The following is a 72,089-nucleotide window of genomic DNA, read 5'->3' on the forward strand; positions in this document are numbered from 1 at the left end:
TATATGAATACTCACAAAATAAATAAATCTATGAAATAAATCAGTGCACACACCTATCTATGTATACATACATACCTACAGTATATACGTGCACCCGTACAACAATACACATAAATCCTATTTAACATGTCTGAAAAGGGGTAGAAAGAAGTCCAACTCATTGAATCGTTCCCCTTTTCCAATATTTCATAATTATACTATACTCATCTGTTTTTCTGAGTCTTTTGTGTTCATGAAAGAAAACAATAAGGGGCCATATCTGAACTGCCTTGTTCAAAGGCATTTCTATAAAAACTTCCAATCCCAGAATCTATATATCATAGATTTTATAAACTAAACTGGACCCAATGTTTTGTAGCAAGGATTTTTTTTTACAGTTCTTTAAGTCTGTACAGGTTCTGCTCGTGTTCACCTTGAGTCATTCCACAGCTGCCCAGCCCAGTCAGGTCTTTGGCTTTGACCAAAGCAGTTAGAAAGTTAAATCTCTCACCCTTGCCTGATAAGGGTTATTGTCTTCATGAGTTGTAAACGTTCATCCTAGACTCAGCTTCCTGGAAGACTGACAAGTTAACAATATTCATCACTTTCTAAGCTCTTGGTGGCAAACATCCCCTAGGCATGCTGTTTCACCACCATGCTTGACTATGGGGAGAGTGTTATGGTCAGGAATGATGTTCTCAACAGCATATACTGTACATGTTGAAAGGCTTATCTTATCTGATTTAATTACGTGACCTCTGAAGTTAGACTATATGACAAGCACTAGATCAAAATGAGGTTATGCTAGAGAGCAAAAAGGGTAATCTCTCTCTCTTTATATATATAGATATATAAACTGTATTTTGCGGACCATTAGGCGCCCTGCATTATAAGATGCAATATCAATGAACGGGTCTATCTTCATACATAAGGCTCACTGGGTTATAAGGCGCATGATAAAACATAAGTGAAACAAAACAGTCTATTAAGTCAAACTTTATTCAACTCTTTCACAATAACTCAGAATATCATTCAGTTGTACCTAATACAGAAAAAACTCACATTTTAAATCATTCATCTTCCACAAATGTACAAATAAAAAGTGGAGGTAAGCGTCGTACTACGTCCTATTCTCTGATTGGTTCATCGTTGCCAGCGATAGCAGGCACCTGAAGTTCGTGAGGTTGGAACAACGTTGTATTCCAAAATATGATTATAACTGGATTATGATATAGATTTGAAAATTGGGGTTACGCTAAAAACCTAACATTGGATTTCTGATAGTTTCTTCTCACAGCAATCATGCGAGCAAAAATTCAGCTTGTGTCTGTGTTGCGGCAGTGTCATAGTGGTTAAATAACACTGATGGACGCTACGTGTCATGGTGTCCCTCAGCTGTCATCTGGGACAATACGCTGCAGTATTCTTTCTCCACAACAGCAGAGGCTAATAACATTGAAGGAAAAGAGGGAAAAAACAATGATGCTCATTCAAAAGTATGTCATAACAAACAGTAAAGGACTTTGCTCTGATATCAGTATACATTTCAGCAAAAACTAGTACATTTGAGGCTTGTTGTTCAGTAAATTCATTAAAGCCATAGATAACTCACTACCACGCTGTTATAGTCTACTGCCACAGTGACTTTTTGACTTTTTTTATGTATTTCATTTGGGCACATGCCACTTATTGTAGTTTTAGTGTCAGTCAAGGGCTCATTAAATTCAAATGGGGGAAAAAAGAAGAGTCATTTTGTGGTTTCTCTCTGCAGTTAAACATGGTTGCCAGGTCATTTTAAACCAAACACAAAACAAAAGCTTGGATTTAGTAATCCTAAACTAATAGGGAGCTACTTAGTATTCTTCACATGAGGCTTCACTTTCCCAGAGAGGACACAAAAGGATAGATAAGGCCGGTGTGAACAGCTGTGACTGTGTCCAGAGATTCTCACTCTTGGGATTCGAGTTAACTGTGAGAAGTATTTTCTTTTCCTTTTCATCACATTTATGAGAATGTGTCAGAATGTGCTTGATATTTGAGTTTCTGAAAGTCTCAGACTCACCTGCAGCTTTAGCTGAGTACCGTCTCGCTGGAACCAAAGAAAGAAAGATGAAAGTCACTTTCACACAGAGGTTGCGCCATAAAGTCGTGCTGGAGATGAGCTCTTCATCCCCTCTCTACCATCCATCTGTACGTTTCAACTTGTTTTCATATTTGTCGGTGCACCCTGAAGAGCATGAGACTGCAGTTTGTTAGTTGTGGTGGCAGCAGGATTGCACCCGAATAAGAAGTGCCGCACCACTGATGGGTTTGTGGCGAAGGCTTTTCAGTCTACAGCCATGGCCTCTCGGCTGGCGAACACGAATGCCCTCCTGATGGTGTACCTGGAGGGGCTGATACAGGATCTGGAATCCAAAAGCCCAGCTGAACTTCGGCCAGAGATGGCAAAAGTGGTGGATACAGTGATCCAGGGTGCTAGCGCCCAGGCGAGGGTCCTGGGTAATTCCCTGGTGCAAATGACCATGACTCGACGGCATATTTGGCTGAGTGAGTCGGGTTTACTAGACCGGACTGCTGTCAGGGATGCCAGGATAACTCCTGGAGAGGTGTTTGGGCCGGCAGCGGAGGCTGCATTGGATGAGGCTCAGAAGGTCAGGCAGCGTACACAGTCCATTCACCAGTCTGGACAGTCGAGGCCGACGGCTCAGGGACCTCCAGAGAGGCGTGGCAGCTTCCAGCGGCCTCGTTTTGCTGAGCGGGCCCCCTCGCGTGGCTCTGATAGAGTGAGACGGAGGTTTCCACCACAGCAGTCATAGAGCCAGGAGCGTTTTCACCCACGCTCCCGACAGCGCACTGGTCGGGGTTCTACCAGGGCCCACCCGGATGCTGACATTGAGGGCCTTGTTTCAGGCCATAAGGGCAGGCGACTGGTTCACAACAGTGGACCTTCGCAATGCCTATTTTCATTTTCCCATCAGCCCGGACCACAGACCGTTCCTCAGGTTCACAGGTCACAAGTATTGTTTTCGCTCAAATGCTGCACTACAAGCCAAGTGACAACGGTCAGTGCTATCATTGGTCGGGATCAGTCTCCATGACAACTGCCCTGAAGTGAAGAGCTGACTAGCATGGTTGACACAACTATGATGAATTTTGTTTCCTTTTTTTCCCAAAATTATTTGATTGTATCACTCGAGAAAAACGAATATTTTGTAAATGAAAGGAGTTGGTGGATGGAAGTTGTTTGACCGCGACCGCTAGCTTGACTGTCTTGTGCCATATTTGTTTGTGTGCTCCGTTACAACGCACTACCCGGCTGTCTACAAGTTTGAACTTACTCTACTTCTGTAGAGTACACTCTGCAGTTGGGTCGAATGGACGTTGCAGAGCTTTCGCACCTCAAACGACCACATCGGAGTTCGCTGATAGCTGTATCAAGATCACCGCTGCAGAGAGATCCTGACACAGACGTTCTGGTGGACACCGGACTGCCGTCGCTGTGTCAAGGCAAAATATCCTCTCTCCAGTGTGAGCTTTCACTAAGCATCACAGCGTTCCACGATCTAAAGACGGGCCTTTGCTCTACCTCGTAGTTCACCATCAGCGACACGTTCCTAACATTCCTGGGCTTCAGTTGGGCCTGAATAAAGCACACTAGTGAAGGAGAAGAAGTGTCTCCCTGGATCTTCCTGAGGAACACACACAGCTGTGATGACCTCAGTTTGCTCTCTTTACGGCAGCTGGTTTAAGGGGGTGGAGTCATCATCTCAACTCCACCTCTACCTTCTGTGAGGTTTACCTCTTCTGAAATTGGTGTTACAGCTGAGTGCGACCCACTACAGGATGAACAATGCTGCAGTGAAGATGCTGGATGAATCTAATCTGATCTAAACTGTCGATGTCAAAATGCTCTACAAATATCAACGGCTCTCTGAATGTCTGCTTTCAGATGAAGGTGACCCCAAACAAACTGACAAAGTCACTTTATCGAAATGTCTTTAAGTTAATTGTCTCGTCAGACACTCAATATGCATTAAAGCACAAAAATATACCGTATATACTAGATATATATGTCGTCAATTAACTCATAAACCTAAGTTTATCTGACATTTACCAATTTCTACTGAAGTAAAGTTGAAAAATGTCAATTAGCCAGAGCTTTTGTTGCCTATAAAAGGAGGGGGAGGCATCCTCTGTTGCTTTGGTCAAGTAATAAAACGTCTAGACACCAACTAACATGAATTTCCCTGAAGAATTAGTGTCATCAGTGTGAGAGCCCTGCCCTTAGCTCTGGGGTGCAGTTTGAAATACTGTCCTTTAAATCAATGCTCACCTCTTCTCTCTTCCTTTAATTGAACTTTGTGGCCTCCTCTCGAGACTTTTTGTCCAAAACAAGAGACAAGTTCTTAAGTGATGAAGGTAAATCAAACTTTTCCAATCTGCTTTCTAGTTGTGACTTGATATGGTGGCATCTCAAAAGGATGCTTCAGCTGCCGCTTCACTTTTAGCGGGAAACCTGTGGATTGAGCATTTTTATTATATATATATCACACAAAATAAACCCCATCCAGTGGACAGAGGAAATAAATTACACGAAAGGAATGTTGATGCCTCATAAATGGAAAGGGCTCAAAGGGAACATGGGCTCAGAAACGGGCAACTACAGCTAACACTAGAGACATATGAGGTGATTTAGATAATGGCAGTTTTTATTTATTTTTACTTTCAACAATTGGCACTTTGGAGAGAAGTCCATGCAGAACGTCTCCATCTATCATGCTGGCTGTGTTTCCACTGCAGTGTTATTGACACAGTAAATTAAAGGAGGCTCACATCGGGTACCTGACACATCTGAACAGCAAACTTATAATCGCAGCCCCGTCGCAGAGGGCCAGTTCCTTTCTCCTATTGTCTTGTTCTAACTTCCACACTTCACGCTTCACACTTTATTTGCGTGCCTGCACCCTGTAACTTCCTTTACCATTTTTATTTTATGTAGTTCTAAATAAAAATGTATGCCATACTTTATTGGGTGTGTATAAAACCGTTCCATTTAACGGAAAGCAGGGATTTCCTGAGCATATATCTCATTTTATGGGTGTAAAAAAAGGAAACAATACAGCTATAATATTTTATATGTGTGTGTATATATATGTATATATATATATATATATATATATATATATATATATATATATATATATATATATATATATATATATATATACGGTATATATATATAAATTTATTATATGTGCATATATGTACTTAAATTGTAAACTTAAGTATATGCTAACCTTACTGGCACTGATTCATCTTTTATTTTCTGAAGTAGTTCCACTATATTTAGGTATTCATTTAGATTGTTTCATGTGAAATGGAAGGGAATGATAAAATAAAGGATTAGAGGGACGAATTATGGAATTTTTGCCTTCTTTATGACAACGATTGGCCTACGTGACTTCTTCAGCAGCATTTCCAAGCAGTTAAACCATTCTTTCATCTCTCTTCCACTTGCACACATTTCCGCAAAAATCGGCAGTTCAGGAATGCCAGAAAAAGACATCTGCTCGTCCGTTCTTTGTTTTTGTTTGTTTTTCTGTATGTATTCATTAAGAGACATTTCCAATGTTGAGTTCCATAATATTTGAACCGAAAGTGTATTTTTACAACAGTGTGACACGGGGCTTTTATCTTAAAAACAGTCCGTGGATGACAAAGCAGAAACGTTTAATTACTGCAAAGATGTTTGCAGTTTATTATCTTGTTTTGTTAACCGACAGTATTTAGCTGGAGCAGAGTTTCTTTTGTTTTCCAGCGTGAAGAGTGTGGTGACAGAAAACTGTCCAGAGCTGGGAGGGCATTACTGACAAAAACAACCCAAAAACTCCACTTTTATGTCAGTGCCTGGATCCTCTACTTTGCATGGCAAACTGCCCTGGTTGCCATGGCTATGAGAGGGTTTGAGGGGACATTAATCATGAGGATTTAGGTCCCTTTACTTATTCAAAAAAGAGACACAGAATCTCCCTTTTATGAAGGTGATTTATGATGGTGAATACCTCTGTGTGAAGATCATGGGAAAGGGACAAGAAGAGATAACAATTGGTACTGTATGACGGTGAACTGTGTATATTTTATGGTCCAAAACACCCGTTTTTTTCATTTTAGAAGAAAAATAAATGTTGCCGTCATCAAGAAGCAAATCTTCTCATATAAATGTGTAAGATGTTCTACTGAGCAGCATTTTTTTTAGAGATAATTAAAGAATGTAAGATGTCTTGCCGAAAGAGTTGTTTTTCATTTGCCCCCTCTCTCTTGAGCTGGGAGGTGAACTCTGGTGTGGCTGCAGGCAGACTTGCATGGAGTTAAATGAGGCTCTTTGTACGGACACATTTTACATATGACACACAGGCAGCTGGTCAAAATTACATCACGCTAAAAAGAAGGTTGACTCCTGGTGTTGCGTTACTTTTCAGTGGCGATTTTCTCCCTTCTTTTGTCTTTGGTCAGAGACTGCAGATTGATGACAGCATGACAGAGTGACATTGCATTCTGGGAACTAGGGACTATAGCTATAAATCCATGGCGATTTAGCTTCACAATGGCCTACTGTCTAGCCATCAGAAGGGAAGGAGGTTGTTACTGCAACACCCCGGTGAGCTGCAAGGGTTCAACAATTACACTTTCTGGAGGAAGAAAAATATTGAGGGTCAATTGTTGGAATGGTATTGAAATTCCTTGCGTATATAAAAACATATATATTTATATACATACGTACATACACAGATCATTATATATATATATATATATATATATATATATATATATATATATATATATATATATATATATATATATAAAAGCTGTCAATCTATCACACTTCTCACAATTGCAATAAATCAAAACATTTTCCTTTAATGTGGGTTTTTCATGTTGGCAGACCCAACACGAAAAATATATATCCTTTTTTCAGTTTTTTTTTCTTTTTGTATTTACTGTCTATGGTAAGAGGCTTCACTGCACTTCAGAAAGCCAGTGGCTTACGTGAAGGATGATTCTTGCAGTGTGTCTTTTTCAGCTGTTTCGCTTCTTGTTTCTCCAAACTACAGGTTGGGCACAGGATCATATTTGCCGTAATGCACATTTCAGTAAATATTAACAAAATTGCAGAAATATTACCAAATATTTCTGTAAACAAAAAAAATATATAGTGGTGTTAAATTTGCGTTTATACATTCACTTTGTCAGCCCTTCTGAATTATATATGTACACACACACACAAATATATATATATATATATATATATATATATATATATATATATATATATATATATATATATGAGAAAGGGAGAGAGAGAGAAAGAGAGAGGACAGAAAGGAACCTCTTTGGTGAGAGAAAATTTCCCATAGTCTTTGAATGCTGTGATTCTTTTCAAGTAGATCTGTATTAGAAAACAAATAAAACACTTGGACAAATAAACACTCCAAGTTTCTGCATTGACCTCGGAGAACCAGCTGCGTTGTGAGTGCAGCTCAGCTCGGCTCTCTGCAAAGTTTCTTTGTAGTGCTGCGTGTTTGCATGTGTGTGTCTGGGCTCTGGAGGGTGATTGTGTGTTTTTGTTTATCATGAATGAAGGTTCACGTGAACATGCATTTCCAGTGAATGGCCACCACTTTGCAATTTGTTTTGGTTAAAGGGGACATGTTGTAGAAAGAGCAGTTTGTTTCTCTCCTGTGCTGTAGTACAAGTGTTTTGCTATTTGAAATAGTGAAAAACTAAGATAACCAGGGGGCTACATCTGGTTTACTAGTGTGAATCAATATGGAGGTCGAATGTCTTGCGGTGCCTTCACTGACCACTAGGGCTCAGATCCAAAAGCAAGCTTGTTTTCACATCTGACAACTAGGGTTGTGGGTATTGGTAGAATTGTTATTGTTATAGTTATTAGAATTTTTATTGATTATAAAGCATTAAGCCCTGTTTACACGTAGTAAAAACGGCTGTGTTTTAATGCATTTTGGACGTTCGTTTACACGAAAACGAAGCTCAAAGTCACCAAAAATGATCATTTCTGAAAACTCCGGCCAAAGTGTAGATTTGCAAAAACTCCGTCTTCACGTTTGCTTGTAAACGGAGGGAAACGGACATTTTGTCTTCAGATCGTCACATTATGCAACAGAAACGTCACCAGCATCATGTGTGCGACCCGTGTTTACAATTTGTTTGGCCATTGTGATGTTTTTTTCCAGGATTCCGATTGGCTAGAATTACTTTATGTTTCTCGTTACACTGCCCCCTGTAGGTTTGGCTGCTCATAGCACCCCTTAACAGCGCATTTATGCGGGTTCGTGTAAATGGAGATTTTGAAAACGATCTGATGATGGTATTTTTCAAAACGTAGAGGGGGAAATATCCATTTTTGTAAATACCCGGCTACGTGGCCTTAAATGTATGCATAGTAAGAGCCATGTTTCTTTGAGTGTCAACTGCATTGCAGTTCATGGTGTTAGCTGTTATTACCGTAGCTGCTTAACACTTAGCATTTTCAGTGAACGTGATATCTGAGCTACAAAGAAAGCGTGTTGTGCCGTTATTTCTGTTAACAGGCCGCCGCAACCTGGTCCTGTTTGGCTATGAAGGATGCAGAGGTTGAGCTTGAGTTGGGGCCCGAGTTCGCAGCCCCAGGATGAGTTGACCATCACTTGGGCTGCCTTCTCCGAGAAAGCCACCTTCGCTCTTACACCATTCAAGAGCAGTCTAGAAGTTTCTTGAAGCCAACCCCAGCTAGGTGGCTAAAGGAAAAGAGACTGACAGATAGCGAGAGTTGGATGGCTCTGGTAGCTCTGGCAGAGCTTAGCCAGAGTTCCAGCACTGCTCGTATGAGCTCTGGTAATTAGAATGGATGAAAGCTGATGTTAGTTGGCATCATTGGTAAACATGAGCTTAACTAAGGTAAATTAGGTAGCTTTGGGTAACTGAGTTAAATGGGGTACATTAGATCTGATTTCCAGGATTGTTTGTTTCACCTATTTGCCCATTTTAGATTCATTTAAGTCAAGCAGATTTTGTTCCTGCCATTAGTGTACTCCAAAGTTACCGTTCAGAAACATGTGGGTGATGGTACAAAGGGTTTCTCTTTAGTTCATGGAGATAGCACAACCTTTTGGCTTTTCGTGGCTGCCTAAGTCCAAAAATATCTAGTTCAGTGAGCGTTCAGATTTGCAGGGTGCTGTGACATCACTGACCCAGATCAGAGCACAGTTATCCAGCTTCCACATTTTTATCAGAACACAGTCTCATATTGTGATGCACAAAGCTCCATTCAGGCTGTAATTAAAAAGCAAACAGAGCTGTAAAGACATGGTTGGAAACGGAGCTGCTGTACTGTAACTCTTGTATTTTGACCAAAACAAGTTCACACACATTTCATTAAGATTTCAGGAACCTCAACTTCCTGAAATATTCCTGAAAAAAGAGCATAATACGTCTCCTTTAAAAAATAGATAATGCTACTAATGCTTCTCATTTATCTGCACAATAACTCATAAAAGAAAGTTGTTCATATGCCAAATTACTGTACCAAAATCAAAGTCAGTCTATTGTCTACCGGTACAGTTGCTATAAACAAGTGTGACATTTCAAAAGCTTTTAGTAAACTTTAAATCTAAAGGACTAAAGCTGTAGAGTTAGAGTTTAACCATAAAAATGTTAAGAATAGCAGACGATTTGTGGACGTGTAAACACTTTCCTCCGCTGAACTAAACTAAACTAAAACCTGTTGCAGGTTGATGTTCAACTGCTTCCAACACAACGTTGGTGCAAATTAAATTAAATATGAACAAAGCAAGGACTTAAGTCATCCAAAATGTTCACAGCTTCACGTCCCACATCCTCATTTTTGTGAGAATTACTCGACATCTAAATGATTTTTAGGAAGATCGCAAAATTAAGAGAAATATTGGACCAGTTAGAAAAAGAGCCTACAAATCAGGCCTCTGTGTTTCCTGACTTCATATGATTTTAACTGAGAATTAACCAAGAAAATTTTACTAATTAGGGCTGTATTGTAATATTCTAATAACTAATTAAAATATTCTAAATTCTGGGAATGACATTTCAGTGTGAAAAAGCTTAAAATTCATCAAGATTGCACTCAAACTACGTCTGCAGGGGTGTCATGATAGTACAGTGTTCCTTGAAGCTGATGTATTTGTGATGACTCCGAGTTCCTCTGTCTCAGGGCTGGCGGGACGGCTGAAGCCCGTCCACGCGGCTGAAGCCCGTCCGTGCGGCTGAAGCCTGTCCGTGCGGCTGAAGCCCGTCCGTGCGGCTGAAGCCCGTCCGTGCGGCTGAAGCCCGTCCGTGCGGCTCCTCACCTCTGGACTTGTTGGGTGGTTTCCTGGGGATGTCTCTTGTGAACCAATTCCAACATGACAAAAATACTGTCAAAGCAGTAAATACCACCTATGCTGATGCTTAACCAACATTTTTCCCCTCATGAATAAATGGGCACGATCATCAAGTGGAAAATATTTGACTCCTATTTGATCACCACAGAGACTTCGGGTAAATTTGGCTCAGTAATGGGAGCCATTCCTCGACTACTTTACTCTCCTGAAGCCACGTTCTCTGGCCTTACCAGCGAAGGGCCTCTACTGTACGTCCTCCTCCTCCTCCTGAGCGATCAGGCCTGCAGCACTTGTCATCTCCCCAGTGGCAGTTTAGATTCTCCAATTTTAGGTTAATTAATCAAAAATGATTTCTTTTCTCATTAGCCATGCAGTTGGTTTGCAATCTGCAAAATCGATGGTTTACAGATGTTTCCCTGGGTTTTGTTTTTCAAGCCGGTGCTGATTTTTATTGGGTATAGATTTAAGAGGGTGCTGAGGGATCGTGAGTTAACTCAGCCACACAAAATCACACACACTCATGCAGCCACAGACACATTAAATGCATATTATAAATAGTCACGTGCCCAGAGAAACACACACACACACACGCAGCTGAAACACACTCGCAGCGCGGCGTACTTTGTGGCAGGAATTTTCGGAAGAGTACAATCTAAGAGGAGTTCTCTTGTTCGCCATTTTGGTTCGCTTTTAACAAGTCGGCTGTTGCCAAACCCAGGGGGTTGAGCCACACACGCTCCCTCACTGGGTAGCACTCTTTAATCACATAACAGCTTCTGGTTCTAGTTCCTGTTGGTTGTAAACAAATGTAATGTTGCATTTCCTGCAGTCTAGACATAACAACAAACCTGGCAGAATCGAAGAGGGGAGCGAATGTGGTTAAGGAGTGGCTGGCACAAATCACCAAAACGAAGGAATGCAGTGATGGATGCAGCGGCTTTTTTCTGCATCTTCTTTGCTCTCTTTTTTTATATTTCTTGCCACTTAGATCATTGTGATCTCAGAAATCTTACATTCAAATGTATCTTCTATCGTAGATGATTGTACGTTTGTCTTTGAAAACGGTAATGTCTTTAATGTGTGGAAACAGAGTGCGTAAAAACCGCAAAATATTTAGACTTTTTACAGTTTTACACCAAACTTCAGTCTGTATTGCAGCTTTTCTCCACTGAAACTTTAGCACCCTTGAGTGTGCCCATCTGCGATGCAGTTGCAACGCTTTGCGCACCATATGGTCGTGCACGTGTCTGCATTTGCGCCTGCATTCGAGCTCATGCGCGCCCCGTCCCCACCCAGGGTTCCACTCAACTACACAGGAAAAAGAAGATGAAGCAGAGGAGCAAAGGAGTCCAAACAGAAATTATTATTGATTTAATCACATAATCAGCTGCAAACACTTCAAGCCAAGATAGCAAATCCATAATAGCCTCCCCACATAACCACCCAACAAATTTACCATCAAAGCTCTCGGCGCGCGCACTGCAAATACAGGAACGGGGGGTCACCTTCAGTCGCTGGCAAAATATTGACTTTCCTAATGCTTCTATGTGCTTTGGAGTTAAACGTTATCAATCAGCGATAAGGGCCTGATGTCTCGAAAACATAACTCCTATGGCAGGAGGATTACAGCATTGCTTTTCTTGTCATAAAATAAGCATATCTGTTCAGACAAAAGGACGGGATTGTAAAATCGATGTTGTGAGAGGCAGACGTTTCCCACTGTGGACTGTCGTGGTCTATCTTTAGCCCTGATACAGGGACGCCGCTCATGAGCCAGCAGGATCTGGCGTTGTGAGCAGCTCTGCAGCTGCATTTTACTTTTTATTATTACTCTAAACAATGATTAATTCAATTTAATACTAATTAATTTTCTCCTGTGTTTTGCTGACATGGTTGCCAACAAATGATTCCAATAAAGCACAATAATAGACTGCGCCCTGATGAATTTCATTATTGAAGTCTAAAACAAAAACAACAACAACAAGAAAAACATTTGAGGCTTTTTTTTTGTTTAGTTTAATTGTACTTTGCAAAAAAGAAGAGAGGAAAAAAATCAAAAGAAGTGTTGTTGGAATTGATGAAGAGACACCATGAATGATAATTGGACATAAACAGACTGATCTCTGTTTCCAGAAAAAGTCTATTTTTTCATAGATTGAAGCACCTAAAGAGTTTGTTACCTTGAGAGAAGCAAATGTTGCGACTCAGTCAGGCGTATCAACGGTACGAAACAGCCTCAGATTTGCACATTTTCTTCGGTTTAATACTCAGTATGGGAAAAATAAAAATAAAAAACTGCAGTGATTAATATTTCCCAACAGGAATCAAGCTATATTCCTTAAACAACCATGATGGAAGACATTGTGTGGTCATGGAAATGATGTTTCATGAGGATCAAACTATTGGTCAATCAACATCAAGCAAACAAAACAAGTAAAGTGAGTCCTGAAAATTCTGTCAAGAACTATCCAGCACATTATTAAAACCACTTATCACAGAGACTGTTTGGGGGAGAGCATAAAGATTGGACTCTGGAGAAACGGACAAGGTTGTGGTCAGATGAGTCCAGATTTACTACATCTGTGTCTGTCAGGTTAAGAGAAGCAGCTGATGAAGTGCCCGTCATCACTGTCCATTATGCCCAGTGACTATTGAAGACTATTCAAGACCTACGCAGATAATTACAGCAACTCCAGATAAAAATTCTGTGGCATTAGCTAAACTTCTGAAAATGACTGCACCAGTTTTGATCTCTCAGGCAGTGGTCTTGTATTTCACAACCCATCTGAACTGGATAGATGACATTTATGGTTTCCACGTTCCATAACTATTCCTGTAACCTGCAATGTTTTACCTTTGAACTTACCCTGAAACTTTGCAGAAGAAGCCAGGTGATTGATGTGTCAATCTGTACGTCCAAAATGAAATCAGGCTTGTTTCTTGTGATACGTCTTCTGCCTTTTGTCAGCAATCATCAATCCGTGCATGATGCCGGTGCTTTGGTCTGCAGTGTGGTCTAATCTCATCTGCATCAACTTCACTGGACACTTACAACCAGATCCATCCGTTCCACCTGTTTTGAAGTAAAACTAAGACACTGAGGCCGTGATTAATGTGGAATTATAAAGACGGATGCTACTTTGAACGAGTGATGAGCAAACTCACTTATCTCGTATATTACATACAAGCTAAACACCAGCCTCAAACACTTGCCTTACTGTATTGTTCATCGTCTCGTTCTGCATAGATACGTACCCATAAATCTGATTTAGATTTAAACACTCCCTCAGCATCCATCTGATCTATCCATTCAGTTGCCTATCCTTGTCCATCTTGCCTGGGGCGATGGAAGCCTAATTGTTTACCAAAGGGTTGCGGCTCATTTGCTCCTGGAGATTGGGCCTAATTAACACTAACTTGTCTGAACACCGAGGAGCGCTTGTCCACTCCACTTTAATCTAATCTGTACTCTTTCAAAAAATAATGAGATCATTTACACCTCATTAACGAGCAATGTAATGTCTGGGCATTAATCATAATGATTGCTTATCATTTCACTTTGCAATATTATCTCCTCTAATGAAACTGTTCACACAACTGCCAAGAGGGCCTTAATTGGTTGTGTAAAATCACAGAGCACCCAGCAGCTTGCAGCAACGTGTGTGAAGTTCTAATTTGCATGGGTGGGGGGAGGAGGGAGGGATGCACCAGGGGATGGTATCACTTAAGAGCGGCACGCACATATAAACACGACAGTTAAGGCATAAACAATGTCGGTCTGTGCACGGACAACAACGCAAACGGAAGTATCCCAAAAGTCCCAAGGTCATGAGTCAACTTGTTTGAAGAATTATGGAGAAAAAGGAAGAAAAAAAAAGATCTTCAGACCTTAGCTGTCAAGGACTCTTTCCATCAAGTCTTTTCTAAATGTTCCCCTTGAATCTAAGTGGAGGCTCCTGCTCCTCTCAGTATAAGATCCATGCCAGTGGTGGATGTTATTACTCAAGTGACGTGCCATCCAGAGCGATCCCAGCTTTGTGCCACCGCCATGGAGCCAAGGAGACAAGAAAACCCATCCAATATCCCCCGTTTTTTTTTGCTTTTAAAACCTCCTCCAACCTACTGTATATCCGCCTGGTCATCCCTGGGAGCCCGGTCTCCTGGAGGGTATTCTAAAATCTCCCCGCGCCGTCCTGTGTGGACCACCTAAAGAGGCCATGCTCGACTGCAAGGAGGAGAGCACCGAGCTCGCTCCGAGCCCCGGCTTCCCAGGCTTAGGAGGGCTTAAGTGCGGATGTCATTTACTCTTTCTCCCTGGTCAGAATGGCTAGCCACTAATTGTAGCCCCTGGTCTGTGAGTTGAGCTTGTGTAGCTGAGGAGAAAAGGTTTGCCTAAATTGAAATCTCAGCAGCGTGTCTGAGAGTTGAGGCAACTTCCAGTGCGTGCAGTTTTTAAGACATGCTTATAATTCCTTCAGGGGAACTCTTGTCACTCATGCAAACACTTTTTTTTTGTTGTTGTTGTTGATTGCACAAACATTAATATGCTTTTTTTTTTAAACTAACTGATTCAGAGCCTCGAAAGCAAATATAAATAAATAAATAAAGTAAAGGCTGAAATCAAGTAAACTGAGTCAAAGTGAGTCAAATAGAATAATTTAAAGTCTGCCTCTGCATTGATACTGGGCTTTTTAAAATTTTAGTCTCTCTTTGATTTAATTTGTTTTAGGCTTTCAGGTATTTTGAGGCTATTTTGGATATTTTTATTTCTGTTGGAATTTGAGAAAAAGGCCTAATTTACCAGTTCACCAACCAGTCGCCAAAGTAAACATCATTTTCAAACCCTGGTTGTCTAACTGGAACTGTGATCATTATTTACTGTCCTGAATCCCCAAGATATAATATAATATAATATAATATAATATAATATAATATAATATAATATAATTTTATATTATATAATACTACATTATATTTTATTATGTTTGTATTGTATTTTATGAGTAATATACCCTCAGTGAAAGTACATAATAACATCACGTCAAGCAAAGTATTTGATGCACTTTTTAGGGGGTATTTTCTTTTGCCAGTTTCACGATTACAGGTCCACATCATGGCATAGCGGAAGCTGGCAGCACTTTTTTAAATTTAATTCTTTCAAATTTCTGCTCACATTTTTCTGCAACCAAATAGGATTATAGGTTTTTTCATGAAACCAGGAATGAGGAAAAGACTGTAGGTGGTTTTTCCTTTTTCTTGTGTGTTCACCACGTACAGTGATATGTAGAGGAAGATCCATTAAATGAAACTTAACTAGATCAAATGTATACAAAACAACAAAATCATGTAGTTTGGACTTCGGAGTTTGGACCTCGGTGTCAGGGCTTTGGGAAATCCTCTCAAATACTTAGTAAAAGGATACGTTTAATGCCAATGCCGGCATTATAACATAGCGTTCTAAAACTCATTCTTCAAAACTGAGCAGAAAAAAAACACATTTCAAGCTACATCAGTTGACCACAGTCTGTACAAGGTTAAACAAATAAAAATCCCCAAATCAACAATGAAAGTAGGCAAATATATTGAATATATATATATATTGATTAAAACTATATAAAAGCATAAAAACAGAGCAAAACGACAATATCTACTAAAATTATAAGTGTGTGCCCCAGTGTATGCAGCGCCTCGATTTTCCGCATATATACTATATACTACATATATACTTCTATATATATACTACATACTACATATATACTTCTGCATATATACTGAATGTCTATGCAGACGTTCAGGTGTGAAAATGCCCTAAAATATTTGGTTATGGTGAGGAAAAAAGTTGGTGATTTGTGCTATGGAGAACTATGTAATAGTTGGTAAATTACAGTACATCCCAAATCATCTCTATGACCAGCAGCATTTGGTTTCTCCGTAAAGTGAAACTGCTCCATGTTTTCTTGGCGGCTGGGTCGTTATCTCAGGGCTTTGGGATTAAAAATATTCTTTTTTTTATTAAAAATAAATGTTGTAAATCATCTTTTTTGTTGGGACTCATTCTCCTTTTTCAGTATTCTGTTTAAGCCCAGCTTGAACTTGTAATTGAGTTAGTTGTCAAATGGGATCATGAATTTGAGTTATTTTGTAATACTGCGCATGCACAGCAGAGTCACATCAAAATGAACTGAAAACAAGAATCTCGTTATGTGGAATTAAGATGAAGATTTTTAGATAATAATAATTTAAAAGGTTATTGTAAATGCATGAATAAAATAACAAAAAAAGGCCACTGCAAGTTGGAAAACTCAGATAATGTCCCATTGAAAATCCAAGCAAATAACAGTTCAAATGTTTGTGAACATCTAATAAAAAAAAAAGTAAATAAATGAATCCATCCATCATCTACGTATACCTGCTTATTCCTGTTCATGGTCATGGAGGTCTGCTGGAAGATATCCCCGCTTAAATAAATAAATGAATGAATGAATAAATAAATAAGTAGCTTCAACCTGCTTTAGGCAGGTGGGAATAATAAAATACAGAGATGCAACAAGTACATGAAGTTCCCACAGCAGCTCAATCACAGGATTTTATTGTTCCTACTAATTTCCAGCTGTTTGATGTCTTGATATTGCCGGTATTTATGAACGGTGCTCAATGTGCAGTAAAGAGCCACATTCACAATCATCATTTTAATATGTTACATATATTTAATAAATGGCTTTTTCAAGGGGAAATGGGATAAATACTGCTGTGAAAATCCGAGCCCCTGCGGTTAAGGTGCGCTGGAGAAATGAAGCCCTGACTTGAAGGAGGTTCAGAAACGTTGGCAGAAACATTTAAAGGGACTTGACAGTCTGGCACGGGCCCGTGACCGGCACCTGGTCCATCACACTATTTTTCCCTGCTATCTTCACTAAACGCCTCTCCTGTCCCTCAGTGTAAGATTGTCAGCTCCTGTCTGGATTATAAAAGGCCCTGGTTAACCGCTGCGCGGCTGAGCCGAGCGCCCGCGCTGCCATAACCACGTGCTGATATGATTTATTCTCTCCCCGAGGAGGTTCCTAATGAACAGAGATGTATGCTCAGCAGCCCCGTACATGTAACCTCCGTGTGCTCAGAGGACAACCGTCCTGTAATATGATAAGTACCATGTCGATAGGCTGTATGATATGCTAATCATAGTAAAACACGGTGCCCCTGGCACTCCCCGTGTTTATTTATGAAGGCTTGACCTGAGGGAGAGCAATAATCGGCTTTTCTCTGAACCCTGTAACCCTGGGAGCCCAGGGAACCGCCAATCACACACATATGAGTCCCATAATTCCCCCACCTCTCACTCTCTTTCCTCCGTTCCCCCTCAGCCCGGGCTGAAACGGCAGATTTATGCAAACGGCACTGCCTGTGCATTTTAAAGCCCGGATTTGTCCGGGGCACATGTCAAGAGCAAAAATCAGTAAACTAATTATTAATTAGAACAGACATAAACGAGCAGTCATCGGCATGGCAACCTGCAGATATCACACACTTCACTTAGATATTCAGATAAAGAGATTTGATTCCACTGACGTGGTGGACTCTCACATCTTTGCTCTTCATACAAGATGTTTCCTAAACATACTTTTTTTCAATGAAGTGTCATCCAAAACAGACAAAAAGCGTCCCTTAGTGTCAGTTTTTCTTGCCTTTGACTTTCACTCACTATGGATTGGCTTGTCATGAGTCCAGCTCTCCCGTCACTGCAAACACACCCCTGTGCAAATATTTTGAGAAAGAAAGAGAGGCCGGTATCAAAGGCAAGTGGATGGGTGAAGTAGAGAGGCTATTGCTAACGGTGATCATTTCTGTTTTCCTTATTGCCATTTCTTTCATTCTCTTTTTTTTTTTTTTCTCTCTGCAGCTACGATCACAAATGACATTTGCCCTTCAGTAACCTTATTTTTCATACAGTCTTAGTCCCATAGTATTAAAAAAAAGTGCAAATGTGTTGCGGGGTGCGGTGTAAATCAGAGCTTGGTTCTTGCATCTGTGAGTTAGGAAACAAAGGCTTGTTTGTGTGCCTCAATCACTCTTGCTCATGAAAGCAGACACTTACTTGAAAAAAAAAAATCCCCCCCACCACCCTCTCTCTCTGTCTCTTTCTCTTTTCTTTTTTCCTTTTTTTTTTTTTTTTTTTTTTTTTAGGGAAACACTCTAAACCAACATCCTGGGTATAAATTTGCAAAACGCAATACAGGAGGCCTGATTGTGTGTTGAGTGGATGTGGGGTGCATACGAATAGAGCCTGTACCCCTTCCTCGCTCCTCTTCCAAATACTCGGTCTACTTCACCCCCCCCTAGCCTACTCACCCTCCTCCGTTCTCACGAGCCAATGTTGAAATGAAAAAAGAAAAGGAAGAAAAAACTCAGAGGCTTTTCTGCTTTTATTGTTACAGTCGTGATTTTCAGCACTTGTCTTAAGTTTAAGCGCAACATTGTAAACCAGGTGCAGTGTATGTTCTCCTTTTCTTAAGTTTTCGTCCATCCTAACATTAAAAGATGCTCATATCAACGCATGTGCTCTTTTTAATTTCCAAATAAAACTCTGTATTTTCCGCCTAACGGTGCATTTGTTAACGCTGGAACTCTTAAAGCTCTTCAAACACAGCCACTTTGATCATATGGGGTATTTGCCATTTGTTGAGCGTTGTACAGTCTACAGTGCTTAGCGGAGGCGGAGGCAGTGGGAATCTAAATGGAGAAGGCTGGGAACAAGTGAAGCCTTGGCACCATCACCCGGTCATCCCCAAGCCCAGCCCCCCAGCCCTTCACAGACCAGCCCCTCAGCACCAGGTGTTCGCTCGCATTCAAATGATACTCTTATTCATAGACTGCCCCTAACTGGAGTATTAAAACTCACAATTTGCAACTGAATGCTGATATAATCCTGGAAATATATGTCTCCATTAAAAAGTAGCCCTGTTTGAAGGAACAAGGCGGGCCTTGTGTGAGGCTTTATGTATATTTATCAAGGCGCTAAAAGGGAACGCGGGGTGGGGGTTAAGGAGAAGGAGACGGGGGGTAGCAACACAGACTTTCCAACTGTTTACATGTTAATTTCAAACTTAACAGCCCTTGGCCTGGAACCATTTCTACACTGAATGCTAATCAATTTCTTTTCCTTTTGTTCTCGCCCTTTTTTGCAGACACTTGACTGTTGATGGAAAAATGCTAATTAATGTGAGTATGGAAAGTTTTCTAACAGGATTTTTCTGGTGGACTGGTTGACGTGTTGCATTTTGGTGATACGATTTGGAGAACCCTGAGTTGCTTTTTCTGATTCGACCACAACAGGTGTCAGTTAATCCCCCCTTTTTAAATTGTACGTGGTTAAAATTCTGGGCGAAAAAACTTTCTTTTTTCTTGCTGTGTTGTTTGATTGAGTGACTGGATATTCTCTTCTTTTCTCCTCTTCAGCTAGTTGTCTTACCCGGTATTTTCCTTCTGTCTAACAGTCTCAGGGTAGAGAAAAGCAAAACTTTCAAATGCTGGCTTTAATTTTAATTCTGCTCATTTTATATAGATACAGGGTTACATATAAATTGATGTCCAGTTTGATTTATTTCCACACATTTGAACCCATAGCACCCGCTGACCTAAAACAGCTCGTATAACCCCTGCCAAATATCTTTTGAATTTACTTTGAAGAGAGGTCATATAACGGACTCGTCAGTGTACTTCCGACTGTAGATTAGTCAGCAGGTTAGGATGGTGAGACAAGAGTTCTAGCGGGGACGACGTAGTGACCCGCTCCTCTGCTCTGGTTAAAATACCGGCCAAGTCGGCTTTGGCATTCAGCCACGGCTGAGCCGCATCAGTTTGTACACAACAGATCAAGTTGGCAGGAACTCAGATACAAAGATAGTGTACTCAAAATGAAGCACCACTACCAACACCTATGTCGTTTCAGAACAGATTCTGAATATTATTTTTATAGGAATAACAGAGGGGACACGGTATGGTGAGGAATGTATCCTTAAAAAAAGCAGGTGACTTTGTGATTCCCAAAACTTTCAGGTGAACTTGTATTTTTAGGAACCCAACCAGCCAGTGTCAGTCATTATTTGACTGGGACGGATTGTTGCTTGTTTATGGCTTCCTATCACTTCCCAACTGAAGGAGATCCAGACATTTGCTCGCTTGCGTCTGTTTGAGGCTTGTTTAACTGGCCATGAGGTACAGTGACACTATAACTGTGCTCCTATAGAAAGAAAACAAAAAACTTGCACATTCATGATTTTGAAGTGTTGCATCATAGTGTATTGACGTTGGTTTTTCTGGCGTTGTTGTCTGATGGGCATCTGTTGTGTTTTCCCTGTTCATCCCTAGTTTGTTCCACCTGTGTCTGCTAAGTTTGTGTGTTTCTTTAGTCGTGTGTCTCCTTCCTGTCTTCTTTTATTGGAATTTTGATGACTCCTGGATTTTTCTCCCTCACCCTCCAGCTGTCTGATGGGGACCAGGCCACCTGTTTAAGCGTCTCTCGGAGACACCAGCACTTTTAGAGGAGACATAGTATGTTCATTTTTAAAGAGTTGGCACAATTTTCTTGAGGTCTTAATATAATGTCCGTGGCATACTTTGGTCAGAATACTAAAGAGATGCAGCACAAAAGCTCCTTTTCCACCCATGTCTGTACAGCTCTGTTGAGAGCAGGTGGTTTTCCGGGGGTGGCGTCATTGACTCCACTACACACTTTAGAAGAGCAAACACAAAATTATGTGAATCTGAGTTAACATATACAGTTATTATACTCTGATCTGGGTCTGTGATGTCACAGCACCCTGAAGATCTGAATGGCTCACTGTTTGAGAATTGTCTAGGGCTGGGCGACCTCAAACTAGCTGACAGGGTTGGGTTATTTTAGAGTTTTTAAGATGTTAGTCACTTCAAAAACCCAACATGCTCATAACAAATGCTTAATTATTAATAACTAATACGATATCAAATGCAAAACTGCAGTATTTTACACAGAAAATTGTATTAGACCACACAACTTACCAGTGTTAATTCAATGCCAGTCTATGAGCGTGGCATCTATGTCTTCAAAGCAGTCATGGTTTTATTTGACATATAAGGTTGTGTCAAATACGGCAGTTTCATCTGTGGCGTTTGATTTCCAGCTAGAAAACAAGCGGCGCAGAGAGAGAGGGAGAGAGGTAGAGGGTGATATGAAATGTGGTCTACTGAAGTGCCATGGCAACTGGTCAAGAGTCCACAGAGAAGGAATGTGTCTAATGAAATGTAACAATCCCCCCCCACCACCTCCACCCCGACTCCTACCCGACCCCCAACCCTCCCCCTTCTCTCAGAGAATGAGTGAGCATGTTTTAAGGTTGGAGTTCCAAGACTCCACTGCTGCTTTGTTTGGACAGCTTTCAGATGTTCAGCTCATTACGTCTAGTTTTTTTTTTTTTGCCCATTGTTCTTCAGACGGATTTGACTGAATGAGAGATATCATCACTTTAATCCTATGTTCCAAGGGCTTTTTTGAATGGCCTTTTGAATCCTCACTAAATATTTTTATTGAGGCACAGGACACAACTTTCTCTGTTTTTCAGTCATCAGACTCACAAACTTTGTGACGTGAGTTGAGCTCAATACTTCACGGGTGACGGTGAAGTGTAGGTGAGGAGCGAGGTTTGCAGGTTACTTTGAAAACAAGTTGCACGGCTAAAATTTGAACATTTAAACGAGGAAAGTGCAATTTAAATGCTGACTGGTCCTGCTGGTGTCTCCACATACACCATGCATAAATCAACCATCACTGCCGGCTCGTTTCTGTCCAATTATGATGCTAATATCACCACTCTAAACAAAGAAACACCCCCGGTGACAGATATGAGTGAAATAACGGTGTTCTTTATCAAAGGGAAAGTATTATCCCGGCTTTGAAGCTGCCGAGCAGAGGGCGATACCTACAGAGAGGTTGCAACGGTCTGCTAATGTGATCACCTGAATTATGCACAATCCATTGTGTCCAAATATCATAAATTGATGCACGCTTACCCCCCCAATCCCAAACTCAAGGGACAAAATTATTATTTATTCGGCTGAAGAGCTGCAGAGAGACAATTAGTCATATTCCAATGCTGAAATTAATTGAGAGAGATGCGGGAGATAAAGACAGAGAACAAAGACAGCTTTTTGTCACTTCTCTCCATCTGACAGGGATAATTAGATATATGAAATTGAAATTCCCCACCGGGGGGTCCTGTTGACAACATTATTTTCTGTTTCGTTCCTCACTCCCTTTTCTTTTGTGTTCCTGTTTATGCTAATTTGGACCCAGTGTTTTTTTCTCTGACCGCTAAAAGCAGCTTCCTTCCAAGCTTTCTGATTCAATTCACTGTAGACAAAGAGCAGCTTGTCAGGCTATTCAGCCCCCCCCACCCCCCGGCTCTCCCCTCCCCAGACCCTCTTACCTGTGACACAAAGATTTAATGAGGGAATTAGTTCTTTATGATCAGTGAAATCAAATCGAGTTTAAAAGCACACGTTTATGTCTGCCTGTGTGCTGTTTGAGCAGTATTAAAAAAATGCAGGCATTAGGATAAACAACCGTATAAAAATGTTAAACCACCTCAGTGATTTCATAATGTTTTGTTGATTTTCATTATTGGATTTTTAATTTCTTTTTTTTTTTATTTAAAAAAATAGCTTCTGCAAGTCTTCTTTCTTGTGACACTTTTATTTATCCTCACTTTTTAGACTGCAAACTTACTTCAGAAAGTTTGGAGATGTCATCAATGCTTGATTTTTAAACCAGCCTGACATGGTTGACTGAACAAGCTCACCGTCTTCTACATCGTGATTTATGCTTCTGCCTCGATTCAACGTCGCATGTCCACCATAGCTATGTCCTAACCTGACATACAGATCCCCAGATATTTATCTACATGTTGAGTACACACCAACCCCGAAAAAATATCATTGGTCCTCTTGGTAGAGTTGAATTTCCTTCCGTTTATTTCCTTCTACTCTTTCTTCCCGGTACTTTTCAAGCTGAAGATAGATTGCTGTGATGTTGGTAAAAACTAACGTTTCTCAACAATTATTAGCTCCAATTCACATAAGATTTGCTTTTTTCTGTGGTGTTGCTATGTCTGAGCTACAAAAAGGAGGTAAAAGGAAGCTCAAACAACCTTCGCTGCCACCTAGTGTTTAGGGGTGTAATTACAGAGTGACACAAACGACTACGAGCTTGTATAAACAACTACAATGTGGGTTCTGTACTTCGTCTACATATGAAGCTGCTACCTAAAAGCATAAATCTTTTCATATCCCAAGCTTTAGTTTATTTTTTGTTTGCAATTAGCAGCTAGAAACATTTAAGTAATATTTTATTTATTTAAATATTCCATATTTCAGTTTATTATTTCAGTTTTTAAACCAACTGTTTTTATTTGCATGATAATTTATATAATGATGCCTAATTTAAGCATTTAATGTTGAACACTTTAGGTTTCCCCCCACCTTTTCTGATTTTTCCACCCCCACAGATTTCTCCTTTATAACTAGTTTGTATCATGTAAGCAGCCCCACCCCCTCCATCACATAACACAGAGGAACATCTGATAAAAGAACATTGTGGTTTGACTGGAATTATGGGTTATGTCACCTTTCACCACAAAAACTGGACGGGGCCTCTCAAAAGTTTGTGTCTTACATGAGAAACAACCGTTGTCATGTTTCTCACAACTGAGGAAATGACAAAATGGCACAGAGCGGAGAGGATATATCAGGGGTTGATAAGAAGAGAGGTAACAATTAGGAATTAATACAAATAAAGCATGGCCCTTGTTTTGGTTGTTTGTATGTTACTCTTTTTCAAGTAAAAACATTTGAGAAGTTAGTTTAATGAAGTCTTTTGGTTCATTTCAGAGAAATACGGAGTCTCATGATGGCATATTTACGATATGATATTTCTGATGTTAATTGAGCGGTCTAATGTGGTTTATTTAACAAGAAAAATATCCCACGTTCAGAATGTTTTTGTTTGTTCTCCTTAATTTTTCCACCCTCTAAGACACTTTCAGGCCTGACATAATAAACCATCCATGAAGGGAACACAAAAACAAAGAAGAAAGGGTGGTTTAAAAAAAAAAAAAAAGCAAGGATGGAGCGTCGTTGTTGGAGGCAAAGGAAGGAAGGCAGGATGCAGATATGAATTGAACCGGAAAGAGTCTTGTGTCTAATGCTTGCCACATTCGCTCTTGAATGAAGGTCTAATTACCCATCGGTATTTGGTGCCAGCGTTCCCAGGTCTCAGCAGCCCCTGGGCCCGTGCAGGCAATGAGCGTCCAGAGCCAGCTGCCTTCCAAACACTTGCAGGTATACAGGACAGGCTAATAGTCCTACCACAAGGGAGGCAGATGAAAGAACAGGAAACTGCTGCCAGAAGCCCTGAAAGGATTTATGTAAAGACAGGAGAGAGATGGAGGCATGTAGCGGAGGCTGACCCCCACTGAAACCATCCTCCCGGTTCGTGTGGGCTGAGGGAAATCTTTACAACGTGTTTTTGAGGTGTAAATTGGAGATGATGGACTCAAAATGGTTAATGTGTGTTGTTTCCGTTATAAGCTGTACATTAAGTAGATATTCTGGCAAGAATGCGTGAAATAGGCCTGTTGGTGTCCAAGTAAAGACATAAATCTTGAACTGACAATGCGTCACTTTTCCTGTTGTTGTATTTTTAAATTCATAATCATGTATTATGTACGGTGGCCGAGACCGGGGACTATTTTTGCCGATGCACCGGTGTTGCACATTAAAAATGACACGTAGCGACGTTGAACACTAACCTTTTCACTTATTTTCTCGTTCGTTGTTCTTCTTATTCCTCGCTCTTCTTATTTCTTCCTTTTCACTTACGTCCTCTTCGTCTTCTTCTTCTCCTCTCACGTAAAAAACACCGGTGCATCGGCAAAAATAGTCCCCAGTAATTCACTTCCGTTGTGGCTTTTTTATTTGAGTCGTTTTTTTTTTAATTTGCAGCTGCGTTTCTTTATATTTGCAGCGTTTCTTTTATTTGCAGCAGCGTTTGTTTTTATTTGCAGAGTTTATTTTATTTGCAAAGCGTTTATTTTATTTGCAGCGGCGTTTCTTTTTATTTGCAGCGTTTCTTTAATTTTCAGCAATGGGTCTTGGCCACCGTAATTATGGATGTAAAAATCCCCCACCTCCTTCAAAGCCTTTTTTAATGTGTTATTATATTAAATATAATTTCATGTAATGTCAAATCTATGTTATGTATATTTAGGTAAATGTGGACACGTAACAGTTTTGGAGAGTACGACGGTAAAAGAGGAGAGAAAATAACTTCAGGTCAAATTTTCTGTAATGAAGCAAAACTCCAAAGTTCAGATTTGTTGCATCTTCTTTTTGGCATCTTCAAAACCATCCAAAATTGTACAGTTTATACGTTTGTTGGTTTTGTTTTTTAATCATGAAACTACTCTGTGGACAAAGGAATTAAAGGTAGGGTAAGTCATTTTATGCAGTTTCTTGCACAAAATACTTTTTATTGTCGCATTCAGTTAAAATCTGCTCATGATGACACTTTAAATATATACAATCCTGGCTCCACAATCAGGAAGCAAACAACATGGGGGTAGCCAACTTCCCAAACCATAGCAAACAACTGGCAGGGGTGGAGTTAATGCTCGTACATCTTCTGGGTGAATACTGAGGGACAAGCTGTGTCTCCGGTTTGTTTTAAATATTTGCATGACTTAATCCAGATAGTGCCTAACTCACCTTTAAGGAGGAAGAAGGTGTGGCTTTATCTGTGTAGAACTTTTGTTAAACTTAATGTTTCCAAGGCTTGGAGCAGCGTTGGGTCTCGGTCCTGTCACTGAATCATCTGCGACATTTATTATATCAGCATCCTTTACTTATGCAATCGTGTTTATTTATCTGGTGGTAAACTGTTTTATTTTAAATCCGGTATCTGTAAAGCTGTAGCTGTAGCAGCACTGACTGAACTTCTCCATCGTCACACAAAGATCTGCTGGAACAGGAAAACCCAAGTCTTCCTTTCTTCCAAGGGCTTTCTACGGGCCGGCTAATTTGAGTGGAATAATAATAATGCAACATGTTTCAGTTTAGGGTGTCGGCAGGAAGAGGAGGGTTAGAGTCAAGACCAAAATACCGGGCCTACTAAAACCCCAAAATATTGATATCAAACATATACAGAAGCAGCAAGGCTGTGGAGGTAGAGCTTTCTAGAATAAATACAAGCCAGATAAACATGTGTACATGAGCGTGAGTTTGAGAAAGGTCGCATCAGAGTTTATTTTTATATGTTTAAATATAAACACATTAGCCACCCCTCCAGCAGCCTGGTCAGCGGCAGTGTAACGTCTCAGGAAAAATGAGTAATGATTTCTCAGTGTGGGATGGGATTTCCATGAGAGATCCTGGCAGGATGGAATGGGAACGTTGCCAACGGCGACTACTCCAGATCTATCCTGAGGAACAGGAATTCCCACAAGCTGGATAAACATGTACTTGTATGGGTGGGGCAAGTGGAGTGTTTGATAGTCATTTTCTCATCTTTGAACATTGTCACTCTGTAGATATTGTTATATCTTACCCCAGAACCGTCCACTTAGCTCCCAGTCATGGGCAAGAACACTGTTCAGCTTTGAAACTGTGCCTTTTACTCACGCTGGTGTGATGATAAAGGATGTGAAAGGGTGGAAGATGGGAGGAGTCAGACATTTTACACCCTGCAGGATTACTTAAGCTTGTTTACATGGATGACATGAGTCACTGATGGCAAAGGAAGTAAACATATATGGCTTTAACAACAGATTTAAACAGAGCTACTGACGAACATGGGGAGAACCACAGCAACCACGCACATGAATATTGTTTCCTGTAGGAGATTTTCTGCATTTTTGTTCCACATGAGTGTCCGAGCTTGGTATGAATAACTCTTGCAGTATATTTCTGTCAATATGAGAATATCACGGGCCCGTCTCTCAGCGCGTACACTTTAGATCTCAAACGCACACACACACACACCAGCATCTGGGTTCATATGTGATAACTCTGAATCAACTCTTTGTGCTCAAGCTCAGGTCATAAAACAGGAATGAAAGAGCATCGTTATGCTAGTGGGGGCACCTGACTAAAACGCTCCAGTGACGGAAAATGAAAAGCTGTAATTCCTCCTGTGAAGTGAAGTCTGACTTGTCGGAGTAAAGCACTTCCTATCCTTTTGTTCGGATCTCAAAGGGAATTATAGAGGAGACAGTTAGATATGGCTGTTAATAAGACCACCGAGCCCTGACCAGATGAACGTCAGAGTGATTTAGACCATGACAGTTGTATTAAACTAATGAAAGCAGATTACCTTAACCTGGATGTCCAGATATTTGGACTCACGGAGGAAAAAACACAGAAAAACGCAGCATATTTTGTGCCTGTGACTTTTGGAACACTTTTGAAATCATCAGCTAATTGAGAAGATGCATTATTTTAGTGCTTTGCTTTTAATTAACGTACTTATTTGCAGAACTAAAGCCATCGGCTCTCATATTGATAAGCAAAGAGAAAGCTGACGAGTGGGTGAGGTGAGGTGGAGGGCGGGTAGGCTGGTGGCGTTGGGGGGGGGTCGCTTGGAGATCAATGAGCTAATAAAACAAATCGATGGCATGAAACCACAGAAAAAAGTGAAGTCATTAATTTGCAGAGACAGGATGATCCCACCAACCACATGCATTGATCAGAAATGAGGTCTGTGGAGAACCTTCGGGGGGTATCATATTAGTGGAGGGGAAACAATGGGCAGGGCGGGGTGGCAGGGGCGGGGGGGGTCTACTCTCCTCCGAGGGTTTGCTGCTGGACCGATGCAGGAGAATAGGTTAACTGGTGGATCAATGGCCTCTTCGGATAACTCCGAGAAGACGCCGGGGCTGTGTTTGCTCTCCGGGGCAGTGTCAACACGCTGCCTGCAGGTGGGATGTTTTTCTCTCTGCTTGTAAACGCTGTTCCATCGCCCCCCCAACCCCCCTTTTTCCTTATAAACCAAGCGTACTCAGGCATGAGTATGATATTGAATACATCACAGAGTACAAAGAGGTCTCCAGAAAAGGTCAGAGGTAAGAGGTAATGTTCCATTTCATCAATATTATTATTGTTGATCATGATTTGCAATCAATGAGATTAGACAGAGAAATACGGTGATGTTTTTAGTGTAGAACTGTAAGGGCCAATCCCAATACACCCCCTACTTGCTACCACTAGCCCTCCCTCACTACCATTACCCCTAAAAAAGAAACCACAGATTTTAGGACACTTGAAATCTTCCCAGGGTCCTGTCCCATTACACCCACTATTCCTACTTTTCAGCACCACCACTAAATTTTGCGTGCGTAAGCGACTGCGTAGTTACGTTTGCACATACGTCACACCATATCAGGAAGCCGAGAGCCAAAAGCTGTTTTAATTTCAGCTGTAGTGCTGTTAATATGCCACTTTTTTAAGTTTTAATATTTTTTCAGGCGTAAAAGTAACCTTTAAGATCCCCAACCTGGGCTCAGTTTATCCAAATAATGCCTGTTAAGAAATTTGATCCGATGTTTTCGGAGAAGAGCCGCCGGTCCGGGGCGCAGAGCAGCTCACGGCCGGGTCAACCTGCGCCGTCGACCCGGGGAGAAACCTGCAGCTCTGTGGAGAATTACGCTGGCTGAAATAAATCATTTAGGAAAATAAATGTTGGTTTAATAGATGAAATCTAACAGTTGTAGCTACAAAATTTGCTCTGAAAATTTCGGGATTGCCTGCCTGCCAGCTCCGAAGCTGATTTATGGGTCCGCGTCAAATCGATGCAGAGCCTACGGCGTAGGGTACGGCGTACGGCGCACGTTGCCGCGTAACCTACGCCGTAGGCTCTGCTCTGGTGTAACGCGGACCCATAAATCAGCCTTTATTCTGGCGTGATCTTTGCAACAACGAGCAAACGAATGATTATGTACAAGTAAAATATATATTTCTCGCTAGAAATGTAATCAAAACACATTTTTATGCAGAAACTAACTCAAAATATTGATTTTATGCACTAAAAAATAAGAAATGTCCGCCATGTTTTTTTTTTTTATTCAGTCCGCAAATGACGACGAAAAGCATTCTGGGAATTTTTTCTGGCTCTCGTTCAGCTAGGGTGCATCTAAAATCCCTAGCTGTGTAGGGCCAGATTCATATCCACTACCCCTAAATAAGCACACTACCACTAGGTGAAAAGAGGAATTGGGACACCACTACCCTCACAGGAACGTGCACAATTTAGGGGTAGTGCTGAAAAGTAGGGGTAGGGGGGGATTGGGACAGGGCCTAAGAGTGCTGGTGCGGGACTGACTTTTAGTTGGTTGCTTCAGCATGGAAGTTGGCTCCCGATTTGGGCCAGAGGAAAGATGACAACTTAAGAAACTCTGGTAACTAAGTGTAACTGAGGGTTTGGCCGACAGGCTCTGACACGTGTGCCATGTCGTCTTCCTTACGAGACACTGACCGGTTTCAATTTTGGTCCGACTGCCCGTCATTTTGATGAGGATGTCAACTTCTGGGAAGCTGGAATTCTGTGAAGTTTCCGTTGGTCAGCGTTTGTCCGATCTGCAGACGCAGCATTGCTTTTCTGCAGCGGTTCTGGTGGAATAGAGCAAAGAAACGCAGGTGATGTGAGATTGACGACTTAAATACTTCATCAATCAATGCTGCAGCCAATGTGCTGTTTGGTGATTGGTGGAGAATTCAGGCAATCCATCTTTCCCACCAGCAACTGGCATTCAAGATTCTCCTCAGGTTCCCTATGTATTGCTTTTATTTCTTTATTTCTGGGGGTTAACCTAGGTTAGAGGTGTATTTATGCGTGTTGCTTTTTTGACTAAGGGGAGGCTAAGGGTCCCCTGTTTGCTTTCACCAGTTATTACAGTCTGTATCCTGCAACAAAATGTAAAAGAAAAGAAGGTAAGAAATGCACACGTCAATTCCCGATCAGTCATTACATCATCGTAACATACATGAGACTGTAAACAAGATGATAAACCAACAGCTTTTCAGATTCATTTTGTTTTCATTGAGTTTTAAGTTGTGTTCTTGATTCTGCCCAGCGGCTAACTCGCTGTAAGAAGCATCAGTTAGCCATATGGTAAAATGAAAAAGTGTGCAAACAAGTGAGAAGTAGACAGCTTTTGTTTTGAAAAATTGTCATAATGTCACTGAAAAACACTTCCAACAGAAGTTCACCTTTTTTCTTCTCAATTTATCTCCAAAATGCCTAAATTAAAAGCTCATTCTGAAGCACTGAACCATTTTTTGGCAAATATAACACACACACACACTGGCAAAGTGTTAGTATCTCAGTGAACAGCAGCGCAGCGTGGCCTCTCATCTGGCAGCGGCGCTGCTCCAGCCTCTGGCTGATCTGGCCTAGCAGCACCTCTGCCTGGAAACCACGTCGAGCTGCGAGCCCTTTGATAATGCTCCTCAAATGTGCATTTAGCTGAGGTGAACTGCTCACCAGTTGTAAGATAATAACACTGCCATGGATCATTGTTTTAATCAGCCCGTTTACAGCTTCAGCTGAGGCGAACGTGATTCCTGAGAAATACTTTGAGCAGGAGATAAATATTCACTGAAGTACACCCCGTCTCCTCCCCCGGTGGCCGTGGTTACACCAAAGCCCCAAGTTTGTTCAATTGAAATATATCCTTATTTTGTATTTCCCCCTGAGTCAGGTGAAAAGCGTAACCGTGCAACAGGGTTAACTGTATTTAGCTCCTAGCCAGCGTTGTCTCCAGCAGCTGCTCACAGCTAAATCAACAACACCTTGCAAAGAAGGAGGGAGGGATGGAGGGAGGGAGGGAGGGGGTGAGACAGAGACACGGGGAGAGAAAGACAGAGGAGCGTTAAAAAACTAAGTAGAGTGAGGGTGGGTTTATGGGGTGCCGAGGTCCCGCATCATGTAAACCCCTGGCTTTTCAGACTGAGCAGCGTTTTCACGCTAAGCTTCCAGCTTGAAGTAAAATCCGAGCACTTATCCTTAAATCCAAGATGAAATACTGTCAGATGCTCCGTGATCCGGGGAGTTCGCTGTGAGACTGACAAGCGGAGCAGAGAGACGTATGAGTGACTGATCCAGAGGGTGTGTGTGTGTGTGTGTGTAGGAGCGGGGGATGCTTTAATTTGTCAGAAACAGAGTGACTCATATCAGTTTGATGTCACCACCAGAAAGTTAGTTAAGCAACACAAACCGTTGTGTAAATTACTGTGTAACAGTTTTCAGAACGATCTTTGTATTTGATTCGAAAAACCACGTAGAAGGCAACAAAGTCCATACTATTAAGTGTAATTTTTTTTTTTAGGAGGTTTTATTTCTGCTTTTCAGGCAGATTTCCTTATGTGGGTTACAGGGGGTGATATTTGGAGGGCGTGCAAGTCCCTCATCTCTGAATAGCTCTAAGGCACATGCAGGAAATGGAGTCCTGGCTTTTTGTTTTGCATCAGTGCTCCTCTTTATTAGGTAGGAACAGAATCGGCATGGAAAAATAATTGGAAAATAGTAAACTTGCTTTCATTATAATTAGCGAGATCGCAGAATGCAATAATCCAATTATTTTACTTAAAAGCAAGTTCGCTCATCGCCATCCAACGACTTGCAGGATGTGTAAGCTCGTGCCACACGGACCCGCTGCTGGAGTGGCAAACCCTGCTCCTTTTTTCTTCTTTTCCTCTGTCCGACCCCCCCACCCCCAACCAAACCCCCCCACCTCCCTGTACATGTAAACACCAGCATGCTTGAGTGTGCTCAGACAGCTGAACATACCCCGACACATGAGTGCCATTTAGCCCTACCACGACATCCACCTAAACACACACTCACGTGCGCCCCAACAACATACAAATAATTGAGTAAGATTTGCTGGTACATTAAGTTTAATGTGTTTGACATTCAGGCGGGAGGAAAGGGAAGGGAAGGCACGGCGCGGAGTAGCCGTGCAGCATCTTTCTTCAATCAGGGCACGGCAGGGCTGCATTTTACAGCCGCGATGCAAAGCGGGGCCCGTCAAAGGTAATTAGCGCTGTTGCAAATGGACGCAGGTCACGGCTCTCAGCAGATTGGTCCGCAGATGGGTCAGCAGGGGTCAAGCCTCCAGTATGGAATGATATAAACAATCATCCGTAGACCACAAACCAATCAATCCCTTTTAACACTATCTACTTCCTGGTTGGCTGCTCCCAGGGGTCAGAGGTCAGTGCATAAAAGACAACTGAGCTGCCGGGTTTGGGGGGGGGCGGGGGTCACATCCTGATTTTAGTGTTTTACTAATCAATAAACCTGCAGGATATCAACTTTTTTTTTAATATCTTTGATACAACAAGTTAAAATCTTAGTTGGATTGCTTTTTTTGTGCTTTCTGACAGAGCCATAAACTTTTTTTTATTTTTTTTTAGTGCAGGTAAAATTACGCTACAGTGATTGTTGTCCTGCACAGAGAAAATAAAGCCACTTCAGCATCAACATGAAGTTCTGCAATTAGCTCCACAAGAGAGAAAAGGACAGAGAGGCAATAGGGGGGGGGGTTGGAAACCAACGCTTGAGGAATTGAATTACCGGAGCTTTTTCTCATTATCATTTAGTCGTCTTTTATGGCCCACCAGCCAGAGATGATGTTCCCATGACCCCGCACAATGCACAGACATATTATTCAATCCTGCCTCGATGAAATTCCTGCAAATAAAACCTTTGTGCTGGGCAACAGCTAATTATTTGACAGATTGGCCCCCGTCTGGCTCAGGTTACAGTGCGGAATGGTTGTGTTTCAGCCCCCCCTACCCCACACGAACACACACACACACACACACACACACACACACACTCACACACACACACACAGCCAATCCCCAACAGCTCACCCACTCTCCCCCAGCCCGGGTGCAGAGAGGGGCCACTTTGACAAAATCCCAGAGGGCCTCATTCTTTTCAGGAGATTATATATTTCAGGTCCCTCCATCTCCTCCTCTTCCCAACCATCTATCCATCCAAAATCAGGCGAGCGCGATCTGCGCTCATGTGTGTGTGTGTGTGTGTGTGTGTGTATGTGCATACAGGAGGAGCGCTGGGGGGTGGGCACAAGTGTCATTTCATAGTTTAAAGGGTGTTCCTGGGCAGAAATATTTAATCTTCCCACGAAAATAAAGTTGCGGTAAGAGAGATCTGAAACCCAGTAAACCAGGTCAAATATTTGTTTTGTTCCACTGTATTTATAGGACTTTGAAGAGCTGCCCTACCTATGAATCTAGCGTATTTTTTTGTAATTCTAAATTAGAGAGAGGGGAAAACATCAAGGGATTACCGTTTTGGGTGGGCATGCCTTTAGCTTTGATTCAGTCTACTAATAACAAGAGTTTGTCATTAGCGCTCGGACATGGACCACCAAGATAAATGCCAACACATGTTTAAATTATCTGGAGAGTAACGGCGTTTTCCTTTGGCCTTCTCCCGTCCAATAAAGATCCCCCATTGACTCGACGACGCTGACATTTTGTGTTATCAGCGCATGTTTAATCTGTTGCTTGTTTTGCTCTCATGGTGAATTCCAGAGGATGTCAAAAGAGCTTAAAAGTAAACATGTTGGAATAATGTAAGGGAACTGCTCCGTGTGCGCTGAAATTAAGCTTTGAAAGATAATCTGTTTTAATTTATTATAATTTTTTTATTTATTAAATGTTCTCTTAGAGTCTCCATCAATGGAGAGAAAAATACTCAGTTTATTCCTCTTTAATATTTTTCCCACATTTTTCTATGTTAAATGTCAAACCTAAAATTTTCCAATTAACCGTGACCTTTATCAAACAAAAACTTGCCAATGGTTTTTAGAGAAACGTCACTGGGTGCTTGTAAAACCACAACACAGGAGAACTAAAACCAGGAACCGCTGCCAGCGGATGAGCTGTTTCTGCTGAAAAGCCTTTGGTCATATCTATAGCTGAACATCCTTAAATACGGAATCGATGGCATATAATGAAACAGCTGAAAAATGGAAGTTGGATGCAGATCTGTAAAGGCATGCACAGCATTTGATGCTGGAATATAATTTTCCCAGAAACTTTCAATCACATGTTGATTTCATGCTGTTACACCACATTTTTACACACGTCTGAGTTCATATGAGTCAACCAGAACACCGTTCATTCCTTAGGAAAACCCCTCAAGTGTAAAAATAAAAAAAAAAACAAAAAGAAAATCACTTTATTTCTCCTCATTTGGAATTAGTCTCAAGCTTGTTGAAAATGTTAAAATTTTGCAGTTTATATCAAATGAAAAGAAGTTAAAAGAAATTGGGAATAAGAGCTAGCTACGATGCTAAAGCCGATTAAATTCACCGACATTGTTAACGGTGGAATTGTGGAAATATTAAATTAAACATACAGAGGGGTTAAACAATAACCAAGTTAAGTCAACGTAAATACCCACAAGTGTGCAAAACTATGTCATCTGATTATTTTCTCCCTCTTAGGAGTTTTCTTCAAGAACAATGAATGAAAGATTTAATTTAAAAAATGTTTTAAAAATTCCGTTGAGGGAAAAGAGGTAAAAGGAAGTTTGCTAGAACTTCGAAGTAACCAAAGATGATCAAATGTTTCTCAGCTTCTTAACAATGAACAAAGAAATAGTGTAAATGTGGGCTGCTTTAAAAATAAATACAAGTACATTACATAAGAAATTATATTAAATATAAAAGCTGTATTAGGTTAAATATACACACAAAAATATAATCTATTTTAAGAAATGTAATAAGGATAATAAAGTTATCTCAGAAGTGTAATGTTATGATGAAAATATAATTAAAAGATGATCTATAAATACTGATCATATGCAACACATCTGACAAGAAAACTTATTTACCAACTGACTTCTGTTTTTTGTTGCGGTAGTGCTCTGCATGGATATTCCACAAAACATGATTTTGAATATATGTCAGTTTTTAAATATGTGTAGTGCTTAGTGGAGAGGCTTCACCCGTTTATGAGTATCAGTCAGTCAGAGTTATGGACAGAAGACATGCATGGGCAAAACAAAGCATAAAAATTGATAAACACAAGCTCATTTTTGACTCATTTCGGCACCACAGCACATTCTGAGCTTTTTATGACTGTGTAAGCCCAAAAACACTTGTGATTTTCTCTCCTTTTTTGACTGATTTGTGCAGGCCTTGAAACGTCATTTAAAACCTTTTATTCTCCGAGAAGGTGACAGTTCCTTTTTTATCTTCATTCTTTCTACCGTCACTTTCTTGTTGGGATCCGGTGGCATGCCAGGGATGCACGTCTTCTGTCTTCACCTGGCACGGGCCCAAGCAAGCGGAGCCTGGAGCATTCATAGCTCAGCCTGGGTGAAGGTCATGGAGAGCAGCCCTTCCCTTTTCCGCTCCCCCGTGAGCAAACATATGGTGACGGAGCACCTTGAACATGTTTGGGTTGACCAGAACTACTTGGCCTGACTTGCCGCAGCAAAAGAGGAAGCGGCACTAAAGGAAGTTCAGGCTAAACTTGCTAAAGTGAGAACATGGATAAGGAGAGGGGGTGGGAGGCTGCCAGCAACAGTTACCTCCATTAACTCTTTTTTTTTTTTTTTTTCATCCACTTTTAAACCCAGATGAAGTCACTCTCTGATAGCCAAAGAAGTGGAATGGTCCAGACTCCAGAGCCTTCCCCTCCACTGTTTCTGTTGATATAAATGCCTGTAATCATAAGGTACAATATCATCACCCTGTTGTTCAAACAGCCAAGCCTCATCTAATCGCTTCCACGTTTCCTCAGTGTTAAGCTCATTAGTGGGTGACCTAAAGGCATGTAGGAAAAAACGACAAGCAAGAGAGACAAAAAAAAAAATAAAAAAAATCTTTGGATAATGGATGCTTGCTGTTTTGAGACAGTAAAAATAAACAGGTCTGCGGTTTTGATAATGAATACACTGCAAACACTGGGCTAGAGTGTGAGTTTATCACAAACGTCTAACTAATAACCCGACCCGTGCATGCATGCACTCTCACATGCGTGCATGTGTACGAGCGTGCCCTCGCCCGAGCCTGCGTGTCTATATGTCATTGCAGGCGTTGCTTATTTATCTGCAGGCTGGTCGGAGGGGAAGGGGAGGCGATGTGGAGGATGATGAGGCGCCGTCAGACTTTGTGAATGGGGATGTGAGCGTGTCTCTGGTGTCTGAAACGTCCGGCCCAGGTGGCGAGTGGAGGGCCGACTTCATTAGGCCTAAAGAGGAAACAAAGGGAGATGCATCGTAAAAAAGTGCCATCCCTCATCCGTGAGGCCACCGCCTGACACATTAGGAATCTGTATGCTCAATTAACCACTGGCAGGCTCATTTTTCCTCCCTCTCTCTCTCTCTGTTCCTCCCTCTTGATCAAACAGAGCAAGCGGGAGCCATCACGCTGGACTGAATCAAGACTTAATACACAACATGTTTATGTGGTGTGAACATATTTTGCCTGTGTGTGACTTGTTGTCAGAGGACATTAAAATGTTTGTGTGTCCTGTATGTCATGTGCCGCGTCCAGGTCGACCGGAGCAGAGTTTAATGATTGCACTGAGAAACCTTTGCTTAAAAAAATAAATTAATTAAATGACCCACGAGTCCCACAACACCATTCATTTTTTTTGTTACAGGAGGAAGATGGAATTGGATGCCAATGGGGGAGAGGAAGGGTCATCCAACACCACGTCATCCCCAGAGTTCATTATCAATGTTAAAGCTGTTGCTAGAAGTTCAACTGCTGATCACGCTTAACCTGGCCAGCCATCTCAACTCTTTTTCCTTGCACTTGTTAGTCTGGTTTCTCTGGATTTAAATTTGATTTCCGGAGGAAATGGATGGGAGCAGGAAAGAGACTAGTACCAACAGAAGACATCCAAAGGGATGTGCGGTGGAATAACGACACCACTGAATGACTCGTGTCATTTATCCAGCTAAAACTTGTTGATCCAAGAAGTTAACCGTTCTACACCAGTTTGTTTTTTTTTTTCATAGTGGCTCTTGGACGCTCCTGTTTAAGTCAACGCTGTTGTGATTGGTGCAGTGTGTGCAGTGAATGGGAATGACTGACCAGCCTAAGATGATCCGCTAAAGAAAAGTTTTAATTGTCACACTTCCAAGACATCAGTCTCATAAATGTAACGGTTCTTAATTTAATCATCACTTTTATCGGTTTTGTCATTTTACTATATGTTTCGGTCGTTACTACAATATATGAGTGTTATTTTTGCTTGTATATGGTGTCTACTGCTGCACAGTATCCAAACTCATTCATATGTTTAAATAGTATGTAATAAAGAGTGACTTCATGTACAATATAATGCATCGTATCAATGGTTTTTGATAAGAGCACTAGTGCAGTATCAGTCATTTCAATCAAACTTTGAAATTGTTCTCTGAGGATAAAGTTTTCCACTAAGACTTAAGACAATAGGAAGCTAAAGGATATATGTTTTATAGCATATTTTTCCTTTTACCTTAACTGATCCCAAAAATATACCAGACCTGCACCAACAATCTTTTTGGGCAAAATGCAGGACTGAGGTGCCACGTTAAATACATGAGGAATAAACAAGAGATATCCATTAAGCCTGACTCTACATTCCCTGATTTTTGCTTTTTGAAGAGGGCATGTTGCTCCCAGTAATAATAGTGTCTTATTAAACAAGAGACAGGTCAACTAACATAAGAAAAAGGTTAGGTCTTCCCTTTTTCTTGCTGCAAACACACACATGAAATCTCGTACGGCATCCAACATCAAACACACACCAGACCAACATTTCCCCTTCTGACCTAGGTGGCAACTTGAGTATCCTTATCTTCCTCGCAGTGTTATAAAATGATAAATGACACCTGGCTGAGGTGGTGTTTTGGTGTGTGGGAGGTGTCTCCGTGATACGCATCAGCCTTTGATTAACGACTCGAGCTGAACACTCTTTAAAATGCACAGGGATCGTGACTTAGGCCTCTACGAGACACTAAGCTGCACTTCACGTGACTAAACTTTTTTTTTTTTCAGACACTCCCATTTTCTTTTTCTTTAACATCTAACAGAGAGATGAAAAATGACATGGCAGCGGCTGAGTACTTCCTTCCCCTTGTCGGGGTCAACAGTTCAGGCCGCTGATGGAGACCCTCACACCCTCCCTTTATAAGAGCTGCCCTGCACTCACGCTGCTCCCTTTGCTGCATCATTGCCCAGCCATCACTGCCACATTTGTCTAGTTGTCTCTTATTATATGACTCCATCATTTGCAGAGGTCTGTCAGTATGGTTGTGTAACTTTTGAAGAAAAGAATGAATGATAGAACCAGTCCCACTAAAAGCACACTTTTACGATACAAATAAAATGTTAGACAGACTAAAATTATATGTCTCCAAATCAAAGGAGTGCCAGCCAGACACTAAACAACTCTGCAAAAAAAACCTATAGTAGGATTTCTAAAAGACTAATGTATGAAACTGTGTCACATCTAAAGACTTTAAGTCACAGTTTTAAAGACAGGGTAAGTGATTTCTGGATGACATCACAACCAAAGGCTAGCTCCTCCCTTTTCAACCAAATTTGTTCCAGCTCCAGTTCATTTGTAGTAACAGTTTTTTTGCTTTTTGACCGGCGGGTGCAAGTAAAGCACCGATTTGGTGCAAAGAAAACTGGAAACAAGGCAACCACTGTAGGAATTACGAAGGAGTACACAAGACTAATTCCATTTAAACACACTAGCGTGTGCCGTTTATTTCAGTCTTTAGCTCCAAAAACTAAAAAAGACAAAACGGTGCTAACCACCAAAACACACGTAACAAAATCCCAACTTGAAAAGGCACAGTGCTCGATCAACTACATGAACAATGTAACTTAAATCTATATATGTTGAATTATGTCCAACAGCTCCGCTACACCACCATATTAAAACATTTTCATAAATATAAAACATATATCATGGACATTCCTGATGCATTCTCCCTGATTTAACCATGAAATAAAAAATATGTGTACTGTGAAACAAGCATGTGACTCTAAAAAGCGTACTTTTGTTGGGAACCGTAAATGCCATCGAAGTTGATGGTAGAAAGTTGCATGAAGTTGATATTCTGGACTCCGAACAAGATTTTAGATCAGCATCTGCACATACCGACATTTGTCTTCCATCGTTATTCTTAGGGATTTCATAGCTATTTAATGATTTTCCTGCTTCTTCTTCACTGACATAATAAATGTTGTAGGCTCCTGGTTCTCCAGTGGTCTCTGGCCAGTGGAGGGTTGTTTTTCTTTGTAAAACTTGTTTGGAATTGGTGCTAGCCACGGCCGAGCACCAGCCAGTGATTGTGCTGGTGTTAAGTTGACCTGGTTGAAAACAGTATAAAACAAGTATAAAACAATGGACGAAGAATTAGGTTACGTGACCCATTGGTTTCTAAAGACTGCGGAAGCCTGTTTTTCGAAGCGGGATATACCTTTAAGCACTAGAAACACCAGCGTTCTAGCCCCCCGTACAAGCGCCGTAGCTGACTCACAGACCGCAACTTGTTAGGCTGCAGAAATCAGTTCTTGAAGTGAAAAAAATCTGTCAACTCTTCTTCATATTTTGTCTGCGTGTGGGTGGGATGGGGGGACTGATACCGCGATAAATTGTTTCATTTTGTTATTTGAAATGTATTACCGATGATGCCGTGAAATGAAAAATGTCAAGTTTTAAAAGGTATCAAATATGTTCACGGCACCAGCACATTCCTCAAAACATTACTTATAAATTTATAAACTTACAAATTACGTATGAAACAAACATGTTAAACACACAGTCCACACACAGAACATAAACTGTTTCCCTTGATTCTGTTAAGATTAATTGGCTTTATAATAATAATATTACCGTATTATTGTTTTTCTGCATCGCTTACTTTGTGTTCTTGTTTTTATAATAATAATAACAGTTATGGATCTTTTCATTGTGGTGATGTGCACATCAGCCGACTGCTTTAGCAGCAGCTGGCTGCTCTATCTAGAGGAACGGCGTTGGCTATAATTTTTTATTCGTGATGGTTTCAGATCAGGCTACGAAATTAATTTGTATTTGCAAAGTAATGTCTGTGTAGAAGCCCTCCCTACCATCGGTGGCACTCGTGGGTCTAACAGCGGTGTCAGGTGCCTTTTTTTTTCTCCAGCTTTCTTTACTCTCGGTCCAGCTCAGAGTCTGAGCTTCTGTTATCAATGAAGCTCTCGTCACTGAGGTCTGAGACTTGTCCTCCGTTACTCCATTACTTCATTCATGTCTTGCCAACTTCTTCTCTCTCTCTTTCCCTCTTCCGATCAGGATATATAGCATAATATTATGAAAACATAGATAAAATGAGGGGGATAAAAATCCCATGATCCCCGAAAACAACCCCCAAAAATGAACTGTAATGCTCTCAAATGTAATAATAACAGTTGGACCCCTGCCATGTAAATGACAGCGGTCTACAAGATTGCTGTGGCAGTTGGGGGAATAAGTGCTCCGAACTTCTGTCTATTTCATTTTTATATATTCAAAACTTAAAAATATAAAACACACATATTTTGGAAAAGTCAGGGAGTGACAGGCCTATATATGTTGTTTATACAAAGTTATTCACATAATAAAACCCCTAACTCTGTCGGTGTTAACATGTTGACATATTGACTCTACAACAAAGTAAAAACAACAGTCGCATCTAGGTGATGCTGGGTAGTACACGTAGTAACGTATGTATGTATGTATGTATGTATGTAGTATGATGATTACAGATGAGGAAGGGATAGTTGTGTGTCAATCAATCACATTAGAAATAAATTCATTACTTTATATCAATTCCTCTGGCGTGGTATAAAAAATTCACCCCCATCAGAGTTGTCACAAGTGCGAAATCAACTGATTTAGACCAAAGTATCTTTTGTAACCAGGCTGTAAATATGTTAATTTCTGCTCCAAAGTTGGACATTTTGACATGGGAGTCAACGGAGACGGACAAATCTTTGCACTCAGCCTCTATCGCTCAATTGAGGAACTGCAAGAACTTTTAGTTTCGCATGAGGCTCTATCTAGAACTTAGGTGACTGGCGCTTGGTTGAAAAGCCTAATGAGCACTATAAGAAAACATGCCCCCTCTTGAACTATCCCAGAAAATGATAAAAAGCTTCCACACAGAGTAAACATGTGTCTTTGTCATTGCATAATACAGTTTCAGGTGATATTTCTGGAAGCAGAGGCAGACTGCTGAGGGGCAGTGATATTCCTGAGGCTGTGTGGTTTTGGTCATGATGTTGTTGTAATGGTTTCTCATGCAGCGCTGCTTGAGCCAATAACACTCACATGCATTCAACACGATTTTGATTTAAGGTTGTGTTGTTTGGGATCATTTTTTTCTGTTCAGACAGTTTGACAAGTAAAACTAATCCTTTCTACTACTCGCCCATGATGAAGCCTGAAGTGGATTCAGCTTTCATATCTAATCCTGACACCATAATCTGTCACACAGTAATCCAGTGGTCTCAGAACTTCTCTCTTTCATTGCCTCTTTCCGTCCTTCACAACTTTGTGATGTTCCTGGAATAAAATGTTAGATATATTTTATGTTTTACAAATATAATTCAAATTTGTTTGTGAAGACACAAAGTATTTTTCTTTATACGAATGTATGTTAAATAGTTTCAATGAATCAACAAATAACGATTTTAAGTTTTTAATGTATTCTATCAAACTTCCATAGTTTCCTGGAAATGGGGTTGAAACGCCATCATTTTCAATCATGGCCCACCTTTTTAAGACCAAGACTTAACAGCTGTTTTAACACCTCTGGCTTATGTTCAAACTATAAAACCACAACACTTTACTTAAACTAACTTCATGGTTGAGTTTACAAGACAGTATTACTTGGTTAGGGTGAGTGCTGAAACTAATTCTTTCTACTACTCTACCATAACTTTAATGGGCTCCATTTTCACACCTCACATGAAGTTTCACTCATGACCACTAAAAGTTACACGTTCTTCAAATGGAATTCAATGACACGTTGGTACCACAACAACATCAGAAATCAGTGCTGAAACAAGGTCTGCCAGAGCTCCACACCTACCGAGCCCTCCCAGCACCAGCAGACTACCCAACACTCCATTGGAACCGGGTCCCAGTGAAGGTTCCAGGGAAAGAGCTAGCCAGCTAGTCCACTGTTGTTAGTCAGTCCAGAAGGGTCCGGGCCTGGCTGGACGAGCCAGCTTTTTCCAGTTGTCGCCAAATCTATCGGCCAATGAGTTAGAAGCTGTCTCCTGATTAAGGACAGGCTCGATCTGGTCCCTTATATCATAGGCAAGAGTGGGGATGTAGCCGTTGGGTGCTACTTAGGATTCATCCCTGGACCCTTGCAGGCCAATCCAAAGCTGATCAAAGTGGACACAAAAAAAGATTTTAATATGCTTTTTGGAGCCAACCCCTGGTGGTCATTCAAGAAACTGCAATTCCTGGCGTGTTTCAGGGCAAACTGGATGTTGCCACTTGTGAATAATATACAGGACTGTCTCAGAAAATTTGAATATTGTGATAAAGTCCTATTTTCTGCAATGCAAAAATGTCATACATTCTGGATTCATTACAAATCAACTGAAATATTGCAAGCCTTTTATTATTTTAATATTGCTGATCATGGCTTACAGCTTAAGAAAACTCAAATATCCTACAGTATCTCAAAAAATTTGAATATTCTGGGAATCTTAATCTTAAACTGTAAGCCATAATCAGAAATATTAAAATCATAAAAGGCTTGCAATATTTCAGTTGATTTGTAATGAATCCAGAATGTATGACATTGTTGTTTTTTTAATTGCATTACAGAAAATAAAGAACTTCATCACGATATTCTAATTTTCTGAGACAGTCCTGTAAGGCAGAAAAGCAGAAATGTTCACTGCTATTCTAATAGCAGAGCGACGTAACTGCATCTTCTTATCTTTTAATGACTCTCCTGAAGTCAAATACGTAAAATATAAAAAGTATTCCAAACTTGGAATACTTTTTGTTGGAAAATAGCAGTGTGTTAACATGTGATCCTGATGAAATATCCTAATTTAAGAAGTCTGGAATAAAAACATCCACCCACCCATCCTTTTTCTGTACCAAATTCAGGATCACCTACTGTAGCTGTCTGCAAGCAAAAGTCCAGGTACCCGCCAGACAGGTCAGAAGTCTATGGCACAGAGGAATGAAAGTACATTAGATTTAAAAAGTGACCTCTTTTTTTCATTTATTTTTTTAGTTTTGATTCAGCCCAACACTAATAAACTAAAAATAGGAGATGGTGAGGATGAACATAGTTTCATAATGATTGTTTTTAAGTGTTCTGCTTTGGCAGCGTAGAGGAAGAAGGAGCCTCTCACTTTTTGAGTACATCCCAAAAGAGCTGCTAATCATAACTCTGAGCATGTCGAACAGCTAATTACCCCCATTATGAAGATGTAGGGGCCTAATCAAAGGCCCTCGACTGTGTATACGTGTGATTCTATGTGCATACTGGCCTTTGCCAATTAACAGGAGGATTAGCCGTCCATCCTGTGACAAAGGAGGAAAGTCGAGGTACGAGGAGAGTGGAAGGGGGAGTAAAACAGTGGAGGTGGGAGGACGCTGTCCCCCTCCTGGATACGAGCCCTGACCTTCTCATTTCATCCTCATTAGTATCTCATGTCAACAGAGCAGCCACTCCTTAATCATCTGCTATCATCCAGACCTGCAAACACTCACACACACACAACATCGTCCACAAGGTGTCTGCAACTACATTTTCCAGCATCATTGGAATTTTACATAAAGAACAAGAAAATATTGTTGATTTAATTTTTTTTGAAAGTTTTCAAAAATGTTTCTATGTTTAAAATGGTGTAGATTTATAATTTTCCTTTTTTCATATGGTGCTATGGGATTTGTCTGCAGACGGCAGCCCGGCAGTGTGGCACAGGGTGGGCTTGTCTGTCTGTGTCGGCCTCAGTGCCACGGAGGCCCCGGCAGGGTCAAGGGGAGCGAGGGCTCGGGGTGCCAGCACAAATGAGCTCCATTCATTTCCCCCACTCCAACATATGGTGGCCCATTGTCCTCGGCCACAGAGGCAGAAGTGATGCAATTTGTTGGCATGTCCTGTCATCTTCACAAACTGTCCAACCCACTGAGACTCTGGCAAGCAGAAGACCACCAAGAGCAGCTTGTTGTTTCACCCCGTGCAAACACGGCATTGTGTATGACTGGTGTAGTTTAGTGTGGCCGCGCTCACGGTGGCAACATCCAATATCAAGATGAAAACACGTGTAATCATTTCTGCAAATATTTTGATGAAGTGGCAGCAGAAGAATGCCAGAAACAACAGGATCAGTCATGCTTAATCATTCTGAGGATTATACAATCCCGTATCTGTGTCAATCCCTGTTGTTTTCCATGTTAAAACAATAGTTTATCCTTATTTACAGAAAAAAGATCTAATCTGATCTCAGCTCAAGTCTACGTGAAGACAGTATAGAGTCCTTATTTGCTACATATGCAAGTACATAAGCTTTGGAAAAGCTACTTATTTAGTTATAAAACACGCAGACCCCCCCACCGCACACACACACACACACACACACACACATACACACACACACACGCACAGCAACAACAAAAATCTAAAAAGAATGGAGTGAAACTTCAGATTTATGAGTGAGAGTGAACTGAGCAGCTCACCCCTGGCTTGTTCCTGGTTTCACTATACCAGTCTTGTTTAACTTCCCGAAAAAGTAAACTTTTGACATGAGGTGAGCAATATAAGCGAAATAGGCACAGTGAAAAATAAAGAAGTGTCTAGACATGACTACATTTAGGTCAGACAGAGGAAAACATATGATCACACAGACATGCACAGAACGATGATGGTATATGGTGTTTGAAAGGCATCGGGATGGCCGGGGGTCAAACGTTCCTGACCCCGATTTACACCAATGTTTATGTGTCTGTGTGCAGTTTATCCTGGTTCTGTGGTGTTGGCGCCACCTCTTTGTCCAAACAGCGTGCGACTGGACAAGATTTGTAGCGTGGGACGAGAAACGAGGGCTCGAGAAGAAACCAGTGCAGAACAGCACCTTTCGGACAGAAGTCACTTCATCCTCTCTGAAGATTGATGAGGTTGGTCGTTGTTTCAGTGGGTGGAAGAAACAAGTGGCCCTCTGAGACTCATTACACCTCAGCAAGATTCGGAGGATGGAGTGACAGTGCTCCTGATGACCATATTCATCATTTCTATTGAACTGGAAGGGCCTTAAACCATCAGTGTGGTCTCCCATCCCTTACTGTAAAAATCTACAGGATCCAGATTGTGGTTCCAGTCAACTAATGCCCTTTTGTTTATTAGTAACAGTCAGATAATCCACCTTTGTCCTCCTGCACAAATGTTTACCAACGCTGGTTGAGGCTCATCTAATTCCTTGACCTCAATCCTGGCCACACTTCCTCCTCTCCACTCACTCCTTGTTCTTGAAGCCGCCATGCTGTGGCGACCACGATCCCTCTCCAGCCCTGCCCTTAACCCTATTTGTACCGGCCACCCCCGGCCCTCCCCCCCCCGGCCTGTCACTGACTGGCTTCCCATGTCCATCACCGGGTGATGGATGAGGTTGGAGGTCGTCACCCCACTCTCCAGAGTTCACTGATCCCATCAGCTATGCAGACACCTCCAGATCGTACTGGGGGGGTGAAATCATACATTTACAGACAGCAACAATGGAAAAAACAGTGGAAAAAATTGCTTTTTGCAGAAATGTGTCCCAGGAAATAATTAAGATTATCGTTCAGGTGTAATACATCCATGATTGAAGATTGGGTGAAAGAAGAACCTGAGCAAAAACGTTTGATTTCTTAAATAACATGATTCGTCTGATTAAATAAATATCATCCCCTTACCGGAAGAATAGGAATTATTGGAACAGAGTGATTTCCAATAAATTGCAATGAAACTTTGCAGTTTCACCCCTGACTGACCTTAAATTGACTGTCGATGCCTGCGGCGCTGGAGGAAGAACTGCTGTCCTGTTGGCTCATTTCACAAATGTTGGAGTAAACAAAGCCACAGGATATGATGGGAGATTCAGCCGCCGAGGAAACCCAAGAACTCAGATCGTGGATAGATTCTGTCCTCAGTTGTCCAACACCACAGAACATGGCGGCCAAAAGGGGCCGGATTTTCTCTCACTTATATCATTCTGTCAGAGGAAGATTGATACACTAAAAATACACAAGAAAAATAAACAATACACCAGTGACAAGCATCCGCACTGACAGGGGCATAGATCAATGTTATTTCCCGCTTTTGCAAAAATACCTAATTCCTCTTATTTAATCAAGCGTCTCCTTGCTCGGGCCCCTCCAGCTGATTTATGACACCCACTGCCTTTATGAGTACCTGCTTCATTTTCTTGTCCCTCCACTGACAACTAAAGTGATAGGAATTTTATGCTTTTGATAACAATATGAGTTTCACTTTGGCCCAGAATTCATGGCCCTGTCACGGGCCAATAAATAACAACGGCGAGGTGAAATCATTCACGAGCTCCCATGACAAAACATCCACCCAACTGGATTCACCTCGAGATGGAAGCAAGTGAACAGGACGATGGATGGAAGGAGAGGCGGAGGAGGCAGCAGAGGAGGGGAAAGGAAGAAGGCGGGTTCACTGTAAAAGGTCATGTCAATGCAAGTGCAAGCGGAAGATGTTTTTCAAGGGTTATCTCAGGATTCATAATTGAAGTGCTGTCATCGGAGCTTTGTGATAATGTCACATGAACATAAATACCCTGCTGTGACACATGATTCTTCAGCGAACATAAATATGTGCAGGAGAGGAAGTCAAAGATTTTCTCCTCAACGACAGAGGTCACAGACATCTACAGTAGCAATAAAAATGTATGAACCCTTTGAAATTCAGTTGTTTTCTGCATTATTTGCCATGACATGTGATCTGAACTTCATCTGATGTCTGAGACCAACACAATGTTTTTTATGCTGGCCAGATGCAAGAAATTATTTATCAAGCAATTATAATGCTATAAGTTTCAGTAGCTCTGGATGAGACAATGTTTAGGAGCATATTTTTGACGGTTCTTCTGTCTAGAACCGTCTCATTCTGAGGTAATTTTAATTTAATGTTTGGGTCATTGTAGTCAAGTTCCTGAGGCAGTGAATCAAGCACAGATGATATTACCCTCTCCACCTTTACTTTGCTGATGGTGGGATGTTTTCATGGTGGTAAACTGTGCCCTTTTTGTGTTATGCTTGGGGCTGTGTATTTCTAATATTTCTCCAAAATTTACACTTTTTTTAAAAGGACGTTGTATCCTTTTCTAAAGTTATGCAGGTCAGCTACTCTTGATCATATATCTTCAGAGATCTACTGTTTGGAGGCATGGGTCACAACAGCAGATGTTTCTGATGAAATGCTAACTTAAACTATGCAAGTGTCTTATATCAAAGTAACTCTAGGCCTCATTTCATTCACTCATCTCCAGGGTGCAAACTACAGTCAATTTTTGTTGTTGAATGAAAACATATATACTCTTTTCTTTGGCACTTTGAATCTTTAAAGGAAAAATACGAAAAAAATAATTTGTAAAAACTGTATGCTGTCAGCTTCAGCACATTGTGTTTGTCTATTATTGAGAATTAGATGAAGATCAGATCACATTTTACAGCAAATGAAGTACACAACCAATACACTACAAAGGGTTCAACATTTTTTCCACATACTTTTTCATTCTACTGTGTCTGGCGTTATCTTAAGGCACATTTTGCAATCTTTGTAAATTATAATATTTTTTTTTTGTCCTCGTTTTTTTGTCCTGAATAGAAGCAGCTGCTTATTCACTGGGGTTCTACTCTGGAGAAAGTTAGAGATAATACCGAGATAGACCAAAATGGACCAAAATAGAGTAATCCTCGACTGTGTCGTTAAAGCAACTTGACCTCCAGCCCTACAGGGGGACCCAAAGCGCCACAAATGATACAAGTTCCTTTGTGCTGCCTTAAGTTAATGGACATTCTAAAACCGAACATGTGAAACCGCTTCGTTGCAAACAGCACAGTATTAAGTAGAAAGTTCTCATCTGAAAGTGGACCTTGCCAGCCGTTTTTTGTTGTTCTTTGTTTGTCTTCTCTACTTGTGTTTGAAAGTACCTCCAAACTTCTTTGAATCAAGCTGATGCTGTCTTGAATTTTTTGGGATGGATCGAAAATCCAGCCATAAATGTAGACGACAGAATCAGATCTGAAGTTTGAAAGTCGTCAACCAGAGGAACCAAACAAAGATTACAAACCAACACCTGCGTCTGGAAGAAGAGGCGAAATGTGGAAAATATGGAAAAAATGTGGCACACGCTGATCACTCCATCCTTGATGAGCAGATTTGGTGTATCACCATCTCCCATTGGCCGACTGGCAAGATTATAACAGGAAGCTGAAAACTGTCCCTTCTGATAAACATGACTTGCCTCTTCAGTCCATGGTTGAAGAAGTCCAGTGAAGGCAATTGCTACTTTATGATGTAGTCTGGCTCTGGTAGAGTTTGTGAGACTTGGATTTACTGAATATATATATATTTTTATAAATACAACAACATCTCATATGCCTCTTTTTCTGAGCTTATGATGACTTCAGGCATTAGAATCATATTGTTGCCATATTTAAATAGGTCAGAAAACACAAAAAGGCATGCCATGTCCATTTTTATTAACTAGAAATGTCACCATTCTTATGAAAGCAGGTTTTAAATGAGAAAAATCCAGATTGAAGCCTGGTGAGAACTTTATGACAGCCTTATCTCCCAGACATGTTGGTAAAGCTACAGCGGCCAGCATGGACATAAAGGACCAGTGTTTGGTTTTCTGTCCCAATGCTGGCTTTTTTGGGCTGCTGTAAAAACATGTACCACTGAAACACTTGGTGGATTTTGAGGAAGGGGAGTTGCATTGTTTCTAGATGAAAAGAATCCAAACTTCCTGTTTTCACATTATTATACACGTATTAAAAAAGAGTAATGACTTAGCCATCAATGGCTCCCTTTATGGGATTCTCTGGAACACCCCAAATGGCAAAACCACCCCCTCTAGTTTTAATTTTGTGACTTGCTCATTACTAAGCAGAAGTTTTTGTCTACAAAAGGAGATTTTTTTGTTCCTATGATTCTTCTCAAGCCTGTTCATCACAAGCTGTGACAAAGTGTGAGAAAGCAACACTCCCAAAAGTCTCATATGCATATGAAATATTATCCCTTGAATGAAGCTCTGAGGGGATTAGATAGATTTATATTGACACTTCAAACATTCCAATGACAAATTGGCTGTTTCTGCGGCGTTGTTAAAAACTTGCTGGTCACCTAGGCAATGACATTAAAGTCTGTGAAAATGGCTGTTTACGTGTGATGAGCTCAAAGAAAGATGACGCACTGTACCCACTGACTACATCTAAGGAATAGAAAGTAAAATGTCAAGCATTTCAAAAGAAAGCTGCTGTTAAGCGTGGTTATGGAGACTATAACGAATCATTGCCCAGACCCAAAGGTCTCTTTGTTCCAGCCCTCAGCTGGTCCTCACTAAGAGAATATTATGGGTCTAAGTGAAAGGCGGGGGGGAGAGTGAGATGTTTTTTTGTGTATCACTACTTGAGTCCTGTGTGTGTTTGGCACAGGGGCCTCAAAAGGGTGCAAAGAAAAGAAAAGAGGGTTGCCACAACTATTTGGGACTATAGGAGCTTGAACTGGCACAGGCTATTGGCATGGACACAATTCATGGAAGGATGGCAGCGTCCAGCAGGGACAGAAGCTGCTTGGGGCTGAACCAACCTCTCGGTGGGGCCACCGAGGAAGAAGGGAGAGAGACAAGATCTGAAGCAGAGGGGAAAATTGAGACAGATTTACTTGCAGGTGTTGAGATAATGGATGGACAAATGATGTAATTGTTGGAGTATTCCGGAGGATCGAGCGTGGGAGGCCCTCCTACGGTTTGAGCAGGAGATGCAGAGATCACAACAGAGAAACACGAGTTGAAAACAAAGATAAACACATTCAAACCTGAAAATGATTAAAGATCTTTCAAAGATGATTAAAGCCTTTCAACATGGCATCTATATGAATTTTGAGTTAGCAAAATGAGTCAGTTACAAGAAAAAGAAACAGTGTCTAGTGCCAGACACTGTGTGGAATCAGATTGTGCTGAACTGAATTGGGTCGCCCATTCTTTTTAAAAGAATATCAGTCCTGAATTTTACCCCTTGTACCTTGTATAGTTATGTATTAAATAATCTTGAGGGAGAGATACAAACTGACCTTTGTTTCAATGTGCCAACATTTGCGCTTTTCAACAATACAATCTTTTTTTTTATTTATAGTATTTTTTTCCAACTGTCAGTATTACTGTGGTCCTTTTCCATACTGTTTTTCAATATTTGTTTCATTTAAAACTATGCAAGTTTCAATATGTTTTGCAGATTACCATACATAGAAACTACCATCTGTATACAATATATATATATATATATATATATATATATATATATATATATATATATATATATATATATATATATATGGAAAGCAAGAAGACTAATATACTAAAAACATTTTAAAATTAAAGAAATAATAATTTTTAACAGAATACCATTAGTGTCATGGTTTAGGCTTTTCTGTAGGGTTTTCAGGTTCATTTCAGGTGTTTTATTTGGTTCTTTGGTTTTGGTCTTATGTTTGTGATCAGTTTCCTGTTTTATTTTGAAAGACTGTGTCATTGGATTTAGTTCTTAATTGTGTTTCTATTACCCTGAGTGTTTGCAGCTTTGTCTCGGCAGCTCCAGTGAGTATATATTAGCCATTTCCAAATTCATAATTTGAAGGACACAAGAACGCATCTCTCTCTTCCTGCAATTGGAACCCAGTCTACCTGTGTTCTTGATCTTGCTCTTCATCTGAGCTATCAGGCTAACACTTATAGCACTGTACACATAAAGTCTACAGTTTAATTGGTGATAAAAACAGCTGAGAATGGACTCCTGCTCACTTTTGTATAACCATTACTTTATACAATGTGTTTTTAATAGATTTTACATTCATATGCCAGTCGCATTATAAATAAAGTTTAGTTGAAGGGAAAAGAAAAGAAAATGGTGGAAGGAATTTAAAAAAACATTCTATATTTGTGGTAAAGTTATAATAATCATAAAAAAGAAAACATTTTGGTTTCAATCGTTTGATTTCACATCCATGACAACTGAGGGGGCATATCATATTTTTTTATACCACACCAGGAGAGTTTATATCAAGCTCTAAATTTCTTTATATGATTGATTGGCAGTCTGTTCAGCCAATCACTAGCTGTTATCACTTCCTCATCTGGAATTGCCATGCTACTGCACTCAGCGAAACAATCACCCGTTTGTGATAACCCAGCGTTGGCTAAACACGACGTCATTCGTGATTTCGCCCATAAAGTTGACATGTTAAATGGTATATCCCGCTGTCTGACACCACTTCTGCAGATACCGTATTTCGGCGAAGTTCAGCTGAAGAAGCTGGGACCAAAGCATCTTAGTAATGACATTTCCCTAATGGACCACAACAGACACACACACACACAAGTACGAGTTGCTAAAGTGTTCCGCAACTTCTTACATGGTAGCTTAACATCTAGTTAAAACCTGTTGATTACCGAAGCCCCCGGTACAGGGGGCAGATGTGATTAGAGAGCAGAAGCCGGAGAACAAGCTGCTAAGTAAAGGGTTATTAAACAGTTTATCATTGGTGATTTACCTCAAAACTAACACTAGTGTATGTTGAAGTCTGGTTAGAGTAACGTTACGTAGCATAAAAAATGCTACCATGTAATGGGATAGAAGCAATGCCCTGATCTCGATTGTGATTGGCCAAAATACATGCATGCGTGTGTTGCGTTCCACCAAAGATGGACAGGATTCATATGAATGACATTTCTATTCAAACAGCAAATTTTGCAAAAAAGCAACCAGTTTGCAGGTCTGAATAATCAGAGATGACATGTACGATATGGATCCACTGCGAATGCACCATATCCATGATTTTGTAAAGTAAAAATTATTGTATTTCACCAACTAGAAGTCACAGGAAAATCCTACCTGAATGCACATTGCAGTAATTAAGCTATTTGTGGTGGGGTTTAAAAAAAACAACCAGTCCTCTAGTCACGTTTCTGCCTCTTTCCCGGCATCATTATAGCAGCTGCGGTGTATATAGTGATATTATACAATGATATGAGTCCAGGGTTTCCCGGTTCTGGTCCTCAAGGGCCGCGTGTCGTGCATGTTTTAGATGTTTCCCTGCTTCAACACACTTAATTCAAATTAATGGGTCATTAACAGACTTGCACAGATCTTGATGACAATCTGATGATCTGTTCATTTCCATTAGGTGAGTTGAGGCAGGGAAACATCTAAAACATGCAGAACAGCAGGCCTTGAAGAACCAGAATTGGGCAAATCTGACCTTGTGATATATGTGGTGGATACAAATAAAGAAATTTGTCAACATGAAGCTTCACATGCAAGAAACGCAGAGCAGCAGAGCAGTGACATTGAGAGCGATACGTGTATAACCGCATATAAGAAACTCTATAACGTGCATCAAGGCCTCGTCTGACAGCACAAAACCTTTCCAACATCGAAAGATCCATTTACAAATATGGTTCAGTTTATTGTTACCACGGCAATTTAAGCATATGCTACTTTCAGGTTTTGTCACCTCTCAAACTGTGATGAGTTCTCGCTGAAGTCCAGTTGTACAATATAATCTAACAAATCCAATCCAATATCAAGGTTTCTGTTAATTATGTATTAATTGTTTAAAAAAACGCAAGGCCTTGCCGAAACATCTGGGGATTAACGTCTGCAAATTTAAGTAAAACACAGACTTTCCTTATGCAGCGTTAATGCGCTGCACGAAACACAGATGTTGGGGTGTAATTTTGAAATTACTGCAGGTCTCGAGGTAATACTATTCCTGAGCAAATAGGACATTAGTCATTCAGAAAAAAATACATTTTTTTAGGCTTTGGTCTTAGCTGGGTGCACACCTACACCAGAGATTAAAATAAGATGGCTGACAATGAGTTCAACATGACCACCTAAAGGAAAATGAACTTTCTCTTTAGACATAAATACACTGTTTGTATCAGTTTGGAGTGGAAAGTATTCTATTTTTTTTTTAATCACAACATCACCAATACAAGTATTTATTACCTTTCTGTTCCTCTGTCTGCATGATACTGCCAACACAGGGTTTATCCAGCGCATTGAACAGTAGTATGCTCCTCTTTTACATGAAGGTGCAGACCTTTAGCTCATTTATACACATTCTAATCAACGGACTCCATTTTAAATTATTCAGAAACACAGCTCAGCCCTATCTATATTCTCCGGTGAGAGGAGCATATAGATATATTTGGAACATCACACTTTTAAGAGCGTGAGCTTCAAATCCCCTGGGTCATTTTCTGCTTTGGTCTTAATTGAGAGTGTTCTGGAAAAATCATTACTATATTAATGATTTAACACAAAGTAACTACCTGCTTTTTTTCCAGGAGGAAAGGGAGATTTGCTTCCAATCAATACCCATGCACGCTCATTATAAGAGGGGTAAAGTTATAGTAATTAGGCAGACACCAATAACTTTTTAATGATCTTTGCTTTTAATTGCATATTATCGGTTTGCACGCTGTGTGTGTTTGTGTGTGTGTTTGTGTGTGTGTTTGTGTGTGTTTATACCCAAATATAAGATAATGGTGAAAAGAGAAGTAGATTAAAGAGAGGCGGAGCCTGCAAGTTTTTTCACCTCTGCAACAACAGCGGCTAACGAGTAGAGGGGGATGAACGCAGTCATCCCTCTGTGTCATTTCAGTTTGCCAGTAATGTGCAGTCTGGGGTTTTGAAATATTTGTAAAACAGCACTTCCCTTTCTGCTGTCTATTGCAGTGAGGAAGTGAGAGAACTGTGAAATAAGTTGTCTGTGCCTTCAGAGAAATGAAAACATTAATATGCCAGTTTAATAACGCAATGTTAGACAAACTTCCTTTGTTTCAAAGGATGCCTTCTAGGTGAAGTGAGAATGGTCAGCGGTGCAGGCCCTAATTCAGAGGATTGCAGGCAGGCTTTTGTGTCAGTGTTTCTGTGTTTGAAAAAAAGCAGTATATTCAAGGAGGCCTCAAAGTAGGCGAGATTATTTTCCAAAAATCTTGCATAATTTTTTGATATATGAATTAAATGTCTGTATCATGTTTTGGTCAATATACCGAGGAATATAGTACAAAATCATGTTTTTGTCTTTAAAGCTCTGTTCAAAGCAGCCGGTTTTAGGGGGTGAAGTCAGCATCTCAACTACATTCAACCCCCATCTTCTTTAGAGATCGGATTTCCAACTTTTTACTGCCCAGTGTACAAACAAACATGAGGAAAGGTTGTGAAGGCTGAATACTTCTACTCAGTGCTTTAAGTGGGCCGGTATGCCCTGGTATGCAGAGGCCTATCGACACTTTTAAATCTCCCCCTCAGCGTACTGGCACTTTTTTCCAACGTAAGGAGTGTACCAGGACTTTTCCCTGCTTTCCCGGCAGTCTCTCCACAGTTTACAGCTAGTTTTTTATATATATATATATATATTTATAGCCTCAAAACGCAAAGCGCTTGCCGTCCACATGACGCACGTCATGTTGTGTACAAGTGGATGTAGGTGTTGGGATGAAAGGAAAAGTGGTGGGAAAACGCTCACGACCGTGATGTTGACCGTGGACAATTAGATATACAACATGTTTATGCAGAGACTCTTTGTATGGCTACTAAATATTTCGGGTTTTTGGAGACATATTTTTAGGTAAAAGGTCAAATTATATTAATGAAGTGGAGTTTGCACATTGCCAGGCCCTGATACTGAAAATAAATCTATTTTACAAAAGGAAACAGTAATAATTTTTCACTTCCTAATGTTTTTGAGGTGCTTTTATTTTATATCTTTATTTTTTCCAAACCGTGTTAACACCATGAAGGTTAAAGTTAATAAACATGGCTTCATGACACACATATGTGGATTTGATTCATAACTAGCTTTGTTCTTTGTAATTTCTGAACAATAAAACGATAGATAGATAGACAGACAGACATACTGTATACTGTACATACAGCTCATGTTTTTGTCCCATATTTGTACGACACTAAGCAGGTCAATAGGGGGAGTACTGCCACTTATTTTTTTTCCACTTTAAGCAGACCTGGGTCTGTGATGTCCCAGTACCCTGCAGATCTAAACCAGTGACTGAGATGTTTTCTGATTTGTGGCCCCCCCTAACAAAAAGACAAGACAGCGCTACGCTGGATGCTTAAAGACTGTAGCAACATGCAGGTATGACAGCAGTGGAGTGTTTTTAACAGAATATAAGGAAAACTGGGTTGCAGTTATAGATCCGAGGAATCCAGAACTGGCGTTCCAGTCTGCAGCGCATCACATGAGAGCATCTTCTTCTGCCTGATGCCTTCACCCCCTCCCAACTGTCCTCCCCATCTCACCCTCCCCCCTTTGCTCACCCTTTCCTGTTCACTGTGGCCCGCTCCCCGAAACACTGCGGCAGATTGTCGATTCAATGACTCCCCTGTCAGGTGATTATCTCCAAGCCTTAATGTAATCTTCCACTCACACGTACCATATTTCAATTACGGCCGCCATCGTGAAACAAGCTGCATATTCAATTCAGCAATCACCACACCGCTGCCTCAACAGTGTCAACTGTAAAAGGGCGCCAGCTGAAGGCAATTACACATGTTTTCAGCGCCAATTATGATCGCTCTCGCGGCAGCATTTATGCCACAAGCAAGGGAGTGATCAGAAATTTTTAATTTAATGACAATATGCTCATGGTAGGATCAGCAGGCCGCCCCTGCTTCCAGGCCTGCCATCTCAGAATACACAGAGGAAACCATTAGGCAGATAGGAGAAGATTATGGCCTCTCTAGGGCCACACTGGGAGCACTGGGAGGATCGCAGCAGTGTAGGAGAGATGGCATGCACTCATCCTCTCTGCAGGAGCACAGCTGGCGGGGCCCAGTCCAAAACCAGAGAGGCAGGCGGGTTAGCTTCACTTCCAGTTTGGCCTGTGCCTGCAGAGGGAGCATAAACTCACACTTTCTCAGGGCAGACCACAGACTGAGCGCCACTGTGGAGAGGGATCAAAGCCTGCTCGGCGGGGCTTCCTTTCGCAACATTTCCGGGATGCAGCATTGACACAACCGACTCTTAAAGCCTCCAGAAAATTGTTCTTAGTTTGTGTGACAGATTTGGTTTGAGAGCCATGTCAAATTAGTGCGAACCACAAGGAATAAAGCAGCAAGGGAGGGTTTTGTTCAAGGAAAAACAACATACTTAGAAGACAAAATGTCATGATGCAATCCAGAACTACATTTCATCTCATGGGTAGAGGTTACAGATTTTCATTTTCTATCACAGGACTAAAGCAAATAATGGCTAATAAGGCCAATGTATGGTGTGTAGTTTTGGGCTACAGAGTTAAAATCACCACTGCCTATTCTAAATGAAAAAGAAAGAAAGGAACACAGGTTCAGTGTGAGCCTCCCTCCTTCCCCCACCGGGGTGTTTGTATAAAACCCAGTCAGTTCTCAGGGGTGGAGGTTGACAGAAGAAGACATCGCCCCAGTCCCTGGGAGATTGGCAAGCACAACACATATATTAATGCATTAAACGCGTCGACCGTGTTCAGCCCAGGGATGTAGGAGTAGGAGAGAGGAAAAAGGTTTGGGAGGGAGAGAAAAAAAGCAGTTGTAATGTATGGTGTTGTCTTGTATAGCATGTCTGGCAGCAGGGAAGGGGTTGGCAGTGGGAGGGGTGCCGGAGTGATGTCAGCCAGATTATAAGGCCTGTGGTGAGAGATGAGGGATGGCCGACTTGTAAACAAGTGACAAGCGTCCAGGATGACAATTCCTAATCCATCATAGTGCTGTCAGTGGTGACCGGTGAGGTGACGGACAGGACCCAGGAGAGGGGACAGCTGCTGCACGTCAATCCACATCATAATTTGAAAAGCTTTTCCGCATGAGCTGAAACAGAAGCAGAAAAAAGGAAGGTACTTACTATCTGCTGACTTCCCCTCAATCCGTCACTTCCATCTCCAGTCCTTGCTCTCCTTCGGTTTTCCACGTCTCCAGTCGCTTTTTTGTTGTTTAAGTCTGAAATTATATAATTTCTCCCTTCTTACTTACGATAAAGCAGGATATCATGGCACCGTTTTTACTTTCTTCAAAGTCTTTGTCCACATTTAGGTTTAAAAAGGCAAAGTTCAATACTTGACATATTAAAATGCATTATTTATGCATAACAAGTATGTTTTTTACCCAGATTATTTCCTGAATTTGGAGAATTTATAAATGTTTCTTAATTAGCCACATGTAGCCAATCAGTTGTCGTCAGATATTTTAAGTAGGAATGTTATGCTTATTCATGTTTTTATTTTTATTATTATTATTTTTTTATCTACGGTGTTGCATGCCGGTTACATGCATGTACAGGACTGTCTCAGAAAATTAGAATATTGTGATAAAGTTCTTTATTTTCTGTAATGCAATTAAAAAAAACAAAAATGTCATACATTCTGGATTCATTACAAATCAACTGAAATATTGCAACCCTTTTATTATTTTAATATTGCTGATTATGGCTTACAGTTTAAGATTAAGATTCCCAGAATATTCAAATTTTTTGAGATAGGATATTTGAGTTTTCTTAAGCTGTAAGCCATGATCAGCAATATTAAAATAATAAAAGGCTTGCAATATTTCAGTTGATTTGTAATGAATCCAGAATGTATGACATTTTTGCATTACAGAAAATAAAGGACTTTATCACAATATTCTAATTTTCTGAGACAGTCCTGTATCTCTTTCTGACGACTTTCTCTGAGGATTTGATGAATCTGACATCGGGGAGGGATCGCCTGGAGACCCGGCGTGTGGAATTTGTGTCCGGTGACTAACAGTCTGGACAAGACCTTCTCAGAACATCAGTCTCAGCGTGGCGTGCTGGTTCTGTCCTGGACTTCCACCAAGCAACTAAGGATACAATTCCCAATCAATCTCCCAATGCAACCTCAAATGGATGGATGGATAGTAAATACATTTTCTCAAGTCCTTTCAGAGGAAGAGATTTCTCTTTTTAAACAGCCGTAACAAAACTCAATTCAGATATGAGAGACTTATTCAGGGGCAGGTGTAAAGAGGCCCTGTGAGTATTAATCTTCCCCCGCGGCTGTTAGCGGGCTGATTTAGCTGCCTATGTTAGGTCAAGGCTGTCATTCTTTTCTTGAAGACCTCGCTTCCCTGCCAAAGCAGGATTTCCGATTGAGGGGTCCTCAATGACAACTTTGATGTGAACTGCGTCCTAGAGGGTGAAGTGAGAGGCAAGAGGGAGGAGGGCCTCACAATGGTCCAACCTTCCTACTGCATCTGCAGAGATCAGGCTCTAAATGGTCACATTGATGCTCCTGCTTAGCTCTCTGCTGGGAGCCGTGACAGAGCCAACACCGGGGAACTGGGGCACGGCAAACCCTGGGCACCTGCCAAAAGACAGGGATAAATTGATTGAGATCAAGCCAGCTCCTATTGCATTAAATGCCATGCACTTTCCAGTTAATTCTCCTTAAACCAATGCGTTTATGAACTTAAAGTAAAGTGCTGTTAAAAATGTCTTTGCATCTCTTTGTGTGTTGTAATTTATGTTCTTCACCTTTTATGCTTGCTTGCTAATTATATTCATTTGTTTTTAAACTCTGTTTTAGTAATTTCTATTCAATTAAATTCTATAATGCTTGACAAAAGCAGTGAAACTGTTGGCCTTCAGTCTTGTTGCTTCAGTTTGCAGAGTCTCTTGTAAATAAAATCTTGGTGCCAGAGGCATTGTCACCCATAATGATGAAATTGAAATTAAAAGTACCCCCCAAAACAATTCATGATTCTAGAATGAATTAATAAAAAAAGTTGAAACATCTTGAAACTTTTCAAGGGTGAGCAAGTGCACAGCTGCTGTGTGTTTAATGAGGGAATGTGAAGTCTTGATTCACATTTCTCTGCGGGGAATGAGCAATGAGTGCCATATCATTTTTTATTTGCATCCCACTCTGATTTTTTTTTCTTTGGTTAGAAATACCCATTCACTTTGTAAAAATTCTCACTCATGTAGTGGGTATAGCACTCCTGGCATTCACAGCCATTTCCACTTGTATAAAACATAGGGAACTGTTTGCAACAGTGAGAGGCCGGTCTTAATGGAATGACTCAATCTGTAAAAATAAATCATTAAAAGAATAATGATAATACAATAAAATTATAAAACCTGGTCAAATCATAACTTTAAAACAATGGACAAACAATAAACCAAAAAAAAAAGAAAAAAGGAAAAAAAGAAAGAAAAAAAAATATGTATATACATATATATATATATATATAAAGTCACGTATTTATGTACACAAAGGTGTGTGGCATTTCACCTTCACTCAACAAATCATGACTGCAAAACTGACAGCAATCATCCGCTAGTGTTCTTACTCCATAACATGAGTTGATATTAGCGTTGCTGTACCTGCGTTACATGCTTTGTTTCTCAGATTTGTTTAATCCCTATCAAGAGGTGCCTGCAGGGCCGATTGACTTTGTTCACCAGGATGGGTGTGGTCGACTGAATTTAGCTTGCTGAGTTGTATGGCAAGTCTTCAAGGTAAATAATACAAGTACGAAAACTCATTTCAGAAGAATTTGCTAGTGCTACTTTATTGGCTTACTCCATCATACAAGGGGGGAAGGCAACATGTGGTTTACAGTTATGCCACCCAGCCTCACAACAAGCTGACATTCTCCTTTCATTCCCCCTCCCAACTGACTGATCTCTTCATCTTAAATAGACCAACCCTTGCTATATTGCTGAATTGAGCCAAACCACTGCAACGGATGTATGCTAACCCACATGTCCAGAAAGAAAAAGAAATACATAATGAACACAAACAATAACAGAATAAAATAGTTTTCTGTGAAACACTAAACTAAAGATAGCCAACGTCTCAGAAAACTACCTAGCAATAAAACCTAGAGACATATTTACCCAGACCCTCCACCCCACCCTGGGATGTTCTCCCTGCACCGCCCCCTGGTGGACACTTGAAATACGGATCCTCGGCACGCGTATAAGCATTGGAGTGACAGCACAGCGGCGTTTCCCAAGATAGTGAGTCAACTGGTGTGTATTAACTGATAAAACAGTGTTAATTGGGACATGAAAAGGTGGGCACCTCTAGATGTTGAAAGGAAACCTGAGTGGATTGAGTTAGGGTGGAAAAGAAATGTTGTGATGGCGCGAGCATACCATTTACCTTGCTCATGTGGACACTGCTAACAACACCTGCCTAGTTGCCAATATGTGACGAAATACCTCACTTTGTTCTTTTAAACCAAACTGAAATATTATACACCGTAAGTGTATTAATCATCGTCCAAAAATCCACACACTGCACTTCTGGAAAACCAACAGGAACATGGCCACCACATGCCAATCACTCCGCATTCTGTTCTGTTCCCTGGTTTTGCCTTATTTAAAGGGGACCTATTATGGCTTCTAATACCTATTTTAAACAGGCCTTGAATGTCTTAAAAACAAGCTTTTGATTGTTTTTGCTAAATAAATGAGAAATTCAGGCTCTAAACCATGTCTTTATCTTCCCATTCTCTAACCTCATTATCTATGCAGGATTCTGAGTGGGCGGGGAGGCTATGATAATGAGGCTCTGTGCTGATTGGCTGGCTGAATAACGCGATACACCGCTATGAAAAAATGGCGGAAGCTCCGGCCGGTGGAGTTAGTTGTGGGCGTGGTTTCACGCATCAGAGGCCAACCGATGTAAATCGCGCCCGTCGTTATGTAACGAAAGGGAGCAGAATCTGAACGGCTCGTAGATCCACATCACACTGGACGGCTCATCCGGGCGGCTGTACAGACACTGCAGAATTTGGTTGCTTTCCTCCTTCTCTGAGTTGGCAGGCTGAGGGGAGACCACTTTATATATGTTAAAGCAAGAAAAAACCTGTTTTTCATAATAGGTCCCCTTTAAGTTACTGTTTAGAGGTTTGGGGAAATACGTATAAAAGTTCACTGCAACCACTATTCATACTGCAGAAAAGAGCCATAAGGATAATTTATAAGGCTGGTTTTCGTCACACACCAATTCATTATTCTTCAATTCTAAAATAATCAATTTTTTTGACATAGTGGAATTCCAAACAGCACAATTCATGTATAAAGCTAGGAACAACTTATTACCATCTCACTTAAATGTTTTATGACAGAGAGGTTTAATTTAAGGGGTTCTTTAAATTTTAAGACTTGCAGAACACGAACAACAATGAAAAGATTTTATATATCAGTCAGTGGAGTTAAATGTGTGTGTGTGAATACGTGTGTAAGTAGATATATACATAGATATAGAGCAGATTGAGTTAATACTGTATATAGATAGTATGGTGTAAATAAGTATATTTATATAAATATTTATATGGGCATGTGTGTACAAATATATAGAAATACTCAACTATGTGTATGTATTTATAGGTAACATAGGTATGTGTGAGTACAGTGTGTAAGTATAATTATAGTATAGTTAGTTATTATAAATACGTGTTAAATGATTAGTGAATGGGGGTTGGATTAAATAAGTTTACACTTCTTCCTACTCCTTTTTGCACATGTAAATTAAGATAGTAAGTGTTAAAGTATGAAATTCTTTGTTTTGTTGTTTTGTTTTCTTATATTCTCTTTAATTGTTGTTTTTTACATGTACAAAATAAAATCAAATCAAATCAAAAGTTAGCTGTGACTACCATGTCCTTCAGTCCTCATAGCTGCAGAGCCGCCCTGACGTTTACAGCAGAATATCCCAAGTCACGTTGATTCTATGGCGACATAAAAAATTACAGCCGGATTTGGTCGATGCCGGGTTAGTGCAAACTGCTGATGGCTTTGGGATTGTTAGTATTGTGATGATTATGGATAGGGAAGTCATAATGGCTAGCCATTGGGTGAGGTGACTGCTAATCAATCATATTAGAAATAAATGCATTGCTATTAATACATTCTGATGTGGTACAAAATTACACCAAAATGTTAAACATGTTTCTTTCTTAAGATAAGAAGTAAATGGAGATTGACTCACAGCCAGTAGATGAACTGCAACAAATCTCAGTTCTGCTTGAGACTCACCCCAGATGTTAGATGGTGGGCACTTGGTCGAGACACCAATTCCTTTGCATCTTTTGGTGCTGCCTCCTTGAACTCAGAGCCCAAAGGAAGCAAGGAAGTGGGAGATCTAACCAGGCTACACACCCCATCGCCTCATACACTTAAGGTCACATCCAAGGCAAGGGTGAGGAAAATAAGGGAGCAAAAGGCAAAATAGTTTGTGCCGGTTTAAGCAAGAGGCCACGAGGAGGAGAAAGAGGGAGGGGAAAAAAAAATCAATAGCAACATAAAACTGATTTAGTGCGTGTCATAAAACATAAGTAAGTGCTCTGAGATGGAGAAAACTGGAGTCTCAATTTAATCTGCGCAAAAGCTGCACTGTATGGATGAAGTTATACCGAGAGGGAAAGAGAGAGAGAGAGAGAGAGAGAGAGAGAGAAACAGTAAAAAGGGTCGAGGGTGGGAGGTAAGAAAGAAAGGAGGAAGGGAGGGCAGGGTAGCCCACGAGAAAAAAAGATACAATAAAAACTGAAAGATAGACACTTAATTGTCATATTAAAGACTCTCTCCAGTGCTCAACTGAGTGGAAGGTTAGCTCCCATTCATCATCTGGCTAACAGCCGCTTGAATGAAATCACAATTAAAATCTGCTCAATATTGTCCCCGGGACGTTTTGCGAGCATTAATTTTTTCCCATTGATTCTCTACCCCCCATAAATCAGAAATGTTGCGGCGCATGTAATGGTTTATGGAGAAGGGATTATAGTGTTATGAAGCAAATGTAGCAGAACCGTCTCATTTACACACAGCCTCCCTGGCCGCTTTACAGGGGACAGACTTATTACAATATAACACAGACTATCACAAACACACACTCTCACTGGCTGAGAACTGCATGTAATTGGACAATACTGTAGATTTACAGCTGTTATGGTTATAATGGCATCCTGTAAAAGGATGATGCTTGGTGGTAGCGCTTTCAGAATAAGGGCCAATTGCCCAAGAGGAGAATATGTCATTAGTATTTCCTCTTTCATTCATCATAAGTTCATTTCAACATCACCATCAATAGTTTCAGTCAACAGATTTCCATATAAAGGCAGTTATAATAAATATAGAGTACATTTTCTTTACTTCATTACAAGCGATGACTGTGCATCTGTCATCGTTTGAGTATTGGCAGGGGGCTATAGCACTTATTTTCAAAACAACAAACAAAACCCTGTGTGATTGTAACTTCACCGCCTCTGAGGTTACCCACCATCATCCCAAACAGAGACACAGCAAATAGAGACTCAGCAATCATCCCTGCTCTTTCCATGACGGTGTCCTTGTTCAACTTTGTTTTCCTTTTTTTATTCCTCTTTCTTTGTGTTCTTAATAAAACCCAACAACAACATTTGCTCAGCATTGCTTGTGCAGGGTCTTTAAAGGAAGATACTCATAACGTGAGCAGAAATCATTTCCCGCTACATACAGTAGGAAACATACAGCTACTATAACTTTGCAGGGACATTTGTCAATATTCTCCATGGGGACATAGAGCAGTTGTTTGGTGGCTGGACCCCAACGCCTCAGTGATTCCAGCGGCCCCATCTTGGACTATATAGCTCAATCTGAGCAACTGAGAGGAGACCTGGTACCCCAGCATCAAATCATCATCACTTAAATCGGTCCTGACACCAGCTAAAAAGGTTGATGGATCATGTGGTTTTGTTGTGCTGAAGAAGTTTGCCCCTTGATAGAGGCCTTAACCACAACCCTGTATGCCTCCTCCTCCTCCTCCTCCTCCTCCTATTGCCATCAGAAATCCCTAAATTGCGCACAAACACACACACACGCACAGACTCGCAGGTAATTCTCTCTCTTCCCAGTCAACAAGACATCGATGATACAGTACGAAAAAGCAAAAGTCATACATTGTAATAGTTTTGTCAGGTCATCTTTAGCTTTTATTGAAACATGCATTCACTCTGGCATCGCTTTGATGCGCCTGTGCAGTTACAACATCTAGTCCAGTCTTAAATTCTGTAGATCTTACAGCTACATCTTCAGTTGATGATGGGAGAGTTGGACCACCACAGCATAAAAAAGTCTCTTAGGTTAGCGTGGGGTCTGACAATGGCCGATTTGTGTGTGGAGATTATGGCTTGTGCTTTCTGAATCCGTCATCCGGGGTCTGTCGTCTCAAAAGGTTGCATAGTTTACCAATTAGAAAGACCGGTCATTCAGCATTTAAAGGGGACCTATTGTGAAAAACACGTTTTTTTCTTGCTTTAACATACGGTATATAAAGTGGTCTCCCCTCAGCCTGCCAACTCAGAGAAGGAGGAAAGCAACCAAATTCTGCAGTGTCTGTACAGCCGCCCGGATGATCCATCCAGTGTGATGTGTCTTCTACGAGCCGTTCAGATTCTGCGCAATTTCGTTACGTAACCAAAATGCAAACCACGCCCACAACTATAAAACCGTGTCCTAACTGCATGCGAGTGTCCGACTATCGCTTCGCACTGCGTGACATCGGACGCTCTCTGTCCATCTCCCTCCAGCAGCTGCCACTTTATTGAGGTTTTTTTTGTAGTGAAATGAGGAGGAATCATACTTCTCATTTCAACTAACTGGATCAGCCGTTCCTCATCCATGACTTTTTTTGTTTCCTACAGCGCTTTCAACCGGCTTTCAACGCAAGCGGCAGGAAGAGAATAGAAGCAGGACGTCCGACAAATGTTCAGCTCAAAGATTAAGGGATTAAAAAACATAATGCTGCGGCGCTGCGGCGCTGCGTTGCTGCGTCCAGTTAGGACAGTCCAATAGAAAATTTGTCGCTGACACTTGCTCGCATCGCATGCAGTTAGGACACGGTAACGCTGCCGGCCGGAGCTTCCGCCATTTTTTCGTAGCGGTGTATCGCGTCATTCAGGCAGCCACTCAGCACAGAGCCTCATTATCATAGCCCCGCCCACTCAGAATCCTGCATAGATAATGAGGTTAGAGAATGGGAAGATAAAGACATGGCTCAGAGGCTGAATTTCTAATTTATTTAGCAAAAACAATCAAAAGCTTGTTTTTAAGACATTCAAGGCCTGTGTAAAATAGGGATTAGATGCCATAATATGTCCCCTTTAAGTCGATAGCTGACCTAATTATTGGGGTATATGATGTTGCTGAACATGTCCTGACCAAATGGAGCAACTCCAGACCATAATCCCCCCCACAGGCTTTACAGTGGGAGCCAGGTATGATGGATGCATCCCTTCATCCCCCTCTCTTCTTATTTTGACATTGCCATCACTCTGATACCGAGTAGATCTGGACTCAATCGACTATAAAACCATCTTGCCGTTGGTCTTGGGTCCAACTTTTACATCCTCCGGCCAAACTAACCGCCCACTAGAAGTGGTTAAATTTAAATTATAGAACAGATTATTCCCAACGTCTTCACTTACTCTTCACATTATATGTCTGAAAATGCTCTTAACTTCACTCTTAAACACTGCTGTCAGTTTTACTCCTGTTATTTTTTTAGGTTTTAACCCAAAAAGAGCAAGTGAACTCAAATCCCTCTTTACTTTTTTTTTTTTTTTTACAGTTTTTATGACCACGTATTTTCCTCAAAGATGACGGTCCACTGCTCTCTTTCCAGGTTTTGATGGTGTGTTACTTGACTCTTTTGAAGCAAATTATATTTCTGAAAGATGTGTCTTCCAACACGGTTGTTTAAGAAGCAATTAGCTCCCCTCTGCATCGACTTGTGTTAAATAACGCGTTACTCCAAACATGTTAGTGACTGCTGTACACTTACAGCGGGAGGCTCATACTCATACCTTCAAATCCAAAGGTGACTTTTCTTTTCTTCCCTGTCTAGCCAGTGTATATATAAGCAGGACGACAGCAACCTTTCCTTGGAATTTCAATATGAAAATGAAAAGCCGTAACTCTTGGTGGCAGCTCTTCAAGCTACCGGTGACTACATGTAAAAATGATGAATGTAAATAGAAATATCCATAAGTGCCACGGCCTGCAGTGTTTCCCATATGTGGCTGTTACGGAGGCTGGCGACATGGTGAAGGCACTCCACGTGCACATTTAAATGACAGCTTTACAGTGTGCATAAAAACTCTCCGTAGAGAGAGGCATGTACTTATACTGCCCCGTGTCTCCAGCTTTTAAGAAAATGCTATCAAGCAGCTTCTGCTGGTCATAACTCGCGGAGACAAACGTGTAATTATGCCACTTTATTGCATAACACTTTTGACCACAGTACAGCTTTCATTGTACCTGTACTGAGGTTAAATGATGCTTGTTTGTGACCAAGGTTAAGTGTAATGTAAATAGATTAAACTGGGATTGACAATATTTCCTCTGTTTTGTAAAACGCTAATGAGTTAAATACTGTTCAAGGATTATTACATGCATATCTGTATTTCTAACACATAAATACATATGAATCCATCTTTATTACTCATGAATAGGACTCATAGTCTTTTAACAACACTAGCAGTTTACAACAGCTGGCTCTGACACTTTATTTTGGTGATAAAAATTGAACATAAACTTTTAACGCAATACTTTTACATATATTTGCATAATGTTCGTTTATTTATACAGACAAACAGAATTGAGACTGTAACTACTGGGAACATCTCTCCTATACCATGTCATGTCTATGAGCACCATCTCCCGAGGTGCATTATCATTGGCACCTGATCATAGATTTTATGGTAGAAATAACTTAAAACAACACATTCCCAACCTATGACACACCGATGCTTAGGCTATGTTCTCGCTGCCAGCATATATTTGATTTTTAACATATCCAGATCCTATCTAAATAGATCTTTTTACAGTCTGAACAGCCAAAAACCACATGAAATGCTATTTGCATTCCCTTGCCTTTTGATGAAAGGTTCCAGCAGACCCCCACCCAGCTTCAGAAGGGATGGGTGCAGATAGTGTATACTGATTCCATTCAAGTTTAACACAGACTACATTTACAGTACATGCAGTCAAAATTCGGGTTATTGCTAATATTCCGGTTACTGAAACATTCAGAATATTCCGTTTCCATGCGTGAGCAAACAGGGTTATCCCTGTATACATTGTAATTAATCATTTGGGATATCTCCATCAAACCAGCGACGCACGGAGAACATCATGACGCAATTCCCGTCATTTCTGCTTCTTCTTCCTGTATCTAAATTCAAAACAAATGCTGCTTCGGGCAACTTTTCGCTCACCTTCTTGTAAATCTTGCTATCCCGGTACCGTCTACGAATGCTAAAATGTTCATATCCTTCATTACATTTATGAAGTGATTAGTCTCCTCCTGGTCTTGCGTTTCCCCGTGTTTAGAAGTACATCCTGGACTCAAAAGACCAGGATTCCTTGCGAAAAGAGCATGCACAGAAAACAAATTCATGTTCCGTTTGATCGGGATATTCCATTTGGCGTTTACATGACCCAATATTCGGGTTTTTAAAAACCGGAATATGAGCAAATTCGGGCTATTCAAAGGGGTTATTGGTGTTTACATGGCCGTGCAAAAAAAATGGGTTATTGCTAATATTCGTGTTTTAAAAGGGTTATTGACTGCATGTAAACGCAGTCACAGTCATTTGACCATATTATGGGATCCTCGCCAGATTCAACAAAGTGATTCATTAGCTGTCCTCACTTATTTCTATTGAGGGTCAGAGGGATCTGTTGGAGGCTAACACAGCTCTCTTTGGACAAAAGAGAAAAAAAAAATCAAAACATACATCCTTACCCTCAATCCTGGGAAGTTTCAAACCAACAACCTACATGTTTTGGGAGTGTATAAGGAAGCTGGACTATGCAGAAAAAAACCCCACTCAAGCACAGGGAGAAGCAAATGCTATGCTGAGTCCTCCTGTTGGGATTCCAACCAGCAACCTTCTTTCTGTGCTAAGACTGCTCCCGGTACTCAGAATGAATGAGTAGTTTTGACCAACCTCGTTCATAATGCAGTAAAGCTTTATTGTATAACAGAAGAATAAAATCATTGAGTGAAAGGTGTGCTTTACCTCTGTAATGATATCACCATGAATGTTATTTGAGCGGCGATAAACAGCTCCTGGTGCAGAGCATCAGGGATTTACAGTGTCTGTGGGGAAAAACATGATAGCAGTGAAATAAATGTATTCTAAAGCATGGCGTTGTAATTCACTCGTTGCTCTGCAGCTGGGGCCTCCACTGTAGGCTGCGGCCTGTCATACAGCGCCACATCTTCCAGATAAATTCTCAAGGCAGTCTGCGAAACGCTCCCATAACCAGTGACACAAGATGATTTCCCGCCTCTGACAAGCTCCAGTATTGAGTATGATAACACTTACTTTGTCTTCATCCCTGGCTGGAGTATAATATCAATCCGTTTGATGATCCAGCAAAGCGAGTCGAGCACTTGTGTATCAATCTTCATACATCGCTGGCTGGTGTCTAACAAAAAGCCCAGAATGGGATCATTCAATCACTCCTGAGCTGTACTGTGCTCACAACGCCTGGCCTTCTCCACAGCTCCCGTGCCTCATTGCCTGTCAGCATCTCGCCTATTTTTCATCCCCTTCTTTTCCCTATCCACTTCTTTCGCTTGTTAGGGATAAAGACACAAATTACAGATGATCATATCACTTCGTGCTCATCATAAGTAATGTCATGTGGCTGCGCTGCCAGTTCTTATCTTCTCTTACCTTTGCTTTTAAAGCTTATGAATAACCAGCTCTTTATCTTCTGAACCCTTACAAGTACAGTGAAGTAAAACTATCATTTTGTGCATTATGTTCTCTCATTTTTGTCATAGTACCTTATAACTAGAGGAATAAATCACTTGATGCTTGTGCATGAAGTGATTCATTCCACCCTTATATCTTCGTATTAAATCGACTTTGCCCAAAATACTGGAAACATATAACATGTGAAGTTTAAGTGGTCATTCACACATTTTATCTTGCATTCACTGTGAAAATAATTTTCACGCTAAAACAGTTTTACCTTGTTTCCACTCACTCTAAACAGATTATCCGGCAAAAAAGATGCTGCTGCAGGCAATCACTGCACCCAGGTGGTTCCTCACATACATACATACATATACATATATATATATATATATATATATATATATATATATATATATATATATATATATATATATATATATATATATATATATACATACATATGTATATATACATAAAAATGTATATATATACACACATATATACATATTTATGTAGGGGTGTCAAATTAGAGCGATTAATTAATTACAGGCATATTTAGCGCATTATGTTTTTTTAATCCCTTAATCTATTCTATTCTTGTTATTGTTTGTTCTGTGTCAACATGTTTTTTTCACACCAGCCCGGACCCTGAACCAGTTACATGCACTGACCCAAATGAACTGCAATCATGCCAGTAGTATAATCGTATGTATACAGTAGTATATGCAGTACTATAATCCCTCTATTGCTGGAATTGACAGCAAATAAACTAAATTGTAGATTTTCTTTGTCTGCTTGACCAGCTTGGTATCTTTTCTTCTTTTCTTCACCATAAAATCACGCTGTGTGACACTAATAATAGTCAAATTACTCAAATGAAGCTTCAATACAAAAAAATTACATCAATACAATTTTTTTGTAATTAATTTAATAAGGTTTCTCACAGAATCATTTAAGTCCTATATTGCACATCATACACTAAAATAAATATATACTTTATATTATTCAGTCTATTTGCATCTCAGTACATTATGAGTAGTAGTGAAGTTACATGCTGCAAAGCGTGCTGGTCAGTAGACACTACAGTGGGATAAATATGACCCCCATTTGCCCTCAGTTTGACCCTGAGTTCAGCCTCTGAGAACAGTGAAGAAAAGACTGCTGGAAATGGAGGACGAGATGAAGAAGATCAGAGAGATGAGAAAGCCAGAGAAAGGCAAAGTCTGAGTCACCGGAAAAGCTCAGAGAAGTTACATCTTAGGCATCAACTAATAAAGATGAGCATACCATTGCAAGTCTTGGAAGGTGGTGACTTTGAGTTTTATGCTGGAATCTGGCGCCTAAATAGCTGATATTTGATGCCTTTGTGGTTCAATGTGCTGTGTTTGAAGTTAAATATGACTGTTAAGGTTTGAATAGCCGTTAACACTACTGACTTTATAGGTGTTAAGTTAGCGGCTAATCCTGTTAAATACCGAACAGCTTTGACTGTAGGTTCTGTGGACATCAGGGAATTGCCATATTGTTTTATTGGGTGTGGCTTGCATCAGCCAGATTGCTTGGCCATTCTTGGGGTCATTACATCAAACAAAAAGTGAAATTTGTCACCAAAAGCTGCAGTTGGTGTTGGACATGGGTGTAGGTATAGCTCCCTTGTCTATTAATAGTACATAGAAATGGAAATAATAAGGGTTGGTTGATTAATCAATCTTTGCTCTGATTGACTGACTTTATTAGAATAAGCAGAAAGTGGTGTAGATGCTCAGTCATCCAAGACATGATGATCCTAAAAGGCTTCATTGGAGGACACTGGACTTCTAATCTTAGTTCCTGAAGATATTTAACTTCTCTTCAAGACTTCTTTAGTTCTGACTGATTAAAATAACAAGAATAATCTTTATCAGTCAGTATATATAGCTCATGAAACACACTGATATTAGTCCTCTGCTTTTTATCCATCACTAGTTACACTAGGAGTAGAGGGCTGCCATGGAGCAGTTGGGGGGTTAAGGGCCTTGCTCAGGGCCCCAGATACCCCTTTTCCACCAAACTGGTTCCAGTGCTGGTGCTGGTTCACAACTCGTTCAATTTGCAAACCAGCTGAGAACTGAGCCAATTTACACCAAGGACTCAAAACCAAGTCTGATGACACCACCCACATGTCTTTATGTCAAACCATTCAAAAGTTATGGCAAAAAGTAGGAACTATCAAATATGGACCAACCAGATGGAGGGGGGGCGCGCTTTTTGGCGTCTATCGTCACCACGGTAACGCTTTTGACTGAGAAAAGTAATGGGCATTGTCACAGGATCGAGACGTACATTTTGATGTATAACACACCTGGGTGCACATTATGGTTTGGGCCGCATTAACGGCCGAAGAAATGGCATAAATTGCGCCAAAATTACACGATTAATTCAAAATGGCCGACTTCCTGTTCGGCTTGGGCCATAGCGCCAAGAGACTTTTCTTTAAGTTGCGACATGATACAGGTGTGTACCGATTTTCATGCATGCACGTCAAACCGTATTGTGGGGCTTGAGGCACAAAGTTTTCTA

This window comes from Cololabis saira, chromosome 3, assembly GCF_033807715.1.
Source record: "Cololabis saira isolate AMF1-May2022 chromosome 3, fColSai1.1, whole genome shotgun sequence".
NCBI lineage: Eukaryota > Metazoa > Chordata > Actinopteri > Beloniformes > Belonidae > Cololabis > Cololabis saira.